Genomic DNA, 72089 nt, shown 5'->3' on the forward strand with positions numbered 1-72089 from the left:
TAGGATGGTACCCAGGGAAGTGGTGTTTACTTTGGTATGAGAGCCAGCCACAGACATGAGGAAAGGCCTTGGAAAGCTCTGTGAATCACGAAAGAAACAAAAGGGGCTACAGAAAAGATACTGGGACAAAATAAAGCCAGTAGCCTTCAAAGAAACAGAGAGGGTTTAGGAATCAGACTGGACTTCTGCTTTCTTTTCAGATTCCAAAGCTAGACAGACACACCCCTCCCCAGAGAGGTTCAATGAAAATTCCTACCCAGCTGTCACCATAGTAGCTGCCTTACAGAAGGGATTGGAAAAGGAGGCAGGCTAACAAGGACACTGTTCCAAGAATGGCCTGTGGTCTTGACAAGCACTGGAACGTGAGTGGTAGGAGACCAAAGGCACAGTAAGACAGGAGTTGAAGGAATGTAGTACAGACAGAAAGAATGATTGTGTGAAGACACACAAGACATTGCATAGCAATAAAAACTAAGTGCAAGATTATATAAATGTATTGCTTAAGTTGTCAGTTTAAACATAAAAATAGGAAACGTAATCATGAAGGTTCCCATGTCATCTTAACATGGGCTTAAACTGCAGCAAGGGAGATTTAGGTTGGACATTAGGAAAAAGTTCCTAACTGTCAGGGTGGTTAAACACTGGAATAGATTGCCTAGGGAAGTTGTGGAATCTCCATCTCTGGAGATATTTAAGAGTAGGTTAGATAAATGTCTATTAGGGATGGTCTAGACAGTATTTGGTCCTGCCATGAGGGCAGGGGACAGGACTCGATGACCTCTCAAGGTCCCTTCCAGTCCTAGAGTCTATGAGTCTATCTGCATGATTATATTTATACACCATCGACTAAGTTCACTATTGGGAGAAGCAAATGCTACCCTTGACTTCTGCCAACAAGTTCAATCTTCTGTGTTGTCATGTATTTTTACCAAATTTTGAAAGCTTTCCAAAACTGGAAGTTATACATTAAAATCTAGTGGACAGTACAATGAAAAATAAATTCAATGTAACTTTAATAGGGACAAAATATACCACTGGAGTTTCTGATGTATCTTTTATGACACAATACATATTCAAAATTTAAAATACCTAGCTTACCCCACACTTTTCCTCAGTAGATCTCAAAGCACTTTACAAAAGAGGCAAGTATTATTGCTGTTTGACTCTTTGGGAAACTGAGGCACGGAGTGGCGAAGTGACTTGCCCACATTCACATAGTAGGCCAGTGGCAGAACTGGAAATAGAACCCAGAAAAACAAGTGTTGCCCACATCACCACTTGCAATTACTTAATTCATCATCATCATATTAGTCAAAACAAAGGATTAATGCTTTGTACAGAAATTAACCCTTCAAGAGGTGCAAGTTTACCTACTTTTTCTAAAGTAGGTCAGCAATAAAGCTTGGCATCTTCTACAGAACTAGTGTCCTGATCCTCAACAAAATATAATTAATGGATAGTTTTAAAGCAAGGAATGTCAGAATGATCATACTGTAATCAGTATATGACAATATTTAACTCAAGCCTGAGTAATTTACAGATTTTCATGGAAATATTTGAGCATCAATTCAAGAAAATTCAGAAATCAGGGATTTTCAAAAAACATCTGACACTGTGTACACTGTCCATTTTTAGCAGTCAAGCAACACGACTCCAAAATTGCACACAACATTAAATCCAATGACTTGAAATGTATATCTAAATATACAATATGTAAAATGTGGGCAATTTAATATTGCCATGGGAAAATTAACTTCTGTATCTCATTCTTTAAATTTACAACCTTAATGCTATATTAACAGTTTTTGGAGGGCAGGAAGGTTCCCCTCAAAAACAAAGGGGAGAGAAAATTCTAGCTGCTCCACTTTTGAATGTGTACTAGGACATTTGTACAGCTCCAGATTTCAAACTACACTACTATCTACATACAGAAACTCAAGTGTAGCACAATAGTTCAGCAATTACGTTGTGTACATGATGAATTAAAAACAGCCAGCTACAAATGACACTTTAATATTTGGTCAATTGAATTGACTGTGTGCAAAAAATCTGATTTTTGTTCGGAGTGGGATAATGTACAAATACACTTATCAGTTAACTCAATCATCTGAATAGATTTTCCTTGAACATGAAAAAATGCAAAGACCAAACATTATACGCTTTAGTCCCAAGAGGATTTTTTTAAAGATAATATTGAAAACATTGGTTTATAATAAAAATGTTTCTAGCCTTACAGAATCAGCTACTGCAAGAGTCGCTCTAGAAAGTAACGCTGAAAAAAAAGTTAAATTCTTTGACCAGCCAGTACAAGGTTCCCTTCTTGTCTTATGTCTCCCTCTCACCTCTCCCCTTGGACAATACCACATGATGTAATAAAAGGATTCTTCTTGTAGTGGATTGAATAAGTCCATAATTAATAGACTGCAACACATGTATGAACTAGAGTTTTAATTGTTTCATTCAAAACTACAGTTTTCTAAACCTAAACCCATCATATAAAAGTTAGGATATAACAACACTATTTCCTTCATTTTCATCCTTTTTCTATTTAGAAAAAAAAAGTCTTTAAAAGTGCAAAAAATGTTTTTCGTTTTCCTTACAAAAAAATGTATTTCTTGAAGAAGTCCTGCAATTCCTGTTACAGGCCACTGCAATATTGAAACAATGCTTCAGAGTGTTCGGTTGATCTGCTCAGGGGAATGGATGCTCAAATCAGCTTTTCAAACCTGTCAAGAATGATGTTGTGGAGGCTTTAATTCTGTAAGTCTCCAAATGAGATGGACAGTGTATAACACATATGGGTATCCTATGACCAACCATTTAAAAAGCAGTTGAAGTGAGCTGCTCACAGCTGTTAAAACTGAACTTCAGTGTCATCTTTCTAACATTATTGAATGTGGAGAATTAAAGGCTGTTGGTAGTAACTGTAGTTCTGAGGGAGACACAGTTTGCCTGGGTGGCATTTGGTATCGTACATTTTTCCAGAATTTTGTACTTGCTGAATGAGATCTCTCTGTGAAGTCCCCTTTCCATCTGATGGCCCCATGCTTTTGCTTAATATATTTGATAGATTCTGGCATGTTTGTGTAATCCTTTATTTTATCCAGTTCAATTAGAATAACTTTAATTCCATCATGGATAAGAGCATTGTACACAGCCAGTTGCTGTTCACAGGTATCTTCTAACACATTATAACAGGATGATTCTGGTACTAACACAATTATCACTCTTCTGCTTTGGTTGATTTTTTCATCAGCGACATTGACAACAGCTGTAAACAAAGAAAAGCAGAGAAAGGTTTTTTTACTCCTGCAAAAGCTTATACAATGTTTGTCACTTTCATTTTTTGTCTTTTTAGTTTTCAGAAACAAAGATGTCTTATTTGTTTCCTTACTCCATATTATTCATTGATATTACACCTGTCGCTGTAAAAAGTTGGCACTGTTTAAAAAAAAGACACATTAAATGCATACGTATCTTTAGATAAAGCTACCAAATCTCTACAGTATATTAATACATGCAACAGGCTTGCTTGCCCCTATGCTTTAGAACCTGGGGCTAAGCCAGCCCTGATTACAGGACAAGCCACACCTGAGTTGAATCAAGTGATCTCAGAGTAAAAGGCATCAGGAAGCTGCAGGGAAGGGGCTCCTGCAGAAGGAAGCTGTGGGCAGGGCCGGCTCCAGGTGTTCTGCCGTCCCAAGCAGCCAAAAAAAAAAAAAAAAAAAGCCATGATCACAATCTGTGGCAATTCAGCGGGAGGTCCTTCGCTCTTAGCGGGAGTGAGGAACCATCCGCTGAATTGCCGCCGAATACCTGAAAGTGCCGCCCTGCTCCAGAGTGACCGCCCCAAGCACCTGCTTGATAAGCTGGTGCCTGGAGCCGGCCCTGGCCGGGAGGGGGGGGGGGTCTCCTGCAGTGGTCCCTGAGGAAGGCACAGTTCCTGAGGGAAGAGGGGCTGTTCCCAGCTTAAACCGGGAGAGATTGTATTGTGAATGTTCTAAGAACTTTGATAATGTAATAAAAAAGGCCCAGACCCAAGAGGGGCTGTGATTGAATGAGACCGCATGCAGTTCGCTGGAGGAGCCCTGAAGAAGAGAAAAACCAGGGCAGGACACTGCAGAGGTACCCGCTGGCCATGAGGGGATAGTTAAGTGGCAGCTGGCCCTGGTACAGTATGGTGCAAATATGTTGCAACCAGACCATCAGGAATAAGTAAGTATCAGTGTGGGACAAAAACTAATTCCTACGAAAACTAAAACAAAAATACTCTGAGCCTTAAATAGTGCCCTGCAGACTGCTCAAGGAAGTAAATTTCAAACAGGAGGACCCCCACCCATGAGAAGGCCTGCTAACGAATAGAAAGCTCTAGGAAATGACAGCAAAAGCCAATGGCCTACACTACTGAACTCTGTAGTGTAGGCCAGGCCTATGTTAACGTACAGCAGCTTACGTAGACCTGACTGTGTACGTGTCTACACTACAATGTTGCTCCCGCTGATGTAAGTCGCAGGCTTTACTGACCTAATAACTCCACCTCCATGAGAGGCATAGCACTCAGGTCGATGTAGTTAGAGTGACACAGTGTCAGCGTAAACACTGTTACTTACATCAGCTGTTGGCTGTCAACCTCACCTCAGGCGCTCAGCTGGGGCCAAACAATCCCCACACTGCCCTACTTAAGTCAGTGCAAGCACTTCCACGGAGGATGCATAACACTGGCAGAAAGAGGGTAGCGTGGACATGAAACACTGCTGTAATTACTGCAGTGGCTCTACGGTGACCTAATTTACATCAACTTAACTTTGTAGGGTAGACAAGGTATTAGCCGCACAGACCTAGTGTAGGACAAGCAATATAAATATTAATTCTAGTAAAAATAAGTTATCTGCATTACTAAGAATTTATTTAGAAATATGAATGCCTTCTGCTAAAATTCTATCTTAAGACAAAAGTATGTGTAACCCACACACCTCCTGGGTATGGTGCTCTGTCCCCTCTAGTGGCACCAAGACCACTGAGAGAGAAACAGATTAATGAGTCTGCTCTACACTCTTAGTTAAGAGACACTTGGCTTTTAGCTCCTACATTAGAGGCTCACGCATAAAGCACCAGAGGTCCCAGTTTCGATCCCGCCCACCAACAACCAGGGTCTGTCAGTGTTACACATGTTCACATGGAAAAGCTTGCTTTTACAATACTAAGCATATATAGATTAGTTTAACATAAACTTCCAATAGAGACTTATTTGGTTAAACAATTTGGAAAAAAAGACCAATTTTTAAGCTCGATTTTACTGATTATTTTATAGTGCATAAGTACAGCTGAAAGGGTATACAAGACCATACATAAATAACTCAGAAAGTTATCCCCACCTTCTCCTCAGGAAATCAATCAGTGAAAGATCCTTCCTCAATTTCAGAGCCAAATGTTAGAATCTTAGTTTCAGCAATATATGGCAAAAAGAAACATTCCTTCAGGATGTCCCTTTTTAAAGGCACTTGGAGAACATATTGTTCTGCTCATATTTGGATGGGAGTCATGCATTTTCTCATCTCCTACTGATCTTTTCTGATACTGGACACAGAAGAGTTGCTTTGTAATAAATTTTTATTTTAAGTTGCACCATTTTGCCACACTTAAGTACCCTCTCCCCCTTCATTGCCAGATGAGTCATTCAGATTTTATTTGCTTTTCATGGGCAGTTGTCAGAGTGGAAAAGTAAAGGGGGACATTTGCCAGAGGTGAAATGACACTCTACAGTGACTGCCATGACACTTCCCTCCCTTCACAAGTGCTGCTCTGCCATTGTTCCTGACCACATGGACAAGGAAGGCTGTTGCCAGTCCTCTCTCTCTGATCAGCACACCAGTCCCAGCTGCTTAAGCTACCTACATATCAAAAGGAAGAACTAGGAGCTGATCGGAGGAAAAGCTGTGAGGCAGACAAGGCTTTATGGGAGCCCCAGGAACAGTACTTCTGTGGGATTACACAGGAGGGAGGAATAGGGATAAGAGACGGCCTACACAAGGGGTTGTCAACCTTTGGCACGCAGATCACCAGGGTAAGAATCCTGGCGGGCCAGGCTGGTTTGTTTACCTGCCATGTCCGCAGGTTCGGCTGATCGCCACTCCCTCTGGCCGCAGTTTACAGTACCAGGCCAATCGGGGCTGCGGGAAGCAATGCTGGCCAAGAGATGTGCTGGCCGCCGCTTCCCACCGCCCCCATTGGCCTGGGACAGGGAACCGCAGCCAGTGGGAGCAGCGATCGGCCGAACCTTCAGACGCAGCAGGTAAACAAACCTGCCTGGCCCACCAGGGTGCTTACCCTGGAGAGCTGCATGCCAAAGGTTGACGCCCCCTGGCCTATGCTAACTAGGATGCCTGTGCCACACAAGTTTGTTTATCTCTATTTCGAGGATCATTGCAGCTTACCTTCGAGACTAGTGAGAGAAAATATAGAAATTCCAATTTAAAAAAAATATATATATATCTTACCTTGTCCTGGTAAATCATCCCTTCCAAATATAAAGAGATTGTATCCACACTGTCTCTCTAAGACCTCAGGTAATACCTTTAGCGCAAAGATATCTGGTGAATAGAGACAGCTTACTCTGTTCTTTGGATACAGCACATATGCATCATAGATCTTCCCATCTGAAACTAAACAAAGAGAGCAAAATGATTAAGACCAAAAAGCATATTTAATAAAAAAGTAAACTATAGTTTTCCCCACACAACACTGCCATGGGCAAGAATCCTGTAATTAAAGTTATTGTGGTGTAATTATACTTATGGAAGGAATAGTTTTACACGTAGACCTTTAGATTTTAATATGCAAAGGTGTAATATTGATTACCTTTGAACAGTCTTTGCTCTACACTAAATAAAAAAAAAACATCATCAGATTATCTGTTTCAAGTACACCATATTATTTAAATTTCAAGTTACTCATAACTGGCGTTTACTGCTTATGACCTTAAGATATAAAAAGGCAATATTCAGAACGATCAGGAGTGTTATGATTTATCTGGAACAAAATTTCCAGTAAGGGCTGATTTAATAAACTTTATACAACTCCAGTAATTACCTCAATGCAGTTATTAAATACATTTTACTTCTTTCGTGGTACATCTACTCATGATTGATCTAAATTTCAGTATTCTGCTCTCTTGCGTATGGGATTCCCATTGCTAATGCAAACTCCAGGAACATAAGAGAGAGCCAAATATCGGACCAAAATAGGATTTGAGAGAAACGGTCTTTAAAAAACAGGTAGATGCTTAGGATTTTTCTCTGCACTCTTTTCCAAAAATGCACTTTCATATGATTTATTAGTACTCTTCCAAACAGTAATTAAAGGGAAGGTAGTGCTATTGCTTGAGTACGTCTTACAAGTGGAGAATACTTCAGTCAGCCATTTTAAGGCAAACAGCAATACAGTACATCAACCTGTCAGTACATGACTATCAAATATACAAGCCAATCACTGCCATTTTAGAAATCTGAAGTACTTTACATAATCTAAATCAGAAAATATGCTAATAGTTTTCATCATACATCTCAAAAATGTAAGGGTACCCACTTTGGGGGGAACTCCAAATGGAATCACTCTCACTCCAGGATCATTTCCTGAAAGCATTCCAAATTAGACTTTAAATTCTGTAAACTTTTTTCTTAAGAAAACACATACCTTTTTTACTCAGAAAAGGATGGCAGGAGTTCCGATACCAAAGCACAATGTCAATCTTGAGTAGCTTGTAGACAAACACAGTAGCAACTATTATAAATACCAGTGAAACAAGTCCTCCAATCAAGTATCCCTGAATGTTTGGAGCTGTATTAGCAAAGAGGGGGGAAAAGATACATTGGAACTGTAGCATGTGTCAAACAAGAAACATTCAAAACATTTTCTACAATCCAACAATTTGGTCTCTTAAAGCCAGCTACTTGTTTAAGGATTCAAATCATGCAATCAGCAAACAAGAAAATAGACTAAAGATTCTTCCTGTATGGTTTCAACATAAAACTGTTATTGGCCAGCCTGCTAGTAAACCAGAATGCATGCCGTTCTGTCTCAACAGAGGCCATCTTAAAGTAAAAAATCTTACCGCACAAATGCAAAGAAACTGTATTCTCTAATCAGAAAAGAAATGCTGATGTTTATTCTGACAAGACAACTAACTCAGAATTCTCATACAAGTTTGATTTAGGACTTGTCAACACAAATATTCAATTCGCAGCAAGCTAGAGTGTGAATCTACCCCATAGTAGCCCATTGCAGATTAACTGTGTAATTCTCTTTGAAGTAGAACTAGCTCAAAGCCCCTATAATCAACTGTGAATGTGCATCAGGAGAATGCACCTGGTCAGTTAATCCATTGCACGCTAATATAAAATTTAATAATAATTGGAGATATACCTGTCTCCTAGAATGGGAAGGGACCTCGAAAGGTCATTGAATCCAGCCCCCTGCCTTCACTTGCAGGACCAAGTACTGATTTTTGCCCCAGATTCCTAAGTGGCCCCCTCAAGGATCGAACTCACAACCCTGGGTTTAGCAGGCCAATGCTCAAACCACTAGACTACTGAGAGGTAGACTCACAGCTTAACTTGCCATGAACTAAATCTTTGTGTAGAGAAGCCCTGTTAAAAAGTGGCACATGGTTGCAGAAAAAAGTGAGTAGTAAGACAATCCCACAAGAAGACAAAGAAAAGTGAACACATAAATGTGTTCTCTTGTTACACCATATGCTCTCTGGAACTGGAGCAGGAATGGTCATTTACTAAATGACTGTTCTGTGTCTAGCACAGTGGGTGACAAAGCTGATAGAGGTTTCTAAGTGCTAATGCTGTATAAGCAGCAACAAACAGAAAATTCCCAATTACTGGAGTGGGAGTTGTTAGCACTCAGCACTGCAGAAAATAGCCCATTTAAGTGACTACATATGGTTTTAAGAGCACAACTTTAGGCACCCAAACTTTAATAGTTTGGGATATTAACAGAATGAGACCAGCCACAACTAGTACACCTCTACCCCGATATAACGTGACCCGATATAACGAATTCAGATATAACGCGGTAAAGCAGCGCTCTGGGGGGGGCGGGGCTGAACAATCCGGCAGATCAAAACAAAGTTCGATATAATGCAGTCTCACCTATAACGCAGTAAGATTTTTTGGCTCCCGAGGACAGCGTTATATCGGAGTAGAGGTGTAATTTTGTAGTATGAACTATCTTGTAGGAGGATTGTATTGTCTCACTTCAGTGCAGTCTGTGTTCAGTGGTTACATTAATGGAGGATTATGATCCACAGTCAGAAAAAGTCCCAAAGAGATGCAATATCTCTGTAGGCTCCGTTCTCTTGAATGAAGTTACATCCACTGTGGAATGCAAGTTTGCCTTTTGTACTCAAAAACTGCTTTGGGGTTTGCTTTAAAGTAGTGTTTTTAAGTCTTATAGGCCTCTCCACTCTGCTATACATTTATAAACTCCAGCTCCCTCTTCCACTCTCATTTATGGCACACTTAGCCAGTGGTTCTCAACCAAGGGTAGGCAGAGATCTTCCAGGGAATACATCAGCTCATCTAGATATTGTCTACTATTACAACAGGCTACATGAAAAACACCAGTGAAGTCAATACAAATTAAAATTTTATACAATGACTTGTTGATATTGCTCTATATACTACATCAGTGTGCCTCAACCTGGCAATCATGATTTATTTTATAATTATATGGTAAAAATGAGAAAGTATAAGCAATTTTTCAGGTGCTATGACACCTGTGTATTTTTATGCCTGATTTTGTAAGCAAGTAGGTTTTAAGAGACTTGGGTACACAAGACAAATCAGACTTCTGAAAGGGGTACAGTAGTCTGGAAAGGTTGAGAACCACTAGACTAAGCTACTGGTTATCACTGCAGTCACCTCGACAAAAAGGGTTTATGAGAAATGTACCAGCAAGAAACAGAGCACTTTGGTTCTTTATGTCTCTCCTTTTGAGATTACATAGCACCTGTCTTCCAAACATTAACCAATTCATCCTCACAACTTCTGTGTGGTAAACAAGATCTTAAGATAAAAACAACCTCCAAAAACAGGTTTCTCTGGGTTAAACAGGCTTAAATGTAAGCCATTGTTTATTAAACCTGTAGTAGACGTTGGCTGAATTATCAAGATACATCTTGCAACAGGCAGTAGTTTTGATTTCAATATTTTATTACTTTTCAAGTGAGGTTTGAGAATTAATTCTATTTTAAAGCAGACTGGCCTCAAATTCTGCTTAAACAAAGTTGAGAGACTTAATTTGAACTTTGCTGTCGTATATTAAAGTTACCTGAACTCCCATATATGCACATTTGTACTCATTTCAGCTTTTCAGCTTTGAAAACCAGAACCAAATGTTAAATGTGTCAGCACAAACTGCTTATTATGTGTTGAGTCACAATGAATTTGGCAATAGGGACTTTTTAATGTTTCACACATTCCACATTAAACAAAGCAAAATCTACACTCTAGGGCAAAAAACAGAGCATACAATGTGGGAGTGGCGTGTGCATGAATTCCTGCCTATCTGTTATGGAGTGATGAGGATAGAGGGAATCAAAGGAGCAGCAGCAGCCACTGCTACATATATCCTCTCCTCCTCCACACCTCAACGAAAAAAAGCAGAGATGCTGGGGTCATGGAGTTGCTTCAAAAGTGAGGCAGTAGCCACAAAATTTGTGCCCAAATGCTCCTTTCTGGTTCTTCAGCTTTCAGTTAACAACAAGGTGAACAGAAGCATTATTGCAATAAGACAACATGGTGTATAAAAGAAAATAATTAACTGAGAAAATACTGTTTTAAAGGGGAAAAAGGTGAATTTGAAAGAAGCTATTCAGGAGGAAGAGGGGGAATATGTTTTAACAAACATAAGAATTCAGGGTTAAATTTAACAAGGGCAGCTACAACTTAAGAGGAAGAAAGACAGCAAGAGTGCTAACATGTAGTAGTTATCTACTATGTGTGGCATAAGCTAATGATAAGTTTTAATTTATTATTTTTTTTACTGAAAAGTATTTCATTGGTATTTTCTGAAAGGCTGTTGAATTGAAATATAGAGTCCAAAGTTCATTAAAACTGATAGTTTATTTAAAATTTGGTAATAGAACGAAAGTAGAATACTTAAGTTAAACATACATATACAATTGTAACATCCCAGTCATGTTCTGTTTAATACAGAGCTGTTTTACACAGTTATAGCCAGCCAATTATGGTTGATACTAGCCGAATCTTTATTAAACTGTTTCCTTTTCCTTAATTTCTCATTACATGATCAGGTTAGAATTGTAGTTATAAACTTATTTAATATCTTACCTGGGCGTTTTAGTACAACGTATGCTACAGCTTCGCCATAGGGATGCAAAACACGACAGAAAAACTTGTGAGAATAATCCTTACTTTTCACTTTTGAAATGTTGAATCTTGCTCCAATTATAAAACCACCTCCCTGGGAAGGTTTTCTATCACCACAAAACAAACAAACAAACAAACAAACACCACAACACAACACATCAGCAGATAGAGAAATTATTATATATTAGAATTTCAATATGGACTAGGTAGACTTAACTGCAAATACAAGAAAGTTAACCTTTACCCTCAAAAATGTATTAAGCAAGTAGAGTTCAGGTCACTTGTGAGCAAACACTGATACTGACAGTCAGGACTTTATAGTACAAAGCTTAGTATCAACAAAATGAAGTACCAGAGCCAAGGGTTTGAAACTACACAGATGGAACAATGACATTACACAGGTTGAATTACTGCCCACATTAGAACATTTAAACTTCAGTAGGAATTGTTGTCAGGTACTGTGCCTCCATATTTTCAGTTCTGATACTGTTGCTGACCACTTTAAAAAATAGCTACTTTCCATACCAACTGAGCTTTGGTTAAAACTGATTTAGCTGAAAACTATTATGGCTTTATAATTTAGAAGATAGATGAGGACAGGTTGCAAACTGAGTTAGTTGTATTGGCATCCCATAAGAACAGCTACATACCTTATAGTAGCCATGGGTCTTTGAGATGTTCTGTCCATATGGATTCCACACTTGGTGTTCATGCATCTGAGGAAGTGGGTATTCACCCACGAAAGCTCATGCTCTAAAACGTCTGTTAGTCTATAAGGTGCCACAGGATTCTTTGCTGCATGCACTCCATACGTGTAAGATCAGATTCTTTTGACCAGCAATGTCCACTGGGGCCAGGCCTGTCCCCTAAGCATTCTCTCAACTCCCTCATCCGAGACCATAAAGTGCGGAGCAGGTCCTCAGTGCCTTCACCAATACAGAATCCCAGAGGAGTAGGATTCCACATTAGGGAAGGAGGGCGGGTCATGGGATCCTTGTGGACAAAACATCTCGAATCACAGAACTGTAAGAAAATAACCAATTTGTGTCTACATGATAGGTGACAGGAGTCCTAGTTTAAAAGATTGTAGGACAGCCTTACCAAAATGAAGCTTCTTACAAGACACAGCTTTAGAAAAGTGTGTACCAAACTGTACATAGCTGTCCTATAAATTTCAGAAATAGACCACCTGAGCTCTAGTGGAATGAGCTCAGCTGTGCCTAGGTGGCTCTAGGCTGACTGGGCTAACTCATAAGTCCATTTTGATAATTTCTGTGAGGTTACTGCCTGATCCCTAAACATATCCATGAAGGCCATGAACAGTCTGGGTGTTCCTGAATGGTTTTGTCCTGTTCAGAGGATATAAAGCTCTTACTGCATAAAGTGTGTGAAGTTTACTAGTAATGCCAAACCACACTCCAAGACTTTCACTGCACTGCAGCAATGTCCATACAGGATGTTACTGTGCTGTAAGCTGGTGTGCTGATAGTTCACACCTTGGCTTGTGACACAGTAATTTGACATGTAGACAAGTTGGGCTACTGGCTGCCAAGCTTGTGACAAATCTAATGTTCACTCTTTTGTCTCAGTTCCAAGAGTCTTGAGAGGGAAACTTAATGTCTCATTTCTGGAGTGATGTTCCTTTCTTAAGGAAATCAACATGTGGATCTAAGTCAGGGGTCGGCAACGTTTCAGAAGTGGTGTGCCGAGTCTTCATTTATTCACTCTAATTTAAGGTTTTGTGTGCCAGTAATACATTTTAACATTTTTAGAAGGTCTCTTTCTAGAAGTATATAATACATAACTAAACTATTGTTGTATGTAAAGAAAAACATTTTAAAAACTTATTTAAGAAGCTTCATTTAAAATTAAATTCAAATGCAGAGCCCCTCGGACCGGTGGCCAGGACCCGGGCAGTGTGAGTGCCACTGAAAATCAGCTCGTGTGCCGCCTTCGGCACACGTGCCATAGGTTGCCTATCCCTGATCTAAGTAGACAACTGGGACGTCTCAGCATTGCAGCTTGGTGTACAAATCATGGCTCATGGGGTGAACTAGCTAAGGAGGACTAGAGGGAGGACTGAGACTTAGCTACTTCCTTCTTCTCTATATCTGAGATGGCTGTTGTGGAGTACTCTGGAAGAAAAAAGTTTAGGTGGCCAACCCTAGTGTGATACTCTACCTCAGGGGAGCACCCTTGAAGCCCCATATTTATTGTTTGTATATAATTGTGCTATTTCATATAAAGCATGCCATGTGAGGTATTGTGGCAAAGATTATGATCTGCTGAAACACCTGTTCCATCTAAATATGTACAAAAACTCCTCACTTAATGTAGTTATGTTCCTGAAAAAAGCTACTTTAAGCACGATGTTAAGTGAATCCAATTTCCCCATAAGAATTAATGTAAATGGGGGAGGCAGGGGGTTAGGTTCCAGGGAAATATATATACACATACACACAATAAGTTTTAAACAACTTAATCCTGTACACAGAAATGATGATTGTGAAGCTTGGTTGAGGTGGTAGAGTCAGAGGGTGGGAGATTTCCCAGGGAGTGCCTTACTGCTAAATGATGAACTAGCACTCGGCTGAGCCCTCAAGGGTTAACACGTTGTTGTTAATGTAGCCTCACACTCTAGAAGGAAGCACAAATGGAGGAAGGAGACACAGCATGGCAGTGGCTGCAAACACTGGAAACTGAAAGGGGTGATGAATCCATCCTATCCCAATGGAGTGCACCACTCACTCCACTTTCTGAAGTGCCAGGAGGTGCATGTGTGTGAGAGTCAACCACCATCAACAGCCACTGTCCTGCCAGGGAGTTACAATTCAATGACTAACTTGCACAAGGCCACACCAGGAGAATTGCTCAAATCTTGCCTGGGGACTCAGCATGCCCACCAAATATGCCTAGACTTGTGTTCTCCAAGCCCATGGGACTAAGGGTATAAAACAGAATACAGTGGCCCCATGCTTGGCCTTTTCTCCTCCCCCCACCTACGCTGCAAGCAACAAGAACACTCAGAAGACTGAAGACTCCAACAGAGGAAACTGGCCCAGGTTTCAAGGGTGAAACCTGTGTACTCTGAACTGTAATATCCAGTGGCATGAGAAAAAACTGCTTAATCTGGATGTTGCCCAGTCTAATAGGGTTGAGAGTGTAGGCTGCATACTTATATTTTATTTTAGTAACCATTCTGACTTTTTGCCTAATCACTTAAAATCTCTTTTGTAATCCATAAACTTGTTTTACTGTTTATCAGTGTTTGCCTGAAGTGCTTCATAAATCTAATCAGATTTACAAAAGCTGGTGTATGTATATCCACTTTCCATTGATGGAGTGGTGAACCAATTAATAAACTTGCATTTCTCAAGAAAGAATCTTGAGCAGTGAAAGACAGTATATTCCTGAGGTACAAGGCTGGGAGATAGGGGGCGATTTGGCTGGTGCCTTTCTCTGTGTGATTTATGAGTGGCTCTGGGAGCATTCATGCAATCTAGCTGGGTACATGGCTCCACATGCAGTTGTGCTGAGTAATAACAGCACCTGGAGAGGCTTGCTGCTTGTTACTAGCAAAGAACTGTGAGAGACAGCCCAGACTGGAGAGTTAAGTGGGCAAAGTTATCCCACAGTCCCAGACTGAAGCCCGGGGATCCTGTCACACCTTGCCTTTGGAGTCTGTTTGGAACTAGAGCAGAAGATGGAGTACCAATAAGGTACATGACCTTCACCTAAATCAATAATGGCACCTAAGGGGGCCCATCATTGAATGGCATAGAAGCATGCCAGGAGAAGTATGTCAAACTCTGAAGATTTAGCTTCTGTCATAGTGATTCAAGTCCTTGTATCAAAGGGAGAGAGGCGGTTCTGCACCTAACCACCTGTCTACTTAAAAGGAATTTATTAAGCCAACAAGGACATTAGAAGGACTAGCTTAACAACTATATTAACTAATCACTAACACTAACTACAGTAGAGTTGCAGAGAAGCAGCATGCATTCCATCTTGCTGCCATCGATGGCAAAAAGGAATTGAGGGATGGTTGTCCCCCTCCCACGGGTGGGGTAATGGAGCACGAGGATACCGAGGGAACAGGCATAGTCCCAACTGAATTTGATTTGGCCAAATGAATCCAATTTTGTGTGCCTGTGCACCAAGAGTAGGATCCATGTGAACACTCACTTGAAAAAGAATACCAGCTTCTACCCTTCCCCTCTACACTCCCCCAAAATCATTCTAGGTGGTTCATTCATCCAGCATTTTTGGCTTCTCAGCAGATAGGCATTCTGTCATGCTCCTGATCGGTAGCTGGGAGGCATGTCGGGAAGACTCCTGCGAGTTAACAGGATCAGCAACAGTAGGCAAATCATTCAAGCTTACACGAAGCTGACTACAGAGTCCGTTTATAGAAAGAAAAAATAAAAGTCAGCTAATATAGCCCATGCTAACAGTGTGGCTCTGTCCTCTAGTGGTTAGCCCATGTACAGAGGTTTCTGAATTTGCTGCTGCTGTTGAACTATGGAAACCAGTTCATCAGTTCAATGAGTAAGGGCTTGGCCACACTCGAAACTCCAAAGCAGCACTTTGAAGTGCGAGTATGGTCGCAGCGCCAGCGCTGGAAGAGAGCTCTCCCAGAGCTGCAGGTACTCCACCTCCCCATGGGGATTAACTTGCAGCGCTGTAACTTGCTGCGCTCAGGGGGGTTTTTCACACCCCTGAGCGAGAAAGTTGCAGTGCTGTAAAGCGCCAGTGTAGCCAAGGTTTCAAGCTAATACTTTTAGATCAGAGGTCTCTGATTCAATCCCAGCGATCACCTCCTCCAGAGATACAGTGTTATATGTGCAGCAGCAAAGTACATCTGTACTTGAGCTCAGTCCCAATTGCCTATCAGGAGCTCATCCTTCAAAAAGGTGCAAGATGGAAGCAATAAAGAGAAATGGTAAGACAGGATTAGGACAAGAAATAGCAGAGCAACAATCAGGCCAAAATTTTCTTACTTTAGTGCCTGAAATTAGACACCTAAAATGTGTTTTGGAGATTCCCAGGTATCCAACAGCTCCAGCTGACTTCAAGGGAAGCTGCAAGTATACAACACCTCTGAAAATTAGGTCACCTAGAATCTATACTTCTTAGGCACCCAAGTTGAAAGTTCTTCTTAGGGCAAAAGTAACAATAATTAATTTACTCCTGGTGCCTCAATCATCAGTTATGTAGGACACTAATGTTTAAAGGTAAGCAGGGACTGTTCGTTACTTTTTTAGCCCATAAGACTATAATACAACAAAAATCTCTCACCCTATAAATTTACAGGAGTTTGGGGATAAAGTAAAACTAAAATTCAAGACAATTTTCCCGAGGAGCAGGTTGACATTTAACATTATCAAAAATATAGTTAAATTAAATAAATAAATAAATAAATAAATAAATAAGTGAATGTGCCACTCTTCTCTAAACAAGAAAATGTTTTATGACGTTTCAATTTGATTCAGTGGCAGATGTTATGTAATTTGTGAACCTGGCCACCGCACACATGCAAGCAGAGCAGCTGATCTTAAAAGAACTCAAGGAAACACCTATTGTATATATAATAAATTGCTCCCATCCTGGCAAACTCTTTTTCCACGGGGCTGGTTAAGAGCAGCCCTTAATCTATGGATGAAGAGTACTAAGCATTATCATGCTATTATGAATTACCAAAATCTAGATAAGATGGCCTCAATAAATTACTTACAGAAAAAATAGATAATTATTAAATGCACGGTAAATTTGTTGAACATAAAGTACTTTCAGTAGTCTATTGGCATCCATTAGGGAAGATTGAAAAAAGTGGGTTTGTTTAGTCTGGAGAAGAGAAGACTGAAAGGGGACATGATAACAGTTTTCAAATACATAAAAGGTAGTTACAAGGAGGAAGGAGAAAGATTGTTCTCATTAACCTCTGAGGACAGAACAAGAAGCAATGGGCTTAAATTGCAGCAAGGGAGGTTTAGGTTGGACATAAGGAAAAACTTCCGAACTGTCAGGGTGGTTAAGCACTGGAAAAAGTTGCCGACGGAGGTTGTGGAATCTACATCATTGGAGATTTTTAAGAGCAGGTTAGACAAACACCTGTCAGGGATGGTCTAGATAATACTTAGTGTTGTAATGAGGGAAGGGGACTGGACTAGATGACCACTTGAGGTCCCTTTCAGTTCTACAATTCTATGATTAGACACTATTTTGTCCAACAGTTACTTTTTATGGATGATTCACATCAAATAATTTTAAAATATTTTAGCATTCAATCCACATGCAATTTGATCTGTAAGAATACTTACTCATAAAATTGTTCTTCGTAGGTATTATCAAAGATATTAACATCCTCACCATTGACTTGCCAGTACGGATTCAAAGTACTTATGCTACTGGATATATTACAGTCCATGATGACATGAGATCCTACAAAACATTTAAATGTGACAATTAAAAATTGTGTACCATAAGCAGGCAGGCTTATATGATTATGTAAATAGTTTGGGAAAGGATCGTTACTTAGATTACAGCAACTGTGGCTCTCAGAGATGTGTTGTCCATATGTGTTGCACTTTTGGTGTGCACATTCCCACATGCTTGAGACCAGAGTCTTTTGGCCAGCAATGTCCATTGGGGCTGTGCATGCATTCTGAGTGGCCTAGTGCTGCTCTACTGAGGGCATAAAGGATGTGGGACCAACTGCCACTCAATTCCTTTGCCACTGCAGAATCTAGATGTTACAGAACTCCACACGAGCAGGAAAGAGGGCAGGTCACAGAATACATGTGGACACTGCATCTCAAAGAACTCCAGTTATTTAAGGTAAGTAATTCTTTTTTGAGCACTTGTCCGTATGTATTCCACTCTTGGTCACTCACAAGCAGTAATCTGACAGAACCAGGTAGAGTCTGCTTAAACAAAGATTGCAGTACAGCTCTGACAAAAGCAGCATCAGACCTCAATGCTTCTACCAAGAAATATGGTTTGGTAAAAGTATGGCTTGAACTCCAAGTAGCTGAAATCAATATGCTTAGCACAGAAGCCGCAGAAGCTGTCCACGTGCAGTGGAGCAAGCTCTAATCTGAGTTGAGGATCTAAACTAGCTAATTCATAACAGCTCTTACCACATCACGAAACCCACTTGGAAAGCCTCTGGGCTGATAGAAATGTAAAAAATAAATAGTCATGGGGAAATCCCAAAGGATTTGTTTTTTTGTAAGTAAAAGGGCCCTGCAAACCTCTAAGGTGTACAGCCTAGCCTTCCCCAGATTAGTATGTCATTTCTAAATGAGCATTGTCATATTAATCAGTTGGTTTAAAGGAAAGCCCATAAATCCTTTCAGTAAGAACTTGGGATGAGGCTTAAGTGAAAATTTATTCCTATGGTATATGCCATATATGTTTACCAGATTCCAGGAGAGGGTCATTAATGGGAAGTGCCAACGGACCAGCCATAGAGAATCTCCAAACATTTGGGAGGATTTTGTACCCCTTCCACAAGTTTCTTGAGAAATTCAGTTATATGTGTGGACAGATCTTGAAAGCTCTTGTTGTCATACAGGTGAGACGGTCTAGAGGGTACTACCACCTCATTTAAGGTCAGGAGAGTATAGCATCAGAAATTGCCTGTTCCTCAGCTTGAGGGTGGCTCCTCCTCAGAAAATTCCTCCCGGGGCTCTAATTCATAGATTGCAAGCCTAGGTTCCTGAGAACATATAGGGGAGGAGGTTCTCATTCTAGAAGGTGGTGCAGAGATGTGATGTCTTGGGAGGTGAATACCCTAGAGGTTCCAATAGAACCATGTTGGAACACTATATGGAAATGAGGTGGGGGGCACAAGGAAGGGTACCAGATATATGCCTACTCCTACATCCCATCTGAGACCTTCACATAACTAAACCCCCCTTGATTCCTTCTCAGAATCACAATACCATAAGAAGGGATCCTTGGAGAACAAGTATGGGACCCCCACCCCCACCCCAACGTGCAGTGAGTCAGAAGATGAAAACAAGCACTCCAGATTATTTTTTTGGTTGCGGGGGGTGGGCGGGCATATAGCAGGGGGAGATCGAGGGGAACATTCCTGGAGTCAGAATGCTAAATTTGCACAGTAATTCTAGAGGCTATCAGCACTGGGGAGATAATATGGGCCAATGAGGCCTTGAGCATCAGCAGAGACCAGTGGAGAGGAGAGGAGATTCTGATTCCTCCAAGAGCTGGAGATCCCTCAGTACTACATACTTTCTTAGTATCGACAGGGACGGTGCTACAAACCTGAGTGCGGGAGAAGAGAGTATCAAAGTTGATGGTATGGACATGCCCAGCACTGACACACTTGGTGCTGAAGAGAGTAGCATCAAGAAGAGCAGTACCAATGAGGCTGATCACAGCTGGCATCGAAGCACTCAGTGTTGAGGTAACTCCCAATGCTGTGGCCTCTGTACTGGAGGCAGTTAACTTTGGATTCCCAAGATCATGCCAGAGCCCTAGTGCCACGCTGCCTTAGAGCTGCTGTGGTTCACAGATTGGGCAATGGAGTTTCTCTAGAATGGGAGCAGTGAGGTGATTTAAGACTTCTTACTGAGAACACCCATTGGGGGATCGGCCCTACTTTTCCCACAAAAGTGATGCTCCTTTTTGTCTGATGACTTTAAACAAAGTCCTAACTGAATCCAAAGCTAGAATGGTCTTAGAAGATGGAGCCTGAGAGCTAGTGGATCCAAACTCACAGGAGCACTTCTGGAATGTCAGGGGATGGAGGGAAAGGAGGTCTGCCCTGCCCAGACTGAGACTGTTCCATGCAGCCAGCCTCAACAAATATTTCAAGACACGCCTCCCCAAACCTTTAAGGTCCTTTTAGAAAAGAGCTTGCACGCCAACCATGTGTCAGGGATATGGGCTTTCCCATATAGAAGAGATGAGGTATCTGGTATGCCTGTCATCAATCACAATTGCTGCCTTACAGGATGGGCAACAGATTCACATAGATTCCGAGGCTGCGTGATTTAGGAAGGGGACATGACTAAATCCTGGAGCCAGGAATAAAATCCCAATCTGAGAAAAAAAAACAGAATATGGAAGGAAAAACTTCCAAACACCAATAAAAAATATTTAAAGCAGTGGTTCTCAACCAGAGATACATGTACCCCGGGGGTACGCAGAGGTCTTCCGGAGGTACATCAAGTCAACTAGATATTTGCCTAGTTTTACAATAGGATACAGAAAAAGCACTAGTGAGGTCAGTACAAACTAAAACATACGGACAGTGACTTGTTTGTACTGCTCTATATACTATACACTGAAATGTAAGCGCAATATCTATATTCCAACTGATTTTTCATTATATGGTAAAAATGAGAAAGTACACAATTTTTCAGTAACAGTGTGCTGTGACACTTCGTATTTTTATGTCAAGTAGTCTGAAAAGGTTGACAGTCACTAATCTGAAGTTTGCCAGTAGGCAACTACCCAAACCATCTATAAGAAACACTAATCTACAAACAATTAACTATAGCAATTACGAAAAAAAAAGACGCTTCAAGATGTAGACACTGAAGAGCTCCATCTCACTGCCACTGGTGATGAGAAGGAACTGAGTGGCAGCTGGGCCCAGTCCACCCTCTATGCCCTCAGTACAGTAGCACAAGGACACTAAGGTTATGTCTACACAGCAAAGAAAAACCCGCAGCTGGCCTGTGCCAGCTGACTCAGGCATGCAGGGTTCAGGCTGCAGGGCTGATTCACTGCTGTGCAGACTTCCTGGCTTGGGATGAAGCCTGAGCTCTGGGACTCTCCCACCTCACAGGGTCCTAGAGCCTGGGCTTCAGCCCAAGCCCAAATGTCTACACAGCAGTGAAAAAGCCCCACAGTCCAAGCTCACAGGCCAGCTGCAGGTGTCTAGTTGCTGTAGAGACGTACACTTCCCCCCAGTGGGCATCGCTGGCCAAAAGACACTGATCCTGAGCATGAGGAGCACATGTGCTCCAAGAGCAAAACACGTATGGGCAAGCAGTCATAGTAGAATTGTCATCTGGCTTTTAGAAATCCTCAACTCCACAGGTAAGATCCTGGTCCTATTAAAATCTATGAGAGTTTTGCCATTGACTTCAACAGAGCCAGGATTCCAGATTGGTATCATAATAGCAACCTGGCAAAAACAATCTGGGAGGGGTTACATGCACTTTGGAGTACAGGATTAGAATTCAAAATTATTTTGACAAACTGGAGAAATGGTCTGAAATAAATAGGCTGAAATTCAGTGAGGACAAATGCAAAGTACTACTCTTACGAAGGAAGAAACCAATTACACAAATACAAAATGGGAAATGATTGCATAGAAAGGAGTCCTGCAGAAAAGGATTTGGGGATTATAGAGGCTCAGAAACTAAATGCGAGTCAACAATGTACTACTGTTGCAAAAAACAAAAAGTAAACATCATTCTGGGATGTATTAGCAGGAGTTTTGTAAGCAAAACACAAGAAGTAATTCTTCCACTCTAGTCAGCACTGATAAGGCCTTAACTAGAGTAGTGTGTCCAGTTCTGGGCACCACACTTCAGGAAAGATGTGGACAAATTGGAGAAAGTCCAGAGAGAAAAAAGGATTAAGGGTCTAGAAAACAGGACCTATGAGTAAAGATTGAAAAAATTACGTTTGTTTAGTTTGGAGAAGAGAAGATTGAGGTGGGGACATGATAATAGTCTTCAAGTACATAAAAAGTTGTTATAAACAGGAGGATGATAAATTGTTCTACTGATCCACTATGGACAAGACAAGTAGTAACGACCTTACATTGCAAGGGAGATTTAGGATAGGTATTAGGACAAACTTCCTAACTGTAAAGCTAGTTATGCATTGGAACAAGTTACCTAGAGAGGCTGTGGAATCTCCATTACTGGAGATTTTTAAGAACAGGTTAGACAAATGCCTCTCAGGAGATGATCTAGATAATACTTACTCCTGCCTCAGCACTGAATCTAGTTGACCTATCAAGGTCCCTTCCAGTCCAACAATTCTATGATTCGTGATTTGTTATTTGTTAGAAGGCAATTACTTACCAAGTTCTACTTCAATCGAATGGTTTTTTGGATAAACAAACACTGGTGGTGTCTTCTTTGGGCCCTCTAATAAAAAAATTAAAAAAAAAAAAAAAAAAGATTAACAACCAATGGTCATTACCCCTGCTACACTACTGGTTTTACAATGGTTCCGTTTTATGGGTAGTTGACAACGATGTTACCAAGTACTGAATATTCATGCACATTAAGGTCATTTCAAACTTTCCAATATCTGTAATAATAGATTTTCTTTATTTGATTAAAGGATTTCACTCTGGGATCAAACTGGGCATAAGTTTTACCTTATCTGTAAATATGCAAACATTTTCAGATTTATAGGAATAAATCTATAGGAAGCCTAATACCAAAAAAATTCTCATGATACTCACAAGGGCAGTGGGAAAAAGTGGGAGAGAGAGGACATTTCACTGACATCTTGGATGTTCACCACAAATCTATGTTTCATGTATGTTTTATCTAGTAAAATAACGTCTGGACTGGAGCTTCAAGTGTATAGTAATCAGGAATTGTATTGTTTTGTGTGCTTTAACAATCACGGTCAGTCTTCAGCAAGTAATAGCTGTCCTCTCACTACAGGTAAAATCCTATTCTATTTAGGCTCTTGTAGAATACCAACTAATGTCATGCAAATATCTAAACCAAAGAGATCACCAAATCAAAAATCTTGAAGATCGAAGTTTCATCTGAAGCAGCCTTTTTTTTTTTTTTTGGAAGAATGGTTATTTTCATGGTGGTTCTTGTAGTGTCAGTCAACAATCACAACATTGCATATACATACCCCTCAGCCATGACACTAGCAGTGAATTTGGATCTCAGGACTCCCCTTAGATGCACACAAGCACGTCTGACAATACCAAAGCTAGTGCTGATACTAAGGCAGTTTACCCATTTTAATATTTTAGGTTTGCTGGAGGCTCAAGGTTTAGAACTAACTTTTTATTGCAGAAGGACTAATGTAAGTGCTAATGATTTTGTTGTAGTCAGCTATTTTATGTCCCAGCCATCTCTCCCTCTCCACCAGTAGTGGTTCTAGCCGATTCCTGAGGACAAGGTGATCACCCAAGCCATAAGGAGTAGTTTCCCAGCAGGTTTGCTTGCATGGGTTTTGTGTGTGTGTGTGTGTGTGTGTGTGTGTGTGTGTGTGTGTGTGTGTGTGTGTGTGTGTGTGTGTGTGAGAGAGAGAGAGAGAGATACACACACACACACAGAGCAAGAGCGACAGCGACAGCGACCACATGTGTGTGTTTGGTTTTATGCATAAAACTCCTTTGTGGGCATTCCACTACACAAGTCCCTCCACAGTAACCATCAGTTCCCTCAAACCCATGAACTTTTTCTCCCTGACACCCAGACACTTAATTTCCTTTTCCCTTATCAATTCTTCTTTAGACGTCATGCCCTCCTTCTCAGCAACAGCTGGTGCTGCTGCTCACAGTGGACAAGATTCCCTCCTTTCCTCTGAGAGCCTCACAGAGGGAGAAGGGAGGAACTAAATTAGAGTGAGCAAGAGACTAGCAGGGAAAGATGATGTTCTCAAGTCAAATCTGCTCCTGCTACCTATTGGGAACCTGTCAAATGCCAAATGTGTAAGCAGGAAGACTGGGAAGCTGCAAGATGGGGCCTGAATGCCAGAACACCTCTAGCCAAATGTTCGATGGTGGGCAGATCTGCTTCCCAAGCAACTATGTTTCTGAATGGCACCCTGAGCCCTGAATCTGCAGGAAGGCACTAGAGCTGGTCAGAAGTTTTTTGACAAAATATTTATCAGTCAAAAAATGCTGATTTATCAAAACTGAAACTGTTTGTGCAACAGAGTCAGTTTAGAATTTCCTGACTTGAAAAACAAATTCAAAATTGCCAAAATGTTTTGTTTATACATTTTTAAATGAAAACTTTCAGTTTTTTTAGTTCAAAAACTACTTTGTTTCAAATTTTAAGCTAAGTAAACTAAAAAGGTTAAAGTGAAAAGGTTGAAATTGGAAAAAAAATGTTTTAATTAATCCAAACAAAAGAAAAATCAGGGTTTTTTGGTTCACAAATATTGGAGATTTTCACTGTATCAAAAAAAATCAGGTAAAAAACTTATGAACCCCAAGAATATTTGCCAGCTTGGAGAACTGTTCCCTGCCTAGCTCTATTTACCACATCCTTCTCTCTGCAAATTAAAAAAAAGTCCTAAACCCATTTTGCCTGTCCCTTCCCCATCTCTGCTGCTGTATTTCCCATCCATGTCCTTCTGAGTCAATGTTCTGCCCCTTTTCCTATATATCTGCCCATATAAAGCAGAAAGTTTGGAAGCCATCACAAGAAAGTACTTGTGCTCCTAGTGCAAGACAGAAATTAGGTCTCAAATGTTTTAGGAGTTACACTGAGATTTCTACGTTATATTTTAAATGTATAATACTTCCTTCCACATCTCTGGAGGCCTGTAAATACACATATATACAAATGTGTGTCTCTTCGCAGAGATATACAAAGCCCAATATTCTGCCCTAAAGGTCAACAAAACCCAGGCTCTGTTGGATCAGTGGAAGGAGCTAATCCTAGAGTCAATAGTACTCCAATGGAAGTATCCCAGATTAAGCTAGGTGTTTGGTTGAATGCCAAACTGACTTCAAATGCTGTGGCAAACAGGGACAGGCAGTAACCCAGATATCAAGTACCCAAAAGCCAATACCTTGAATTGCACCCAAAACCAAATAGGAACAAGTGAAATGTTGAACTGGTAGAGTGCGTTCCTATTGCCTACAACTACCAAAGCAGGCAGGAAAACATGTTTTGTGTCTGCTGTAATCTTCAAGTCTTGTGTGGTCCCAAACAAGCCACACTGTGGTAGTCTAGTCCATAAATCGAAGAGGCATAGATTAGTGAAATAAGGACTGGCTTTGAAAGAGGAGAACAAAAACGATTAGCCAGATGCAGAGGAAAAAGGTGATCTTGGCCACCAACTCCATTCAAGTTTCCAGAAGTAGTTGCTGACCCAGCAACGTTCTAGCTCAGCAAATACAGGTTTTGTGCAACTTGAAACTGGAATTCCCCCTTCTGATTATGGATTTTCAGTTTTTTTGTCTTTTCGGGTGAGCACTTTACAATAATTTAGGCTGTCACAGCTACAAAGACAAAATGCCCTACATTATTTCCAAGTCTGCACATATACACACTCTTGATTTTTCATTGTAAGCAGAATTGATTGATGGATAATCTTGCCAAAGGCAATTTCCTCTTATTGTTTGCAGTCAGCACTGTCATGTGCTCTCACTGGGGCAGTGAATCTGTTTTATACTCCCCTCTAAAGAGTCTGATGGACTCTAGTGAATTCTTCAAGTGTAAAAATACTATGCAGATAATGGCCTATTCTTGACTAATATTCATCATCTTCTGTCCTCAACTACCTACACAGTGCAAAGAACAAGTGACACCTCCCTATACTACCATCATCACAGGTCACCTCTTCCACAACTGTGGATTGAGACACTGAAACACATGCACAATTATGGACATTGGCCTTCAGTAAAATAAAATACTGCAGGACCGACAAAATTATTTTGGAAGCGTACTGGCAAGAGTAACAATTCATACATTTTAAGCCCTGGCTATCGTTTGCTCTGTTATGCCAAGTACATTAAGAGTTTGGTTTCTGGTAGTTTAAATTTTATCAGTAGCTTAGCAGAAATTAGCGTCACGTGGTCTTTCACCCTCTCCTTACAAAGAAACAGATCTCAAGTCTAGGTTTTTTTCAACTGCGTGTGGTAAACCTTTTCCCACAAGGTGACTGCAAGCCTTAATTTGATCCAAAATACAAGCAGGGGAAGGAGTAATTGTTCCAACACAAAATTCTATTGTACTTTATTTCTAACATTCTGGGGAAGAATAATTTGGAAACATTTCAATGCCTTTAAATTCTACAAACCAGCTGCACTTTTTGAAGGTGAAAGATTAGTAGTACTATGGTGTGCCAATAACTAGCTCTGTTAACCCTAAACTTTAAACACAGGAGAGCCAAAAAGATTTAAAAAAAAAAAAAAAAAAAAAACTTTTGTTTACTTAACATAATACCTTCAATGTCTACATAAATGGTTCGTGAAACATTATGTTGTATTCCCATGTAAGTATATGTTGTCTGGCACATGTAGTTTCCTTTATCATGCATAGTTACATTATTAATCATAAGATAGATGTCACCCTTTGAAGAGAGAAATCTGTTGTCTTGCAGTAATCCAGGCTTACATTCCTAAATAAAGCAAAAATAGCTGTGATTTGGGAGTATTAATAAAATATTGATTATTAAAGCATTTCCAAAAAAAAAAAAAAAAAAAAAAAAAAAGTGTTATTTCAACCATGTAAGATACAGCTCCCTGCCCAAGGTGTATATACTACCAAATATTCTCTGAATATAGCAACGTAGTTGTCAAGTTTAATATGAATTTTTAATAACTGCCAATTTAATGTACAGAGCTTTGGTACTGAAACACTGACAATATGTCGTTCTATTTTAAGAGACACTACCAAGACCTAAAGTGAAAATTTTTTTTAGGGTTGTTTTTTTTTAAATAAATAAAATGGGAGTCATATTCAAAAACAGAAATCATCTTGAATTGAAAAGATTCATTCTGAAAAAGTCAAAAGGCAGCTTTTTTTTCCAGCTGACACAATTCAGTGAATTCAACACAAATTTGTAAAATGTTTCAGTTGACCCATGAGTTTTTCATGAAAAAGTTAGTCCAAAAATTTTTAGTCAGCCCTAGCTAGGACATCTATCCAGATATTTAACCTTTACAGCATATATTCATGCTGTTTCTTACCTGGCTGGCATAGGCATTTAACTATCTTGCAGGAGTTAAGTGCTTTCTTCCTATACTAAGAGATCACAAGAAGAACTCATTTCTTCTTCCTGGCAGTGAATAACGAGGCCCTTGAATTAATGGATTTTATTGTTTGTTTTTATTTTGGAAGAGATTATGTTTTCAAGCACCTAAACAGATTTTTCATTATGTTCTCTTCCAATTAAAACACTGTTTTGGAAGTTTCATTGGAAAACTTCTAAGAACAGTTTCCCATGATACTCTAGGGAAATAGGTAAGGGGGAGAATTAGTCAGGGAGCACATTGCATGGCTGAACCATCATTTTGGTCTTGATATTAAACATACTGTGTATTCTTTAAAAGATGGATTACTTTAATTTCCCACAGAGTGCAAGGAGGTGTTTCTACGAGTATTAATATAAACTCCAATTTTTAAAGCAGTGTAGGTATCCCCTCCACCTAATCACGGTGCATGTAGAAAGATGCAATTTCTCCATTAACCATACCCCCAAAAACCACTTAAGACTTTGAAGATGAACAATTTGAATTGTAGCTAGAAGCGAATAGAAAGTCAGTGCAGTGTACAAAGCCCCCATATAGCATGCTCCTTAAAGCCAACCCCACTAAATAAGTAGGCTACCTCATTGTGACAGCTGTAGCTTTTAGTTAATTTTCAAGAGTAAATCTCTTGTACAGTGCATTATTGGTGACAAATGCATAGATCACTGGTGATTTATATTGGAGTTGTATGTCACTGCAATCATTGTGCTAATATGCATATGAAAAAAAGTTTGGCCACTAATGTCTAAAACAACAAAAGCACTTCTAAGACTGTATGCCCACCTATCATCAATGAGGCTGAATCACTGCTCCCCCTCCCTCCATCATTTATACAGGAATATGCTACTTCTCTAGATGCTTCCTCAGGAAAATCATCATCACCTCCATCTTGCCTAGACTGAGTTTCAGCCAGTTTGCTCTGATCCTGGGCTTCAGACACACAAGCACTCGTGCCCCCAGCCAGACAGAGGACTACCTATAAAAGGGTTTCTGGGTTTTGACCTTTACACAGAAGGCCAGCTGTTCCCCTAGACAATTTAGCTTGCTTTGGGACCAGAATCTACACCCTTTCAGATCTGTGTGGCCTAAAATGTCAGATACTTTCCTGTTTACTGAAGCAGAAGATTTAACAGCTTTGATGAGTTCTATTTTCTTTGAAACTGAAGCTGAACTAGCAATGCAAAGTGCCAGATTATTTATTTAATCTTTAGTAGACAAAGAACGTCCAACAGGTTTTTACGAATTGTAAGCTACAAAAGGAAAAAAAGTGTCCAATTGCATGATTAAAAGTGTAATGTGTTCATCTACTTCATATTTTTAACCAATTACACATCAAAGTAACATATAGCAAGATCATACTCACATTTCTGATGCCGAGATATTATGGACTATTTTACAATTAAAATATAGATCAGAATCCTTTAGAATATGCTTTGGAAAAATTGAGGGATTGAGTTTTTTTAAACGTAAGCACATTCTTATTATGTTTCCTATAATATTCCAATAGATTTGGAAAGTTAGGTAGCCATTCATATTACACAGAAAAAACATCTGGTCTTTTTCTCATTACCATGCACAATTAGCTTACTAGAAGTGTTAAATTATCTGATAGGGAATATTACAGTAACAATGCATATATACCGTACCTTATACCACTGTATTTCAGGTGCAGTATTATTTTCATCATTAAAATATTCCAGATCAGGACATGTAATCTTTCCACCAATTGACATAAATACTTTTTGTTTATACATAGTTTCTCCATTAAAACATAAGCCATCATTGTTCTTGAAAACATGTAGATGTATATATTCTTTGTCAGAGCTGTCAGAATTCCTGTAATGAGAACAGCAACAAATTGGACCATTACTAGTACTTCCCAAGTCCACAATAATGCAAGTCAGGCTCTGGATCCCAGACTGGAAAGGCAGAAATGAGACTTCAGCCAGAAGTCAAGATTTTAAAAAATGAGTAAAGTTGGGCTCCTAAATCCAGATTTTAAAAAGCTATCCATTTCTGATAATCTTGGCCAGAGTCTACACCATTGCTGATCAGTGTTAAAACTTTTGTGAAGTGACTGAATTCTCTACCCAGCTCATCTAGAGCAGTGCTTCTCAAAGTCGGGCCGCCGCTTGTTCAGGGAAAGCCCCTGGCGGTCCAAGACAGTTTGTTTACCTGCCGTGTCTGCAGGTTCAGCCGATCGCAGTTCCCACTGTCTGCAGTTCACTGCTCCAGGCCCGAGCTGCTTCCTGCAGCTCCCATTGGCCTGGAGCAGCGAACCTGCGGATGCAGCAAGTAAACAAACTGGCCTGGCCCACCAGGGACTTGCCCTGAACAAGCAGTAGACTGGCTCTGAGAAGCACTGATCTACAGTCACTAAATAGTCTAAAAATAATTCAAAGCAGAGAAACATGATCAAAGACAATTTTTATATTATCAGGCTAAAATTTCTTTTTTATAGTTTACTTTTAGTATTTCCATGAATCTGAAAACAAAGTGAAATTGGAAGGAAAGAGGTTAAGAGCAGTAAGAGTGGCAATACCATACCATGTCATCCTTGCTTCTGTGCTGCTGCTGGTGGCGGCTGTGCCTTCAGAGGTTGGCTCTTGGTCACCAGCCGCCGCTCTCCAGTTGCTTAGCTCTGAAGGCAGCACCACCACCATCAGCAGCAGTGCAGATGTAAGGGTAGCAGTACCTACAATAACCTTGCAACCCTCACTCCCACACACAACGTCTTTTTGGGGTCAGGACCCTACAATTACAACACTGTGAAATTTCAGATTTAAATAGCTGAAATCATGAAATTTATTTCTTTTAAAATCCAAAGACCGTGAAATTGACCAAAACGGACCATGAATTTAGTAAGGCCCTACCAACAGGGATATGCACTTGAACCATTTAAAAAATATATATATTTTATATATATATATATATATATATATATATATATATATATAAGATTTGGGTTATATCACTGCTCTGCAATCAGGCCCCATCTATATATTTTCATTCCCACACAATGGGGGAAAATAAGAGGTGCCTAACAGACTATTGTCAACTCAAAATTGAGTATTTAAAAACTGGGTAAGCCCGACTCCTAATTGAGTTAAAATAATGCTGGATTGTTTGATGGGATGTGCAAGAGTTGCATTCCCTCTCACCCTAATGCTTGCCAATTTTTGACAAGTTGCCACTTCAAAGGTTAATGGGATATACAGCTTAGGTCAGGGCATAAATCAGAAGTTCAAGCTCCGACCATGGTCAGTGCTATTTACCACTGTCAGAAATGCCTCCAGACTACGTCATTCCATTCGCAATCCAAACCTGGTGACCCTAATTCACGTTCTTGTGACACAGATGTTATATTACTGCAGTGCACTCCGGATTGGGCTACTTGTAAAGCTTATGTTGACGATAACCAATGCGCAATGAAAACATCAGGATAAAAAGGAGAATTCCTGCCCACCCACTGCTGCGCTTTTTGGAAAAAAATCCTGTTGGTACAGAATGAATATTAGTCTTTATTTCTAATGTATAAAATCCTAATATAGGCACAGCCCTATGAACAACACTGAGCTTCTGTCACCCTATGAAGTAAGGAGCAGTGGGATTTTTAAATCTCAAAGGAAGATGAGAAGAATTGCTTTACTTTCTTCTTTGCTTCTACAGTACTGGCTCTCTTGTTTTGGACGAAAGACATTCTAATCATCATCTTCATCTATCTGTCCTCTTAAAAAAACTGAAAAGCCTAAAGAGTATTTGACAAAGCAGTCTGTATAACATGGTGCCTTGATTTTCAATAAGCTGTATTTCTTTTACTCTTAGTATTTTAATTCATACTTTAAAATAGTGTTTAGTGAGACATGTAAAACTACCGTAGATTAGTATTATTTTTAAAACGTGACTGTGACTAGGCTAAATTCACCTCACCCCGATATTTCTCAGTTTCCTGATTAACTTAATCAAACCAAAAAAGTAAAACTGTTTTACTGTCTGTCAGAAACAGACTATAAAATTAAAGATGAAGTGATTCATTAATAGAGTTAAAAAGCATACTTACAAATTTACACTTCCAAAAAAATTCAATTAGTTAATAGTTCTAAAGCACATTGATGAAAAACCATTATACAATCATAAAGTATTATTTTAAGCCAAGTTCACTAGCAGTATAGTATCAAAAACAAAGCTGAAAAGCTGTCTAACTGTTTCCAAAAGTCTTTACACACTAGATTAACACCAAAAATACATTTCTGTCCTTCATGTGTGATCATTTTTCCCTTTTTGTAGAACAATTTTGCATGTAAAAATATTTATAAAAATACAGGCCCTTACCTTACATTACATTCATAAAGTCCTGAATCTTCTAAAGTTGCAGGAATAAACCAAAGCACGTTATCTCGCTGATGGATTCTGGAACGTGTCTCTGTAGTTATTGGTGTATCACTACCATTTCTATACCAAGTCAGATTGTAGTCAGAGTGAAGTGTTGGAATTTTAGCTATTTGACAACTGATAGCAATAGGCTCTCCTACAAGTACGAAATCACTAGACAGCTTCCTTTGTTCTAAAAAAAATAAATGAAGAAGAAATTACCAAAATTGTTTCTTTTTTTTATTAATTTTTCCTCACTTTTACTGGCAGAGGTAACAAATTATTCAGTTACAAAGATACAAGACTGACGAGTTATTTTTCAATAACAATTTATATTATTGTTTGCATTTGTTTAGCACCTTCCATTTGAGGACTTCAAAACGTTCACAAGCTTTAAGTCACACAACATCCTTTAAAATAGGGGGTCGTACAAGAGCTATATTTAACTCCAGTAGCCTCAATATAAAGAGCAGTATATAAAGATGCCAAATTCATTGAACTTCATGATCTTCAGGATGTAATTTTCTTGTTCTTTCTATTTAAAGACAAGCAGTGAATGTTAATACTTTACAAGATACTAGATTGGCAATGTAAACATTGTCACAATAAGTGCTGTACAGGCTAGGGGCAGTGCAAGTTTCCCCCACAGTGCTCTAGACAATGTGGCTCAGTTCTGGACCTGGTGGGACCAAATCCAGGCTGGAGAGGGCATTTCAGTGGTGTTTCTGGCACTGGAGAACATGATAGGCAAGAAAGTTGACAAAGATCTGAATCTGCAGCATGTAACATGACCAGACGAGGTCAGTAGCAAGTCAACCATTCAGACCAGGTAGTCTTCAGTTTTAGCATATATCCTGTGACCAATCCTGCAACTTGCCACGTCTCCCCCACACTTCAAGATTTTCATTTAATATGGCAAACGTTGCTTGAGCATTACACTATACAACATGCTAAGTGTAAGCAGGACTTCACTAATTATGACTGTGTAACAAGTTAAGGCAAGGCATGTACACTTGCAAGAAGTCCTTAAACAAAAAGATAGGGACTGCAAGCATTCAGACCTCAACGGAAGACAGAACAACACAGATCTGCATACCTAAAAGGTCAGTTTAACCACAACCATATAAACAGAGCAGGTCAGTTGGCCACAGAACCGATTTCACATTTTTTCTTACTTTTATAACACTGAGTGTCCAAAATACTTGATAAAAATTGAACCTTACTGAAAAGCTTCTAAATCCACAATATATTGAATTGCTATACAAATCCAGAGCTGCATTTTTAAAGAGGAAACCCATATTCACATTTTACTGCATAGAACCTTAAAATTAAAATTTTTCACTTACCAGTTTAGTCCTCCTTTTTCTTCCCCTCCTCCTCCCCAATCCAGTCTATGCCATTTGCCAAATAATTTAAAATATACTCGCTAGTTTTCAATGGAGCACAAATCAGTTTGAATCTGTTTAAGACTGCTCTTGTTAAGAGAGGAGAGGAATGTCATTGCTCTGTGCAATCCTAATTTCTATTAAGTCAGTATACAAGTAAACTGGGAGGTACATACACAATTTCAGGACCAGACTAACATTATGCCCTCTAAGGCTGCCAACAATTTAAATATGTTACAGTTTACATAGAATTGAAAAGATTTTTTTTTAAGTTATTTATCTATAACTTTCCTGAAATACCTAGAGAAGGGGTGGTCAAACTGTGGCTCACGAGCCATATGCGGCTCTTTTACCGTTTCAGTAATAAAAGTATACATTTTTTCCACTTATTTTACTGAGATACTGTGCGTACTTGACTTCACATGTTATCCCCTTCTGGAATTTCTGAGTGTTTTGGATAAATACATTTGAATTCATAAGCACTAGAATGTTATTGACAGAGACTATTAAAGTCATATAATCTCTCAGAAAGAAAGATTAGCCTTGCTATTCACTAAACATAACAGTTCTACTCACTAGGATATTACAGATGCCGTAACAGACAAACAAAACTCTCTTCAGTAATACAGTTCATGCTCCACTCTGTTACAAAGAGATGCTAAACAGACTTTCTATCCTACAGAGTCCTTATAGCTCCATGGCAAATGAAAGACTTTCTTCACTGTGACAGACGTTAAGGAGAGTTGTGACTTCCAAGCGAATATGGGGATAAGATTACAAATTCAGTCTTCAACCCTGCAATTGTACACCCAAAAAGCAAGATTCTACCTATAACTGGAGCCAGAAATTGCCCAATAATAGGTGCGCAGCTATCATTGTCCAGGACATTCTGAGTAAGCTCAAAAGCACTAACTTAGGGGTTCAAAAACTGGGGGTCGGGTGGTGAGGTTATTACATGGGGAGGGTCGTGAGCTGTCAGCCCCCACCCTAGACCCTGCTTTGCATCCAGCATTTACAATGGTGTTAAATATATTTTTTAAAGTCTTTTTAATTTATGGGGGGGGGTCGCACTCAGAGGCTTGCTGTGTGAAAGGGGTCACCAGTACAAAAGTTTGAGAATCACTGCACTATCATCTATATGGATGATATCTACCACTGATGTGCTGAGATACTGCACACTTCGGGTATGCAGACGCTACATCGTAAACAATGCTGTTATAAAAAGACCATTTTAATTCTAGAAATAAGTACTTTTAAGAAAGATTAAGACCCCAATTTTTAAAGTTTCCTTCTGTATTTGTACAGTTTACACTTTGATACATTTACAAGTCTGTCAGGCCACATATCATGCAGTCATCATCATCTTTGGTAAAATGACACCCTAGAAAGGGCATCCATACAATACACCCACCCCTCTGGTATGGCAGAGTGCAAGACAGCCTTCTCTGTTGTACTATTACTGAACTCATGTATATACTGAAAATAACTCATTTTAGAAATAATTCAATTAATAAACGTATTTGACTTACCAGCACTGAATGAAGAAACATAAGGAATTATACAGCAAATGAACCACAATGAAGAGGTCATGTTTTGCTGCAGAGAAAACAAGATATTTCATTAACATGCTAAAAGCGGTCAATTTTTTTTAAAATTATGTAATTTTGTTATATAATGTATGAAGGTATTTTACAGGGTAGATAAAATAAACAAACAAGTAGCAAAGGATGCTTATATGAAAAAGCAGAGCTCCAGACATACTTGCAATATATTAAAACATGTTGTCTATTCAAACTTCAAGCAGCTTTATATATATAAAGTTCTACAGTGCATTGGGAAGAATTAGCTGTTCTTAACATGCATGCTCCAGTTAAATGGTGGAGAAGATGAATACCTCAGTTTGTGCATGCATCAGTGTGTAAAACAATGTTGACCAGCAGATCCCACAGCTCCAAAGGATGGAATCTTCTTCTCTAGATCTTCCTCTTCCCCCCCCCCCCAATTTATAGACCTGCTTTCTCCAGAGATAGTCTCTTCACCTTAAAGCACGTCAAACCCTCTCCCAACTCATCTGCTGTTAACCAGCTTCCAAGTCCCTTGCTCCTTCCCATTATGACAACCTCCTCCCTTACAAGTAATAAGGAAGTATTGCATCATTTTAGCTAAATTAATCACACATTTATTTTAATGTAATTGCCTCCCTAACCATTCTGTTTCTGTCAGAGGGAAACAATCAACAGCACCATGTGATCTGCCAGTTTTCCATTGACCACATTTTGGGAGTCTCTGATCTAGACTTCTGCAGATGGTTTGCCTAGGTCAGGGGTTGGCAACCTTTCAGAAGTGGTGTGCCGAGTCTTCATTTATTCACTCTGATTTAAGGTTTTGCGTGCCAGTAATACATTTTAATGCTTTTAGAAGGTCTCTTTCTATAAGTCTATAATATAAACTAAACTATTGTTGTATGTAAAGTAAATAAGGTTTTTTAAATGTTTAAGAAGCTTCATTTAAAATTAAATTCAAATGCAGAGCCCCCCGGACCAGTGGCCAGGACTCGGGCAGTGTGAGTGCCACTGAAAAATCAGCTCACAAGCTGCCTTCGGCACCCGAGCCATAGGTTGCCTACCCCTGGCCTAGGTCACTGTAGAAGAAGCAGCAGAATTCACCCACCACGACTCTCTGTTCAGCTAGGGAGGTTTCATGTTTATTTTTGGACATCGTATTTTTTTTTAAAGAAATGCTTGCGAAATCTTAATATGTAATCAAAACCAAATAGCTAGTGGCTGGATCTGAGCTGAGCTTTTCTAGTGACAGTCACACAAATAAGTTTTGGTGAAAAAATAAAAATTTCTGAGCAATGGGAAATAATGCATAGATTCTGAAGGTAGAAGAAGAAGAAATTGATTTAATCTGCAGCAAGGGAGACTGAGGTTAGATATGAGGAAAAGCTTTCTAACTAGAAGGACAATTAACCACTGGAAAAGGCTTCCTAGAGAGGTTGTAGAATCCTCCCATCATTGGAGGTTTTTAAGAACAAGTTAAACACCTGTCAGGGATAGTCTACCTGACCCTGCCTCAGTGCAGAGTGCTGGACTTGATGACCTCTCGAGATCTCTTCCAGCCCTGCATTTCTATGATTCTATGATCATTCAAGAGAACTTGGCTCTATTACAGAATTTAACAACATCCAAATGTGTCCTCCTTTCGGATTTGTTGCTTGAGAAAGCATTCATACCTTAGTTTTTATTTAGCTCTCTTCTATGTATTTTTCCTGACATATGCCAAGGGGTTGGTCACCATCCTTGAAATTTAGGTTTACCTGAAAAGAAAAACATAAATCTTACAAAAGTGTCAAAGCATCATGTAAACAAGAGCATAACAAATTTCCAAAGGCAAATTTCCAGGGTCATTCTAAGTAAGTCAGCAAGGAAATATCTTCAGTACTACAGAGCAAGATACTTTTTCGTTTAAAGATCTCTGGGTAAAACTGGACCAGGTGTTCATGTATAGACCTCAAAGAACGCCATCTCTACCACCACATTCTTCATTTTTAAATATGATTTCTGAGATACAATTTAGCAAAAAGGCAGCATTATACAGGTGTCAGAGTTAATGCCAATCAAAAGCGAGAAGAGGAGGGGAAAAACCAGATAAAGAATCTGACTGTCAAAGCATACAATCTAAGAAAGCCACCCCTCCCTGACCCAGATGAAGAACTAGACAATCCAGTGTGATCTATATACAAAAATTACTCCAGGTTAACTTGACATATTTAAATCAAGACGGGATATCTTCCTGAAAGATATATTACAGCTCAAGCAGAAATTAGGGGCTTGATGTAGACGTTATAGGGCAAGATTATTTGTCTTATGTTTTGCAGGAGTTCAAATGAGATCATAGTTGTTCCTTATGGTCTTAAACTATGAGAATAATCTAGCTCCAGAAACTAAGTAAGGTGAGGGGGAGAGGGAGAGTATAGACATTCACAACCATGCCACCAGACTCCATCATGTCGTATAATGTCCTCCTTACATACAGAGAGAGCAGGGAGACTGACTGTATCAGCTCTCATAAGGGGTCACAAGGTAATGTTCATTGTTGATATAGACGCAAGTATATCTGTATTATATGACCCTCACCAAGCCATGTTATTGTTGGCAGGAAGAGGAGTCATGTTTCTTGAAACCTTTATGAAACAACCTATCACACCAACTGATAGCCCACATAGAAGTTTTATGCAGGACTTGTGTGTTTGCTCTGGCAAAATTACCAAAACCACAAAGTCTGTTGGAAGCAGATTCTGATGAAGCACAGGTTAATTTTAGATTTGACTAACAAGCTGATTTGTCAAACAGTGGTAAATGATTTGGGGAAAGAACCCTTTGTGATTCCAGTATTACATGAGCCATATCCCAAAGAGACCGGCATAGCTGGAAGATTATACAGTTATATTATATTTAGACACTGTCTGGGTGTACAGCTCCTTAACAGGCTTTTTACTCTTTCAGCTTAGAAGTGATTTAACCTCTACTGATGGCTCCAAGATAAAATATCCTATTTTAGTATCTAATATGGTTGAGTTAGCCTTTTGTTCACAAAAGCCCCCTGTCATACACAGATAGTTAAGGGTTAATGTCTCTTTTACCTGTAAAGGCTTAAGAAGCTCAGTAAACCTGGCTGACACCTGACCAGAGGACCAATAGGGGGACAAGGTACTTTCAAATCTTGGTGGAGTGAAGTCTTTGTTTGTGCTCTTTGTTTTGTTCGTTGTTCGCTCTTGGGACTAAGAGGGACCAGAGGTACATCCAGGCTCTCCACATCTTTCTAAATCAGTCTCTCATGTTTCAAACTTGTAAGTAATCAGCCAGGCAAGGCATGTTAGTCTTATGTCTGTTTTCTCAACTTGTAAATGTTTCTTTTTGCTGGAAGGATTTTTACCTCTGTTTGCTGTAACTTTGAATCTAAGGCTAGAGGGGGTTCCTCTGGGCTATATGAATCTGAGTACTCTGTAAAGTATTTTCCATCCTGATTTTACAGAGATGATTTTTACTTTCCTTTCTTTAATTAAAAGCTTTCCTTTTTAAGAACCTGATTGATTTTTCCTTGTTTTAAGATCCAAGGGGATTGGATCTGTGTTCAGCAGGGAATTGGTGAAGTGCCTCACGGCAACCCGGGAAGGGGAAAGTTTTGGGGGAACAGAAAGTGCCCCAGACACTGAAATTCTGGCTGGTGGCAGCGTTACCAGATCTAAGCTAGTAATTAAGCTTAGAAGGGTCCGTGCAGGTCCCCACATTTGTACCCTAAAGTTCAAAGTGGGGGAAAAACCTTGACAAACCCTTTGATTAAAACGGCTAAGGCTCACAGTAAAACTGATCCATGTGCCATCCAAAAACAGAAACCAGACTGGCTGGCTAAGCAAGGAGCAGCAGGAAAAAAACATCTGTCAGTGTATAATCAATTACAGTAAAACATCTGTCGCCTCCTAAAAGAAAAGGGTTCAGGATGTGTCATAGTATCTTTCCCCAATCTGAACCTTAGAGTCCAAAAGTTGGGGTACCAGCATGAATTCCTCTAAGCTTAATTACCTGCTTAGATCTGATAAGCTGCCACCAATCAGGAATTCCAGTGCCTGATACACGCTGGCCCCCTCAAAACTTTCCCTGGGGACCCCCAAGACCCAGACCCCCTGAATCTTAACACAAGAAAAGTAAACTCTTTCCCTCACCCGTGCCTCTCCTAGGATTTCCCTCACTGGGTTACCCTGGATGATTCAAACTCCTTGAATCTTAAAACAGGGAGGAATGTCCCTTCCCCCCCTCCCCTCTCTCTCTCACCCAGGGCAAAACAGATTCAAGGTCCGTGAATCTAAAACAAAGGGATTCTCCCTTCCCCTTCCCTGTTAAGTACAGACTCAATTCCCTTGAGCCTCAACAAGGGGAAAAATCAGACAGGTCTTAAAAGCAAAACTTTTAATAAAAAGAAAGAAAAAGAGTAAAAGTTATCTCTGCAATTTAGATGGTAAAAGTTACAGGGTCTGCCAGCTTACAGAAACTGGAGAAAAAGCCTCCTCCAGCAGAAATACAATTTAAAATACTTCCAGCCAAATACACATTTGCAAATACAGAAAACAATCAAAAGACTGTAACCGCCTTTCTTACTAAAATACTCGCTATTCTGAATATATAAGAAACTGTAGCAGGGAGACTGGCAAGAAACCTGTTGCACATCTAGTCCGTTCCAGGACCCAGAGAGAACAAAGCAAAATCCTAAACACACAAACAAAGGCTTCCCTCCACTGAGATTTGAAAGTATCTTGTTTCCTGATTGGTCCTCTGGTCAGCTGTTTGGTTCCCTGTTTGTTAACCCTTTACAGGTAAGAGAGACATTAACCCTTAACATCCTGTCATAAACAGATAGTTATTCCAAATCTAAGAGAATTCAAGAAATTCTCTTAGATTTGGAATAACATCCTGAACCTTGACATGGCTGGATCAGGTTTGCAGTCAGACTATTCAATAAATGCCTGGGTTAATGACCCGAGGAGTTGTAGGTGCAGGTTGGATTGGGAATAATGCTCTGCCTGAGAAGTCACCTTACAAATTCTTTGAAGGAAATTCTGAAATAATTGATGGGATTGGAATGTACACCAAAGATGTCAGTGGCACCTACAGCTCATCCGTTTGGTTCATGATTCACCCACGGGAGGACAGCAGGGAACTGAAAAGACCCTCTAACAGATGTCCACTCTAGGACGGTGGCTCACTATGAGGGAAGATATTCAGGAACATTGACAGTCTTGTCTTGTTTGCGCTCAAGATAATCCCACACAAGGAAAAAGCAATACTCTTTCAAGGTCACAAAGGCATGAGGTCCCTGATATACCTTACCAAACAATTTTATAGGATCCCAGACCATTACTCAGAAAGGAAAAAAAAAATGTGATTGATTCCTTTTCAAAATGATGGGAAGCTTTCCCCATGTAAACCAATACAGCACTAGTCTCAGCTAAAGTTCTGGTACTACAGGTGAATCTTCCATGGTAATCAATCAGGCCCTGCAGCACCATGGAGAGATACTCTTTCCTGCTGATAAACAGTCTTTCTATACTGCAACTGGGAGGTGTGATTGTAGCATGTGTAGACATACCTGAACTAGTATGAACTAGCTTTGATCTAGCTAGGTCTAAAGTGGCTCAAACTTTATGATGTTCCCAGGTTATGCTGCCACAGCTTCACTACTATTGTTATTTGAGCCATTTTTGATCTAGCTAGATCAGAGGTTCTCAAACTGCAGATTGGGAACCCTCAGGGGGTCATGAGGTTATTATATGGGGGGGATGCAAGCTGTCAGCCTCCACCTCAAACCCTGCTTTTCCCTTCAGCATCTATAATGATGTTAAATATATAAACAAGTATTTTTAATTTGGGGAGGGGGTTATACAAAGAAGCTTGCTATGTGAAAGAGGTCACCAGTACAAAAGTTTGAGAACCACTGAGCTAGAGCAAAGCTAGCTTAGGTATGTCTACACATCCTGCAACCACACCTCTCAATTGCAATGCAGACATAGCCAAAGATTTTGGTGTGAAGTGGGTGGCCTAGAATAGAAATGTGTGTCCCATCAATACCCACAGCTGGGAACCCCATCGATGCAAAGCCATCAATAACCTCTTGTGCACTACCAAACTTTAAGCCACGCAGTACCTCATTTTGGCATCAAGTGGGCAGAGCTTCGGAGAGTATACCTAACCTATTAAACTACTTTTATTCTTCTCAAGGAACAGCCATTACAAATAATTTATCCAAAAAATTACACAGCATAGCAGTATTTCCCACTTACCAGTATCTCTTAAGACAGGATTTCTCAAACATGGGTCGCCACTTCTGTAGGGAAAGCCCCTGGCGGGCCAGGCCGGTTTGTTTACCTGCCCCATCCGCAGGTCTGGCCGATCGCGGCTCCCTCTGGCTGTGGTTCGCTGCTCCAGACCAATGGGAGTTGCTGGAAGCGTCGCAGCCGAGGGACTTACTGGCTGCCGCTTCCAGCGACCCGCAGCCAGTGGGAGCGGCAATCAGCCGGACCTGCAGATGGGGCAGGTAAACACACCGGCCTGGCCCGCCAGGGGCTTTCCTTACAGAAGCAGCGGCCCCTGTTTGAGAAACCCTGTCTTAAGAGAAAAACATTTAGATAAAGATACTTTTTAAAAATATCCATGCGTCTGAATTAAGGATTAAATTAACTCTACTTTCTGTGGTAAATGGTGGTTTTATTATGCTGGCCATCTAAGATTTGGAGAGTCCTGTTAACTTCCCTGCTTTTAAATGTTTTGATTTTGTAATTGATATGAGAGGTAAGCACATCATCACTCACCAGTCTTAACTTGGTTTAGAAACACTCTCTTCTGAGACTAATATAAAAATGGGGCCAAATGTGTAAAAGCCAAGTAATGAAGGAGGATGGGGGAAAGAGACTCAGATCTTTTCTAAAGTTCCTGATGAAATCTTACGCATTTGGGATAGATTCCCATAGATGGTCATGACTGCAAATGACACTAATTTTATGGGCTCAGTCTGGCTTCTAGCTAATATCTCATCACCACAAGCCATTTTTAAAACCAATGATAATGCTGCCCAAGAGAGACCCAAGACTGGAATAACAGAGCTGCACATCAAATTTGATGCAGATCTGCATAGGGAAACCTGACAATCTCTTACACCACCAATACCTCACTCTAATCAATACTTGATACTGGAGATTGACAAAATCCACTTGCTAGTGGCTAGTGTGATGCTGTCTCTAGTGAGTGTAAAGTCCTATGCTATATTTTTCTGAAATATTTCAGTATTCGTTTAAAATATTGAATTTCTAGCTCTTATGGTTAAAAATAACCTTACATATGTAAACCAATACATTGTTGTCGCCTGAGTTTGCATACTATGTTCAGTGCTTTGCCAAGCAGAAGTGGAAAATTAACACAACGATAGATTTAATTGCTAGTATTCAGTATGATTGTTAAAAGTCATTTCAGTTTCACACTGTTGGCTTTTCTGGGACAGCTATGAATAGAGGCAGAGTCAAAGTCAAACTGCAGTTACTCACTTTTTTGGGGGTGGTTGTCTCCTGCAGCAGGGACTCCCTTGCTTCCACCACTCCTTGCATCAGTCATTATATAGTCAACTTCAAAGTGACAGCATAGATTATGTATATGTTAGTTAGAATGACTTTTTTTTTCCAAATAAGTATCATTCCAATATATCTTGTCACAGATTCAGCATTCTGGACTTATTTGCACACACTGGACAACATAGCAAAGAAAGTAATAAAGTATTAAGGACAATTTCAGATCCTGGGTCACTGTCAGTTAACCAAAATTAAGTCTCCTTATTAGTAATTTCAAATATATGGTTTCTGGTGATTTTTAGGGGATTTCAAAGGTTAATTCCAAAATTTGTCCCATTTCCTGTTACAAATACTTCTAAACATTACATGGAAAGAGTGCAGTACTGCTACAATTTTACTTTCTAAACATGATTTCCTAGTGTATTTGAGCACAGTCATATATTATTTGTAAGAAGACAATGCAAACCTAAAATCAAAATCACTGACTAGCAAGGAATCTAATGCTTTATAAGCAGTAAAACCAAAAAATAAATGAAGACATCCTAGCCATGCTTACATACAAATCAAATCCAAAACAAAATAATAAATTCAACTAAAATACAACCAAATTTAACCCAGACACTTGAAATGGATCAAAATTTTTGGCTGAATAGTTTATTCACTGAAAAGTATAGTTTCAGGTCACCAAAGCTAGTTGCAAATATGAAAGAACTGAGTGGGTTGGATTCACTGAAAGAGTGAGGATGTCTCTGTTGCCCAAGGTTAGAGCACTCACTTAAGAGGGGGAAGACCCCAGCTCCAGTCTCTGCTCCTTAGCAGGAATTCAAGTCTGGGTTTCTCAAATCCCAGGGGAGTGTCTTAACCACTAGGCTATTAGTACAAAGGCAGACTTGACATCACCAGTTTTATTAATCTAGCCCTTCACTTCCTTTGCTTTTATTTTAAAAAGCCAAAGGTTAAAAATGCCCCCAAAACAAAATATTCCATTCAACATTCCATTCCTTTTTCAATTCACAAAAAAATTCCAATTGGTTTTAGTCAAGCCAAATTTCTGGGTTTTTTTGGAACTGTCTGCGAACCAAAAATCAGTTTTTCCCACAGCTGTACTACACACTGAGTTTCCAGACTCAAAACCTAGTATTCTACTGTTTACAACAGCAAGCAGTGTATCCAAATATGTGGCTCCAGACAAGAAAGGTGGTACTTCCTATTAACAACGGAGACATACTACACTGAAAGGGCAGAAACAGAGCTGCTCTCTGTAAATCAAAGTAGCAATTCACAAGGTGACAAAATACACAACTTTGAAAACTTGACAGTGTTAGTATCTGTTTGCACATATCCACTGTTTCCCTAAACATCTTTTTATATGATATTCTTTACCATTAGATAAATCCAGTTTGATTTGTAAGTAGCATTTGGGGACAACAGTAAGAAACTGGTCTAGAAACTAACATCAAATACTGAAATATGAACAAGAAAAGGCCTGATTTCAGAACGAAGCTACATTTCAACCGATTTAATGGCATCTATTCCAAAATAAAACAGTCACAGAGACACTAACTCCTGCCACCCCACCTCTATAATGCCTTCTACTGATGCGAAGTTCAAAAAAGCTCAAGAAATGGCATCCATTTTTGTGAAATTATTTATAAGTGCCAGTCCCTAATCAAATCAGTTAATGAATTCATCTGTTGGTGATGCACCCTACCCTCCCTAATTTCACTTGCCACCAATTTGACAGGCAACGCGATTTAAGCATGCAGTAAATTAATTAACCCCTGCACACAAGAATATGCAAATAGATACCCTGAAGCTTCACACCCAGGAACCCACAGGGCTGTAGCTTATGGCAGTGGTTTTCAACCTGTGGTCCAAGGACCCCTGAGAGTCTGCAGACCATGTCTGTGATTTCCAAATGGGTACGTACCGCTATCTGAAATTTTTTAGGGCTCTGCAAATGAAAACAAGAGGTAGAAAGCCACTGGCTTCCAGAGATGCTGGAACAATTTGTAGGGGGGGTGTGCTGAGAGCCGCTGCGCCAAACCTGTAAATCCACGCTATCTGTATACGATGGAAACCGCTTCAAACCAGAGGGTGCAGATCACCCCTAGTTCCAGCACCCATGCTAGCCAGAGGAGCTTCTCAGCCAGCCTGCTTTCAGCTGGATCACAACAGTTCCTGCAGAGGCTGCTGCTGCAGATTTTGCAAGATCTCAGGGCAGCCCCCTGCCCGCGTTCCACAACAGCCGCTCTAAGGGCTCCTGCTGCTTCCCGGGAGCCCAAGCACTGGGGGCTTCTCCGGGGGGGGGGGGGGAACCGGCGGGGCAGAGTTAGGGAGCGAGGCTGGGGCCAGCCCAGCTCTGGCTCACCCGGGGCTCCACAGAGACGCCCCCTCCCCAGTGCCCGGGAGGCTCCCCAGGCGCTCCAGGGGCTGCAGAGAAGCAGCGGCCCCCTCCGCCGCCGCCTTGCCCCGGAGCAGAGACCGCCGCAGGCTGGCAGCTCCCCGCCAGTCCCTCACCTCCGCCAGCTCCGTCCGGGCGCCGCCGGCCATACCAGCCCTGCTAGCTGCGAGCGTGGCGCTGCGCAGCCAGGCGCGCTCCGCCCCCATTGAGCAAGGAGCCCGGCCCCGCCCCAGCCCGGAGCGAGCGCCCCTCCCGCACCAGGAGGCCCTAGCGGGCGGGCTGCGCTGCAGGTCCTCAGCCTGCCCGCGACCGCCGTGCACGGGGCACCCCAGAGCGGGGGCAGCGCTGCGTGGCGGGCCTCGCCAGTCCCTGCGCCCCGCGCTCAGGGACCTCGCTGCAGTCCAGGCTGAGGGCGCTGAATTGTTCCCAGCCCTTCGCTAGGCGGAGCTGAGTTTAAGTGCGGCTCAGGCTCGGGCGGGCAGGGAAAAGCAGAAGCCCAAAGGCTAGAACCGGGGAGAGCTGCTTCCTGCCCATGACTGCTGCGTCTGCTTCCCCTCCTACCTTTCCTCCCCAAACTGCTTCTCCCTCGCCCCACAGGCTGCGTCCTCACATCCAGTGCAGCCCAGTCCCATCCACCCCTGCCCCTGTAATGCTACACTGCCTTATGGGGCTTTATAAGTGGAAGGGGGAGCACGGGAACTCCTAAGCATCTGCTCCCCTTATGATGTTATATTAATAAAACATGACTGGGCTTGGCCCGATTTGATTTTTATTGATTAATGTCAGTTTCACTGAATGCTGTGGAGTTGTAGCCCTGTTGGGCCCAGGACATTAGAGAAACAAGGTGAGTGAGGGTAAGATCTGTTGGACCAACTTTTCACTGTACACACACAAACTGACAAAAAAATTATTTCTGTCTCTAATAATCCAACCTGACAGATGGCAAAGTAAGAAAAATGCTTCTTGAGTAATTATTAATTTGTTTTAAGGATATTTAGCCTTGGTCTACTTTTAAAATTTAGGTCAACTTGGGTACATCACTTTGGGGGATGGATGTGAAAAATTCACAGAAAAAAAAAAAAAGAGGTCTTGTGTCCTCGGAGCTACTGCTGCTCAGGGAAGTGGATTATCCATGTTGACATAGGCAACATCTACACTACAGTGGTACAAGAATAGCTCCCATAGTGTAGACATGCCCTTACTTTGTATGGTTTGACATGTGATGTTGACAGTTTGTGTTTTAACAGGTTTCAGAGCAGCAGCAGTGTTAGTCTGTCTCCGCAAAAAGAACTGGAGTACATGTGGCACCTCAGAGACTAACAAATTTGTTTGAGCATAAGCTGTAGCCCACGAAAGCTTATGCTCAAATAAATTTGTTAGTCTCTAAGGTCCCACAAGTACTCCTGTTCTTTTTTGTGTTTTAATAGTTATAAAGCTGTATCTTTTTGAATCTCAACACCTATTTTCATTAAATAATTGTCTGACATCCCCCCCAATAATTTCCCACAACTGTGAAAAAGTAAATAAAATCTTTTAAAATGCTTAAAAGTAAACATTGATATTATTCATTGAAATTATAAAAAATAAAATTGAATTCTGTCAAGCCTAAATATGACACATAGTGGGGAATGCTTATTAAACAGTCTTTACTAAAAGTGCTCAGCTTACTTCAAAGACCCAGAAACCCCCTGTGTAGAACTAGATACTTACAATTAACTAATGGCAAGTTAGGTTGTAAGAACACAGAACTTTCTGCATCAATTGGATACATGCATGCAGAGGATTGACTGCCAAAAAATATCTCCAACAATTCTAAGAAATTTCCTCAGACGTGTAAGACAGTGATTGGAAAGTGATTTCCACCCTCGCTGCATCATTCGTCCGTGGCAGAGTGGACTTGTATTACAGTACCCCTCCACTGTTATTTGCATATTTCTCCTGGTGAAGGATTTTTCTTGGTAAGAGTGTTCTAAATAAACTCATCATAAAACTCAACAATTTTTGTAGAGTCTGCTCTCATTCAACTTGTCTGTTCACTTTATGCCTGTCTTTTCATGGTGTTACAACCTGGCCCAGTACCCTACTATGTGTCATCAATCTGTTGCAAGTGGACCCAGTTTCTGTGTCCCACATGCTTCCAAACCAATGGAGTAGAGTCTAGTCACTGTTTCTAGCTTTGGGGCTCCAGGGCACACTTTCTCTCTGACCTCTTGTCTGACGCCCTTCCTTGGGATGTCACCATCCACCCACCATAGATCCCTAAATCAGTGTTTGAAACCTCCCTGCCCCGCCTCCCCCTCGCCCCAGTCACTTACAACTGCTCCCTCGAACTCTACCTAAATTGTGGACACTGGACTTCTAGTTTAACCCCTTCAGGGACAACACAGTAGGAAAGCAAGGAGCACAGGCTTAGCAAAAGAATCTTAACAACAGAAACTTTACTCTTCTAGTAGTCAAGAGTTACAGACTTTTGAAAATAACAAAAGACTTGACATTCATGCAACAACACGTGTTGACCCCTTTTTGTGAATCTCAGGTTTGTCAGCATTTCAGGGTGGGCAGAGTCCCTCCTATCCTCTCTCTCCTGAAAGTCCTTTTTATGTGGAGTGATAGTAGGCCCCCTATTCAGAGCAGAACCCCAGTCTTAAGCTACAGACCCACCACTCATGCTTTTCCCTTCCCCACTGCAGGTCCTGGTATAGAAAACCCATTGTACAAGATGAGTGGGCCAGCTGTTGAGAAACAAACAGAGTCATTTCCTCAGATCGAAGTCTTGTTAGTCCTTCAACAAGGTATCAAGCATCTTTCTCAGATAGTGTGGCTGTCTGGAATGCAGTATAATACTTATTGACCAGGCCCGTACTTCGGCGGTAGCAGTGTCCACTATTTTCACCCAAAGACTTAGACATATCCCACTGTCACAGTAAGTCCACAGGTCTGGCCGATCGCGGCTCCCACTGACCACGGTTCACCACTGCAGGCCAATTGTGGCTGCTGGAAGTGGCGGCCAGTAAGTCCCTCAGTCTACACCTCTTCCAGCAGCTCCCATTGGCCTGGAGCTGCAAACCGCTGCCAGTGGGAGCCACGATCAGCTGGACCTGTGGACGGGGCAGGTAAACAAACAGGCCCGGCCTGCCAGGGGCTTTCCCTACACAAGTGGCGATCCCAGTTTGAGAAACACTGCCTTAGGTGAACAATAGGCAATCATGGAAACTTTGAAGAAGACCTATTTCCTAAGCATCACTGGTAATTAGCTACACAGAAGCCTGGTCTACACTACGCGTTTAAACCGAATTTAGCAGCGTTAAACCGATTTAACCCTGCACCTGTCCACACAACGAGGCCCTTTATATTGATATAAAGGGCTCTTTAAACCGGTTTCTGTACTCCTCCCTGACGAGAGGAGTAGCGCTGAAATCGGTATTGCCATGTCGGATTAGGGTTAGTGTGCCTGTAAATCGACGGTATTGGCCTCCGGGCGGTATCCCACAGTGCACTATTGTGACCACTCTGGAAAGCCATCTGAACTTGGATGCACTGGCCAGGTAGACAGGAAAAGCCCCATGAATTTTTGAATTTCATTTCCTGTTTGGCCAGCGTGGAGAGCTCACCAGCACAGGTAACAATGCAGTCTCCTGAGAATCAAAAAAGAGCTCCAGCATGGACCGCACGGGGGAGGTACTGGATCTGATCGCTATGTGGGGAGAGGATATGATGCTAACAGAACTCCGTTCCAAAAGACGAAATGAAAAAACATTTGAAAAAATTTCCAAGGCCATGATACCGAGGGGCCACACCAGGGACTCAGTACGGCGCTGTGTGAAAGTTAAGGAACTCAGACAAGCCTACCAGAAAACCAAAGAAGCAAACGGAAGGTCCAGGGCAGGGCCCAAAACATGCTGCTTCTACTCTGAGCTGCATGCAATTCTTAGGGGGTCTGCCACCAGTACCCCACCCCTGTCCGTGGATTCCGAGGTGGGGGTGGTAATCTCAGCCATGCCTGAGAATTCTGTGGATGGGGAAGATGAGGAGGAAGAGGAGGATGAGCTTGCAGAGAGCATGCAGCACTCCGTTCTCCCCAACAGCCAGGAGCTTTTTCTCACCCTGACGGAATTACCTCCCAGCCCTCCCAAGCCACTATCCCAGACAATGAAGCCATGGAAGGGACCTCTTGAGTGTGCCTTTGTAAATATAAAACATGGTTTAAAAGTAAGCGTTTTTTAATGATTAATTTGCCCTGAGGACTTGGGATGCATTCGCAGACAGTACAGTTATTGGAAAAGTCTATTAACTTGTCTGGGGATGGAGCGGAAATCCTCCAGGGACATCTCCATGAAGCTCTCCTGGAGGTACTCCAAAAGCCTTTGCAGAAGGTTTCTGGGCAGGGCAGCCTTATTCCATCCTCCATGGTAGGACACTTGACCACGCCATGCATGCAGCAAGTAATCTGGTATCATTGCATGACAAAGCCTAGCTGTGTATGGTCCCGGTGTTTGCTGGCATTCAGGCAACATCCTTTCTTTATCTCGCTGTTTTATACTCAGGAGAGTGATATTGTTCATGGTAACCTAGTTAAGTATCAGAGGGGTAGCCGTGTTAGTCTCTATCTGTAAAAGCAGCAAATAATCCTGTGGCACCTTATAGACTAACAGACGTTTTGGAGCATGAGCTTTCGTGGGTGAATACCCACTTCGTCAGATGCATGTAGTGGAAATTTCCAGGGACAGGTATATATATATATATATGCAAGCAAGCTAGAGATAATGAGGTTAGTTCAATCAGGGAGGATAAGACCCTGTTCTAGCAGTTGAGGTGTGAAAACCAAGGGAGGAGAAACTGGTTCTGTAGTTGGCAAGCCATTCACAGTCTTTGTTTAATCCTGAGCTGATGGTGTCAAATTTGCAGATGAACTGAAGCTCAGCAGTTTCTCTTTGAAGTCTGGTTCTGAAGTTTTTTTGCTGCAGGATGGCCACCTTAAGGTCTGCTATAGTGTGGCCAGGGAGGTTGAAGTGTTCTTCTACAGGTTTTTGTATATTGCCATTCCTAATATCTGATTTGTGTCCATTTATCCTTTTTCCGTAGAGACTGTCCAATTTGGCCGATGTACATAGCAGAGGGGCATTGCTGGCATATGATGGCGTATATTACATTGGTGGACATGCAGGTGAATGAACCGGTGATGGCGTGGCTGATCTGGTTAGGTCCTGTGATGGTGTCGCTAGTGTAGATATGTGGGCAGAGTTGGCATCAAGGTTTGTTGCATGGATTGGTTCCTGAGCTAGAGTTACTATGGTGTGGTGTGCAATTACTGGTGAGGATATGTTTCAGGTTGGCAGGTTGTCTGTGGACGAGGACTGGCCTGCCACCCAAGGCCTGTGAAAGTGTGTGGTCATTGTCCAGGATGGGTTGTAGATCCCTGATGATGCGTTGGAGGGGTTTTATCTGGGGACTGTATGTGATGGCCAGTGGAGTCCTGTTGGTTTCTTTCTTGGTTTGTCTTGCAGTAGGAGGCTTCTGGGTAGATCTGTTTCATTATTTCCTCCTGCGGGTATTGTAGTTTTGAGAATGCTTGGTGGAGATTTTGTAGGTGTTGGTCTCTGTCTGAGGGGTTAGAGCAGATGCGGTTGTACCTCAGTGCTTGGCTGTAGACAATGGATCGTGTGATGTGCCCGGGATGGAAGCTGGAGGCATGAAGGTAGGCATAGAGGTCGGTAGATTTTTGGTATAGGGTGGTGTTAATGTGACCATCACTTATTTGCACCGTGGTGTCTAGGAAGTGGACCTCCCATGTAGATTGGTCCAGGCTGAGGTTGATGGTGGGGTGAAAGCTGTTGAAATCGTGGTGGAATTTTTCCAGAGTCTCCTTCTCATGGGTCCAGATGATGAAGATGTCATCAATGTAGCGTAGGTAGAGAAGGGGTGTGAGTGGACGAGAGCTGAGGAAGCGTTGTTCCAGGTCGACCATAAAAATATTGGCATATTGTGGGGCCATGCGGGTGCCCATAGCGGTGCCACTGATCTGGAGATATATATTGTCATCAAATTTGAAATAGTTGTGTGTGAGGATAAAGGCACAGAGCTCAGCAGCCAGTTGTGCTGTGGCGTCATCAGGAATAGTGTTCCTGACCGCTTGTATTCCATCTGTGTGTGGGATATTTGTGTAAAGAGCCTCTACATCCATGGTGGCTAGGATGGTGTTTTCTGGAAGATCACCAATGCATTGTAGTTTTCTCAGGAAATGATCCATGATTTCCGGGTTTGTGGATCTTGGGTAGTAGATAGAATAACCCTGGTCGGGGCTCTAAGGGTATGTTGATTTGTTCCAGTGTTAGTGTAGGGAATGTCCTGAGTAGATGGTGCAGTTTCTTAGTGTATTCCTCAGTGGGATCTGAGGGAAGTGGCCTGTAGAATTTGGTATTGGAGAGTTGTCTGGCAGCCTCCTTTTGGTAGTCAAACCTGTTCATGATGACAACAGCACCTCCTTTATCAGCCTCTTTGATGATAATGTCAGGGTGGTTTCTGAGGCTGTGGATGGCATTGCGTTCTGCACAACTTAGGTTATGAGGCAAGCAATGTTGTTTTTCCACAATTTCTGCCTGTGCACGTCGGCGGAAGCATTCAATGTATAGGTCCAGACTGTCATTTCGACCCTCAGGAGGAGTCCATGTGGAGTTCTTCTTCTTGTGCTGTTGGTGGGTAACCTAGCTGAAATTCAGGAATTTAATTAAGGGGACAGACATGGCCATTCCTACTGGGCTGTTTGCCTGTTGCTTAAAATAAATCCTTCCTTGCAGGTAGCCAAGCGGGGGCGGGGCGGGTGATTGGCGCTGAGCTTTTTCGTGTTTGGCTAGCAGGGATATTCCCTGCTACCAGCCATGTGGTGTGGGTGGGGAGGGGGGTGCTTAGCAGTGATCTTCCATGATACCAGCCACGCGGTACGGGGAGGGGTAAAGCGATCATCCCAGAGAATTGGATGGGGGGGTGGTTTCTGCTGCTGCATCTTAACAGGAAAGAAGCAGCACTGAACGGGCTTTGCTTGGTATTTGGGAAAGGAGGGCACTGTGTATATGAAGGCTGCAGAAGCTGAAAGACAATGGCTTACCATGGCCGCATGCAAGCTGAATTTTGCTGCCCGGACCTGTGTCCGTGAGATCTCTAACACCAGAGCCGCAGGAACTCAATATTAAGATGCAAAATGCGACCTTGTAGTGAAATCACATGTGCTATGTAAAGTGAATAGTGTTGTTCACTGTGAAAGAGTATAAGCATTGATCTGTAAAATGTATCTTTTTAAATACTTCTCTCCCTTTTTTCCCTCCGTCATGCAGCTGCAAATTTTTCAAGCCTCCCTACTCCATCCTGAAGGCTATCTCAGATAAGGCAGCGGGAAAAAAAAAGATGCTAGACGAAATGTTCTCGGAAATCATGGAAGTGACCCACAATGAAAGAGCTCGTCTGAATGAGTGGAAGAACATGGTATCAAATTACAGGAAAGATGCCAGTGAACGTGAGGACAGGAGGGACCAACGTGAGGAGAGGAGGGACTCTCGAGATGAGAGGTGGCGGCAGGAAGATCAGCAGTGGCGGGATGCAACGCTGGGGCTGCTGCGTGATCAAACTGACATGCTCTGGCGTCTGGTGGAGCTTCAGGAACAGCAGCAGGATCACAGAGTGCTGCTGCAGCCCCTGTTTAACCACCCTCACCCCTCACCATGTTCCATATCCTCATCACCCAGACGTGTAAGAACGTGTGGGGGAAGGCTCCGTGCACCTGCCCACTCCAACCCCGTGGACAGCCCAACCAAAAGGCTGTCATTAGTTTGACATTTTTAATGGCCTTTTCCTTCCCTCTTATCCTCCTCCCAAACCACACCTGGGCTACCTTGTCAGTTCTCTCCCTCTTTTTATAATGAATTAATAAAGAATACATGGTTTTTAAACAATAGTGACTTTATTTCCTTAAGCAAGCTGTAATCGAATGTGGAAGGTGGGTTGCTTACAGGGAATGAGTCAATCAAGGGTGGGGGGGTCATCAAGGGAAAACAAACACAGCAGTCAGAGCGTACCCTGGCCCATGATGAAACTCATTTTCAAAGCTTCTCTGATGCACACCGCTTCCTTGTGTGCTCTTCTAATCGCCCTGGTGTTTGGCTGCGTGTAATCAGCGGCCAGGTGATTTGCCTCAGCCTCCCATCCCGCCCTAAAGGTCTCCCCCTTACTCTCACAGAGATTGTGGAGCACACAGCAAGCAGCAATAACAAAGGGGACATTGGTTTGGCTGAGGTCTGAGCGAGTCAGTAATGTGCGCCAGTGCACCTTTAAATGGCCAAATGCACATTCTACCACCATTCTGCACTTGCTCAGCCTGTAGTTGAACAATTCCTGATTACTGTCCAGGCTGCCTGTGTATGGCTTCATGAGCCATGGCATCAAGGGGTAGGCTGGGTCCCCCAGAATAACTATAGGCATTTCAACATCCCCAACTGTTATTTTCTGGTCTAGGAAGTCATTCCCTTCCTGGAGCCGTTTAAACAGAGTAGTGTTCGTGAAGATGTGAGCGTCATGAACCCTTCCCGGCCATCCCACGTAGATGTTAGTGAAATGTCCCTCGTGATCAGGGCCGGTGCAACCATTTAGATGGACTAGGTGATTGCCTAAGGTGCCGAGATTTGAGGGTGCCAAAAAATGCCCCCCAATTTTTTTTTTCAATGGTTGAGCAGCCGCTGCTGCTGGGACAGAGAGGGAGTCTGAGCTGCCGGCGGTAGCCGGCAGCCCAGTGTATCCCCCGGGTCAGGGCGCCTCCGCAGCAGCCCACAATCCAGGGTGTCCCCCGGGTCAGGGCGCCGCCACGGCAGCCGGCAGCCCAGGGTGTCCCCCGGTCAGGGCGCCTCCACGGCAGCCGGCAGCCCAGGGTGTCCCCTAGGTCAGTGCGCCGCCCCGGCAGCCGGAAGCCCAGGGGCGGGGGTCCCCTGGCCCAGGGAAACCCCGGGCTGCCACGGAGGCGCACTGACACAGACACGACTGCGGCAGCTCCACCGGAGCCGAGGGACCAGTGCGCGGGGCGGCGAAATTGCCGTCCACCTAGGGTGCTCAAAACTCTAGCGCCGGTCCTGCTCGTGATCCACCAGTGGAAAAGTACCCCTTGCGGTTTATGTACGGGGTCCCCTGGTGCCAAGATAGGGATATAGGTTCCATCTATCGCCCCACCACAGTTAGGGAATCCCATTGCAGCAAAGCCATCCACTATGACCTGCTCATTTCCCAGAGTCACAACCTTTCGTAGCAGCAGCTTAATGGTTCAGCATAGACTGCACGATAATGCGCAAGGTGTTTACAACATCCATGATTGCTGTCTTGAGCTGAGCAGGGTCCATGCTTGCTGTGCTATGACATTTGCACAGTTCACCCAGGAAAAAAAGGCGTGAAACGGTTGTCTGCTGCTTTCACGGAGGGAGGGGTGAGGCTGTACCCAGAACCACCCGCAACAATGTTTTTTGCCCCATCAGGCACTAGGATCTCAACCCAGAATTTCAAAGGGTGGGGGAGACTGCGGAAACTATGGGATAGCTATGGGACAGCACCCACAGTGCAACGCTCAGGAAATCGACACTAGCCTCAGTACATGGACGCACACCGCTGAATTAAAGTGCTTAGTGTGGCCGCGTGCACTCGACTTTATACAATCTGTTTTACAAAACTGGTTTATGTAAAATCGGAATAATCCTGTAGTGTAGACGTACCTAGATTAACATAAGACATTTTATCCACTAGGCAGTTTATCACAAACTTTAAAGAGACATATAGACAATGACATTATTTCACCCAAGATTCATCTAAATTAAGGGTTCTCAGACTTTTGTACTGGTGACCCCTTTCACATAGCAAGTCTGAGTGCGACCCCCCCTTTATACATTAAAAACACTTTTATATATTTAACATCATTATAAATGCTGGATGCAAAGCAGGGTTTGGGGTGGAGGCTGACAGCTTGCAACCCATCGTGTAATAACCTCGTGACCCCCTGAGGTGTCCCGACCCCCAGTTTGAGAACCTCTGATATCAAGGTTAATATTCCCTTTTGATCTCTGAATCAATACCTATTGTGACAGACAGGAACTGTCAGTTTTCATGGCTAACATCTAACAAGATATAAGTATACACATACAATTAGTATCACCTCTAATTCTCTTCAAAGTTCTAGGGCCATTCCTTGTTAGATGGGCATATTATCATTTATATACTTTTCTAACATGTCTCTAAAGGTTGACTCTGGATTATTTAGCCTGCGAGCTGCTTAACCCTTTCTGGCCATGCGTCACGCACTATAAGATTTGTTGCAATTATATAACAGTGGTAGCAATGATGATTTGCATGGTTATACTCTAATCAGATAACATCACATCCACTTCTATTTTCAGCTCTCCAGTTCAGACTTTTGAAAGACTATTCTGCTTATCTTCTGACCCTAGAATTTTCAGCTGTCAGGGTTTTGTCTGAACTAAATGGATAGATCTGGAAAATGAGGTCCAGTACCTAGGAACTCTATAGCCTTGCTTACTACAACATGATTGAACGGATCCAAAATATTTGCTTTCTTGGCTCTATCACTGTGCTTTATAGGTAAGCTGTCAGTGCTTGAATCACTGGTAATAACCAAATATTGTTGGTTTAGAGACAAAGAGAATCTCCTGAGTCAGATCCATGAATGGTTCTGGGGCTTCAATTTGTCTCTGTAAGATTTCACTGAACTGGAGTCAATGGTTTGATGCTAAGATCATTTGGTGGGGGGGGGGGAAAGAGTACTGAGACCTTTATTATCCACCAGGCAACTCATTATCTTGAAATTGGAATTCGACCATTTCTCTGGCTGTTAACAGACATTCAAGATCTAATTCTACTTTGTATGCTGTGAAGCTTGGAAACAACAGAACCATAGGTGCTGGAATTAGGGGTGTTACAGCACCCTCTGGCTTGAAGGGGTTCCCATTATATACAGGGTTTACAGTTTGATTCAATGGTTCTCAGCACCCCACTATACAAATTGTTTCAGCACCCCTGAACAGAGCTCTGGCCTGGTACTTGGGGAGGTGTGGCATCCGTTTGGGTGTGGGCCCACTGCTCTATCTGGGCATGTACCTTTCTGACACCCATCTTTCCCTGCTAGAGAATTGGATCAAATCAAGGCCAGTGTGGCTGATTGATGGCAGAGGTGAATGGGGCTGCTGCAGTGCCTTTCCATTTGGGGTAGTGCACTGTTGCTCAACCAGCTTGTCCTGTCCATGAGCTGGCATTGGTTCAACACCCTAACTCCACACCAGGGAACTCTGGCCAGCCTCCAGAAGATGATGCTGGAGTCTTTTTGGCCAGGCCTGCACTGAGTCTCTGCAGGGGTCCTGAGCTTCCCCAAGAGGGAGGGTGGACAGGGCTTGGTCTATATCTGCAGGTAGATCCATGCCTTCTGCCTTCAGACCCTGCAGAGACTCACAGTGCAGGTGGTCCAGCATGGAGCATGCTGGTGCACACCTTTCTCTACCACCTCCCAGGGCTCTGATACAACTGGCAATTCTTTTTTCTTCACCCAAGAGGTCTCCTCCATTTCTCCTCTCTGAGCTGCTGGTCTTTTACCAGGACCTCCTCAGGACCTGGAAGCTAGTTTCAGTGACCAAGTCCATAGTAGCCACTAAAGGGGAGTACCTCCTAGTGGAACCCCTGCTACACAACCCCCTTCTCTGTGTGCAGGTGGTGGAGTCCCCCTTGGTGCGACAGAGGATGGTTGGTCCTAGTTGGTACCACCAGAATTGGAGATCATCTGGACTAGGAACTGGGTGGACCCTGCTGTGTTTGGCCAGCACATGGAGCTGCCCACCCTGCGCATCCCTTGTCATGTGCTCCAGGAGGTGAGGGCAGCCTTGACTTTTGCTTCTCTTGCTTTCCTCGAGTGGGTCTTGCGGGGGGTGCACCCCACCCACCACTCATCCCTGGCCCTCCAGACCTCATCATCAGGCCCCTGCCTGGGAGTCTCCCTAGCCACCCCCGACACATCACTTGAGCCAATTGCATGGGATCTAGCTGGTCCACCTCCAAACTGTGCCCAGAGAGCATAGGTACACACTTGTGCTTCACACCATCCACTCATGTCCTACCCCAACACCCCGTAGTGGGACGTGCTGCCACCTGAGAGGGGCGAGGAAGCCCATTGGGCCACCCTGTACTCCAGTCTGGTTTCATGGCCTGCTGGGGATATTAGCTGGCGGCTCCTTCACACAGCAATGAGCATGTACCTGGCATAGTTCACAAACTCTCCTAGCACCTGTGCCTTTTTCAGTGGGAGGGAGACCCTAGTGCACTTCTTTGTAGAGCGTGTCAGATTGCAGCCCCTTTTCTGACTTTTCCAGAACCTCTTCCTGAGGTTCTGGCTGCACTTCTCCCTGCATCTCCTGATCCAGGCACACACCATTCATGGCCCCACAAAGTCACGGGACTTCCTTGTCAGCCTCCTCCTGGTGCTGGTCAATACAGCCATCCATCACACCAGGAGGAGGAAGCTGAACAGGGAGGTACTCTGCAACTGTGGGGCCCATTTCTGGTCCCTTATCTGATTACACCTCCGGGCAGAGTTCCTCTGAGTTGTGTTCACTGACTCCCTGGACACTTTTGAGGAGCAGTGGGCACTGCCAGGGATTCTCTGTTCAGTGTCCCCCTCCGGATCCCTAATTCTTTACCTCTGAATTCCTGTTTTTTTCATTTGTTGTCCCCCATAATCAATTGATGCCTTGGTCTAGTATTCCTTCCCCTTAAAATTTTGGTGGTTCTACACTTGCTCATCCACCCACTCCTTTAAATAGTACTAACTCCCAGTGGGGACACCTAAGGTATGTCTCCACTGCAATTAAAAACCCACAGCTGACCCATGCCAACTGAGTCAGTCTCCAGGGCTCTGACGAAGGACTGTTTAATTGCTGTGTAGACATTTGGGCTTCGGCTGAACCTCGAGTTCTAGAACCCTGTGGGGTGGGAGGGTCCCAGAGACTGGGCTGCAGCCCAAGCCTAAATTTTTATGCTGCAATTAAATAGCTCCTTAGCCCAAGCCCTGGAAGCCTGAGTCAGCTGGCATGGGCCAGATATGGATGTCTAATTTCAGCATAGACATACCCTTACTGTGCACTAACAGAGCACCCGGGCAGTTTAGCTTAGATTGCAGTTTACCTCTGCCCCTTGTACATGTGCATTACAATGCAGTTTTAGTCATGCTGATGTTTCTCAATACAACTAGTTCACCTTAACTGAACGAGGGTAAATGAGGAACTGATTTTAGGGCCCTTATTCAGCATTCTAAGAAGAATTAATTTTTGCCAGAAAAAGAGGAAGAGAGATACAGCGGACAAAAAGAACTGTTCAGGAGAGGGATAATGGATATAGAAATGGATTTACGTAATGAAATAGAGACATACGCATATAAATGTCATTGAGGAGAAGGCAGTGCGTTGCTGCAATATAATCAAGACTTGTGCTAGCCTATAGCTTTTGACACAAATTGTCTAAAGCCATAATATGATGTTTAAATAAAACTTAATTTTCCTCCTCTGAGAAAAGGACTGGTTTTGAATATGAGATAAAATTGTATTGTGGTTTCTAGATACATTCAAAAATCACCTATAATGCAACCTACATGGAGCTACTAGAAGGTGGGTGCAAAACTGGTTGGAAAACCGTTCCCAGAGAGTAATCATCAGTTGTTCACAGTCATGCTAGAAGGACATAACAAGTGGGGTCCCACAAGGATCAGTTCTGGGTCCACTTCTCTTCAATATCTTCATCAATGATTTAGATAATGGCATAGAGAGTACAATTATAAAGCTTGTGGACAATACCAAGCTAGGAGGGGTTGCACGTGCTTTGGAGGATGGGATTAAAATTCACAGTGATCTGGACAAACTGGAGAAATGGTCTGAAGCAAATAGGATGAAATTCAATAAAGACAAATGAACAGTAAGAGTCATCCATATTTTACAATCATTGCTTATGTAAATGTGGAAAATTGTCAATGTACAAACTTGCATACTTAATTACTTAAGTTTTCCTGATTGTGACTTTATAGCATCTCTCCCTCTAAAATAGCAAACTGAGAAAAAACACCCAACAAATTGAAATTCCATCATGTGGCATCATATTGACACCTACCTGGGTCGTAAGCAAAATTGTACCCTTTAGATCCACTACACAGGCTTCTGCCACTAGAGCTACAGAGAGCAGTAGTACATTGTCATTGTCTATGTGGACCAGCACTATAGAGGGATGACACGCACTTTGCCAGTACACCTCATAGCTATTTCTGAGAGCAGAGGAATGATGAGACTCAGGGATCCTGGGTTCCATTTCAGGCTCTGGAAAAGAGTGTTCTCTAGTGGTCAGAGACTCTTCTGCCCATTCCCTCCAAATCTGACCCCTTCTTCTACATCCACTCCTACCAACTTGTTCCACGTTTGTTTCTTACCCACCTTGGTTCTTTGTTCCAGTCACATTCTCCTTGCCTATCCAGTCTCAGGCTTCTTATTGCAGTCCCAGTCTCCCTGTCCAGTCAGTCCCAATTCCTCCATTTTCATCCCCACTCCTTGTGCCCAGTTTCCTTGCCCAGCCAATTCCAGTTCCCTCCTCCCAGCTCCTCTTCCAATCTGTGGGTACATCTACACTACGGGATTATTCTGATTTTACATAAACCGGTTTTGTAAAACAGATTGTATAAAGTCGAGTGCACGTGGCCACACCAAGCACATTAATTCGGCGGTGTGCGTCCATGGTCCGAGGCTAGCGTCAATTTCCAGAGCGTTGCACTGTGGGTAGCTATTCTGTAGCTATCCCATAGTTCCCTCAGTCTCCCCCGCCCCTTGGAATTCTGGGTTGAGATCCCAGTGCCTGAGGGGCAAAAATCATTGTCTCGGGTGGTTCTGGGTAAATGTCATCACTCATTCCTTCCTCCGGGAAAGCAACGGCAGACAATCATTTCGCGCCCTTTTTCCCTGGATTGCCCTGGCAGATGCCATAGCACGGCAACCATGGAGCCTGTTCAGCATTTTTTTACTGTCACTGTATGTGTACTGGATGCTGCTGACAGAGGCGATACTGCAGTGCTACGCAGCAGCATTCATTTGCCTTTGTATAATAGCAGAGACGGTTATCAGTTGTTCTGTACCGTCTGCTGCCATTGTAAATTGGCAATGAGATGACAGCTATCTGTCATTCTGTACCATCTGCTGCTATCATGAGTGCCCCTGGCTGAGGTCAGCTGGGGGCTCAAAGGCAAAAATGGGAATGACTCCCCGAGTCAATCCCTCCTTTATTATATCTAAAAATAGAGTCAGTCCTGCCTAGAATATGGGGCAAGTGTACTAGAGAACCAGTGTATCAGAGAGCCAGAGATCACAGCTGCTCCGTGTCAGATCCCGCAGAAATGATGAGCTGCATGCCATTCACGGGGGTTGCCCCTGCAACAATCCCACCCATTGCTTCCCTCCTCCCCAACCTCCCTGGGCTACCGTGGCAGTGTCCCCCCCATTTGTGTCATGACATTATAAAGAATGTAGGAATAAGAAACAGTGACTTGTTAGTGAGATAAAATGAGGGGGAGGCAGCCTCCAGCTGCTATGATAGTCCAGGCAGGACATTAAGTGGTGTGGGGGAGGAGCCCAGCATCCCACTGCTATGATAGTCCAGGCAGTACAGAATCTTTTCTTTACACATGAAAGGGAGGGGGCTGATTGAAGCTCAACCCCCAGTTGCTATGATGAAGACGGTTACCAGCCATTCTGTACCATCTACTGGGAATGACCAGGAATCATTCCTATTTTTACCCAGGCGTCCACCCCACCTGCCCAGCCTCACCTGAGGCCAGCCAGGGGGATTCAGCAGCTATCAAGCATATTGTACCATCTGCCATCGGGGAGGGAAGAGGAACGGATACTGCTCTTTACTGCCGCAGCATCACGTCTACCAGCAGCATGCAGTAGACATTGAGTGACATTAAAAAAAGTCAAGAAACGATTTTTTCCCTTTTCTTTCATGTGAGGGGGGAGGGGGTACATTGACGAGCTACACCCTGAACCACGCCGGACAATGTGTTTGAACCTACAGGCATTAGGAGCTCAGCCAAGAATGCAAATACTTTTCGAAGACTGCAGGGACTGTGGGATAGCTGGAGACCTCAGTTCCCCCTCCTTCCCCCCATGAGCGTCCATTTGATTCTTTGGCTTTTCGTTACACTTGCCACTCAGCACTGTGTAGCCTGGAGATTTTTTTCAAATGCTTTGGCATTTCGTCTTCTTTAACAGAGCTCTGATAGAGCAGATTTGTCTCCCCATACAGCGATCAGATCCAGTATCTCCAGTACTGTCCATGCTGGAGCTCTTTTTGGATTTGGGACTGCATCTCCACCCGTGCTGATCAGAGCTCCACGCTCGGCAAACAGGAAATGAAATTCAAAAGTTTGCGGGGCTTTTCCTGTCTACCTGGCCAGTGCATCCGAGTTCAGACTGCTGTCCAGAGCGGTCACAGTGGAGCTCTGTGGGATACCGCCCGGAGACCTATACCGTCTATTTGCGGCCACACTAACCCTAATCTGATATGGTAATACCGATTTTAACGCTACTCCTCTCATTGGGGACGAGTACAGAAACCGATTTAAAGAGCCCTTTATATCGATATAAAGGGCCTCGTAGTGTGGACGGGTACAGCATTAAATCGGTTTATTGCTGCTAAAATCGGTTTAAATGCATAGTGTAGACCAGGCCTGTCTCTGTGCTCCACCTTCCCACTGGCTCTTATTCTCCCTCCCCAGCTCCTCATTCAATCTCAGTCTTTTCCCCATCCCCTGCATGGCTCTTTGTCGCAATGTCACCCTTCCTTGGCTCCTTGTTCCAGTCTATTTGCCCATATAATCCCAGTTCTCAGCCCTGCACTGGAGCTCCTTGGCCGCTCAGTCGACCCCCTACCAATTTTGGTTCCTAATCCCCATCCACTAGTCCAACTAACCTAGTTTCTCCCAATCCCCCAAATCCAGTGTTCCACCAACTGGATCCAAGTTCACCTCCATTTCCCTCACTGGCTCCTAGTCTCACTTTCCCTGTCCAAACAGTCCCAGCCTCCTCTCCTCTCTCACTCCTCTCCCAACCAGTCCCAGCCTCTCCTCCCCTCAGCTCCCAGTTTCCTTGCCCACTTATCACTCTCCCCCTCCAAACTCCCAGTTGCAGTTTCTCTCCTTCATACAGTTCCAGTCTCAGCAGACTCCTTGTCTCAGTCTAATCCTTTATCTCTCCCTTGTCTGCTTTTCTCCCCTATTCATTTTAATCAGATGGCTTCCTCTGCCACATTGCCTGGGTGCTGGAGGGGAGGGGGGTGGTATCATTAAGCACACAGGAGAGATAGGCTTTCTGCTCTCAGGTTCCAGTATCCAACCCCACCCTTGCCTGGAGCAGCCATTATAGTGAAAGTCCAGCTTCACCCTAGCCCTGGGCTGGAGTATGCTCAGTACCTCTGTGGGCATGCAAGATGTATAGTCTGGTCAGCACTAAGAGCTGAGAGAGACTCAGGCATGCTCAGTGAGGATGGAATCATCACATGTTTTAGCTGCTAAAATTGAAGTCTCTACTGAGCATGTGTGACTTGTAATTTTTTTAAGGCTTGTAACTTGGCTGAAAGTTTCCAAAAAATTCAGCCTGGGACAAACAACAAGCATGGAGAATTGCAGCCTGAACAATTAAAATTTAGCAACATAAGAACGAACAGAAAACAGGGGTTTTCTCCTACCTTCTTAATAAGGCAATTTTAATAAAAGGTGATGATACCAGTCCCACCTATAATATGTATCTGTGTGTTCCTTTGTCTGGCAACATCATGCGTCATAGGAATCAAAACAACTCCACACATCATCATCTGCTTCCATGAGTCTGAAGTCCAAGTTGTACAAATAGTTGAGGGGCTGCTCTCATTTTTGTATATAAAAGCAAAGGTGGGACATATTCCATTGTCCTATATTATTTCCCCACATAAATTTAGGAAATGAGCTGTCAACAACGAACATTTTCATAATATCCTGAATTAAACAATAGCAAGTTTCCATTGTAACCAAAAAACAAGTGCGGCTGGATTGGACAGTAAAAGAAGGGAGATGGAGGAATGGGAGACAGAAACTGATGAGAAAGAGGAGGAAAAATATGTTTGATAAAGGAAAGGGTTAAGCCAATGAAATATGCATATAATTTTACCAGACAGGCAAAAGAAAACTGAAGAGAAAAAGTGAGAGAAATAGAAAGCTAAGAAGACAGAATCCAAAAAGTGTCCTAAGAGGTTAATCTTAGAGAGAGAGAAAAAACACAGACACACACAGAACATTTAAAAATTATGGTAAAATAGATGAAGGTCAGATAGACCAAAAAACAAAAACCAAAACCAAGGAAAGGTTACACTAAAGCAAACAGAGAGAGAGAAAGAGAGAGAGAAATGTAAGGTAGACCAAGTAAATTCAGTTTTTGAAATGATGTTATGGAAGGTTTGATGGCAAAGCATTACAATGAAATACACAAACACTATTTTTCTTGGAAGATATGTGAACAGAAACAAGTGATTGTGGTTAGGTGACCTAATTGTTGATGGAAGGTGGCAGGAAATAACCTGATTTAATTGAATTGGGAGCTGTTTTGGAGGGGGAGGGATTTTTTTTTTTAAGAAACCAATACTTTGTACACTTCATAAAATGGCTTTTGTATCTGTTCTAGTTACTGATGGAAAATATGAGAGTGCCTTTGTGCTTTGTTTTGATACTTTTTTTTAAATTGAAGATAACTTTTTAAGTATATTTTTCTGGTATAGAATTCCAGATAAATACTTGGAAAGCTAGCTTTCATGCAGCGGTGGGGGGACAGTATTCTTTTACAAAGCCTTTAATAGAAGTAATGAACTGCTTTTTAAAATATAAGTCTCCTTAAGAGGTGTTTAATACTTCTGGGCATAGGTGCAGATTCCATGGGTGCTCCAGGGCTGGATCATCCATGGAAAAAAATAGTGGGTGCTCAGCACCCACTGGCAGACAGCTCCCCACTTCCCTCCAGTACCTGTCACCTGCCTGCTGCCCTGCTGATCAGCACCTCCCTCTCCCTCCCAGAACCTGCCACCCACTGCGATCAGCTGTTTCACAGTGTGCAGAAGGCTCTGGGAGGGAGGGTGAGGACTTGGGGGAAGGGATAGAGTGGGAAGAGGTAGGGCAGGGGGTTGGGAGAAAGGGTCAGGTGGATGTGGGGCCTGGGGCGGAGTTGGGGGTTGAGCACCCCTGGGACCTGGAGGAATCTGGCACCTATGTTTCTGGGCAAGGTGCTGCCACCCTTATTGCACCCTTAGTAGGGCAATATTTACTGGAGCTGGCTGTGGAGTAAGGCACTACATAAAGTGAAGAAGGGCGGCAGATTCTGGCCCTTTGTTGTAGGGCGGAAGAGTCACAAAATGCTTCTAAAGTTCTTCCTTTATAACCCATCTGAGATCACGTAAGTGTCACATAATGAAAATACAAACTATGGTGGCCATTTTAGTCTATAATTTTCTTGAACATCAGAGTAGAATTGCAACAAACCTTACTAGAATATATTATTAGCTAGTCTAATCAGAACATTTCTTCACAGTACAAAATCCAGCAGTTCAATTTATAGGGATGCTGCCCTAATTACAGTAACACTAACAACATTATGCAATGTTGACAGTACTCAACTTCAAAAAGATTAATAGCTGTGCATAAAGAAAAATGTATTATAGATGACAAAAAATACAAGGAAAAATACTGAAATAAAAATAATCCTCAAAATTTAGATAGTGATTAAACTTAGTTCATTCCCATAACTGTGTTATGTTAGGAAAAAATTATCACTGTCACAGTGTCAAATACAGCACTCTAAAAAGTCCTTGGGCAGATCCTCAGCTGAGGATCTTCAGTTGAGGCCATGCCTGTTTATATGAGCTGAGAATTTGTTGCCTACACTTTCAGGACCTGATTACTCTCACTGCAGACATAAAACAAATGGACACAAATGTGGGCGTGAGTCACATGCATAAATACCAGGACTGTGTGTGCAAGTCTGCACACTGCACACATAAATAGTGAGGTATATGGGTAACAGGCCATTTGTATGTCCAATTAAGTAACCGGATCATAGCATCAGCACACACAAATTAGATACAGTAGTTCTGTGCGTTCAGTGTTGAAAAGCAGGTCCTTACCTTTCAAATTCTTATTTTCAAAATGCATTGTTATTTTTAAAAAAAAGTGCTTCAAAATTGAAGCAAGCAAGAAGGAAAGGAAAGGAAAGGAAAAAGGAAAAAAATATTCATGCATACTAGTCATTTACTTTGCAGTTTAAGTAAACATGCAATTACTGATGTAGGCAATATTGTGTTCTTTTCACATAGCAAACAAAACAGTCTCCTCCTGCTGAAGGACTCGACACTGCAATGGTTATTATCTAGGGAGGAAATGATTGGTGCCAAGTATTATGCCTTTTTCTTCTGTAGAAATTTGTACCCTATAAGTGCCAGTACATATCTAACAGGTAATGGGATGATTTCTGTCAAACTGCAAAGTTGTTCATGAGGACACATTTCCACTCCCAGTTGCACTTCTGCATTCCAATATTTGTCAGGTTTTAGAATGTTGTTTCACCAATACTGACAATTAAAATGTATTATAAGATATTTATATTATGACAGTAAACACAGAGGATTTTCTTTCCATTGTGCTGGGTGCATTACAAACGAAAGACAAATCACTGCCCAGTTGTAAGAGCTTCGTTACCAACTACACAATGATTGATTAAAAACCTTTAAACAGTTTAGGGATGAGGAAAATGTATGTCCTGTAGAATCCATAGTGAGCACAAATACCATAAATACTACTACAGCATTGTATAGCACGGTTAGTATTTTGGATATAATTTCTAATACAGAAAATACATGACTTTATCCTGTAAAGGTGTTCTTCCTCCCTTCTCTACCAGATGTCCCTGTGGACACAGATACCAAAAAAACCAGAGTGCACTGGGAAACAATGGGGAGGGAGGATAGATGACCACATTCTTTTTAATTCACTTTTTCCTTTCTGAACATATATTAACCCTTATATGTCCAAAAATCTTATCACCCTATAAGAATGTTGCCAACCCTTGTGATTTTATCATTAGTCTCAGAATATTTGCTGTTTTCTTACAGCTCCAGCTCCTGGAATCCTGTGATTATGTTTAAATCTCATCTTTTTCTCTTACATAAGTTTCTAACTCTCATGGGTGAGGAGGAAAGCTTGAAAGTGTGACAGAAGTACACCCTAAAGACTCAAAACCCAAAATAAAAAACGTTTTAAAAAAATCTCATGATTTCTGGAGTCTAACTCATGGCTTTTGAACACTTGTGGCAATACCACAAACCAAATTTGAGGACTGAGTGGTACAGTTGTCTGGAGAGTCCTTTCTGTCCTAGCTTCTGGAGACCTTATTGCCTGATCTCAAGAACATCCAAAAGAAAATTATCCACAATTTTGTGTATTAGTCTTTAGCAGCCTGACCAATTAAATAGGAAGGATGAAAGATAGGGTGCTGAGAACAATAAAATCAGAGGTCAAAAAATGGTTTAACACGTGATAGTCTAAAGCCCCACATGCAATTATTTAATAGTCTGTCAGCAATGGTTCAGGTGCCTGGGCTGGCCACAAAACACTTTGGCTAAAATGTTCAAAGCCACCTACAGGTTTTGGACACCAATTCCCTGTTGGGAATTGAGCAGTGGGCATCCAAGACCAACAGAGCTTTGAAAATCTCAGCCTAGGGATCCATCCATGAAAGTTCTAACCTAGCAGGCATTACCAGTACCCCTGTGAGTGCACCACCTTGGAGAAAGGTGAGGGAAAGCCTCCACCAGCACGGAGTTACTGCACACTGATGCAATGAAATCATGGATGGAAACACAGGTCTTGCAGCTGCACTAATCTAACACCTCTCAGCCCAAAAAGTCCCATAGCAATCTTATCCATCCTTCAATGATAGCTTTATGCTTTTCCAATTGACCTTCCAGGCCCATTTGTTTCCTGTTAGTTGCTGTCTAATAAATTTTATTTGTTTGAACTATATGTAATGATCAGTGGGTAAGGGAAACTTCCAGTGCAGACAGAGTGCTCCAGAGTAGCCCCTGTCCTAAGTGACCATGACAAGGTTGGGAGTCAAGCCCCCCAGCAATCTTGGGCCCAGTCTTGTTGGGGTTACAAGGACACTGGAGAATGGAAGGGGAGTACTTGAAATCAGGTAGCCTTTGGGTTAAGGAGTGAGAATGAGGACTGAGATCCTTTTGCTAGCCAATTCCACCAACACAGTGTATAAGCCAGGAATGTTCCCCACAATACTGGGACCATTCCCCTGCTTACACATCAAACTGGTGGTGAGTGTCAGGTTACTGAAAAGTAGTCAATGTGACCTTAAAATTTTGTGAATGATCTCTCCGGCCCCCAGACCAGGATTTGGAGAATGCAGAGGTAGCTTAAAGCCTCAATAGCTTCCCCTTTCCCAGGGCCTCTACACAGAATTCTCACCGACTGTCTTATAGCACAATTCCAGTAAAAGTTTTCATGTCTGTGTCCTGATATCTTCCATGGCAATTGTGTTACGCCAGTTTTATGCTGATGTAACCAGTAGAAATGTGGAGTTACACCACATAAATCTTGACTAATTTATTGTTGAATGCAGCTTCTTTTGTTTTGCTATTCTTTTTCCTCCCCCTTATGTTTGTCTCCTTTTGTCTTAGAAAGAACTACACTTTAACCCCAAAACCTATGAGCTACCACCTTAAATTTACTCTTTCTGAATAAGAGCGTTTGCAAACCATGAGAAAGTCTTTCAAGCAAGGGCTTTTCCCTTTAAAAAAATCCATATTAAAAAAGGTATAAGGGAGATTAATTTTAAGTTCAGTAAACCTTATTTTAGCAAAGTGGTTTTTCCTCCTTTTTGATGTTTAATAAATGTTGAAGATTTTTGGAGGTGGGTGGCTTGGTAATGCAGAAAAAATGAGATCAAATCGTTGGTGTCATAACCAAACTCTAATTACGGTGAATGCTGGGCCAGTAAAGAAAGTAACAGCTAGGGAAGATTTAAAACCAACTCCTAAATACTTATCTGATCCTTACAATATAGCAAAGAAGCCAGGGTAGGGGCAGGTCATTGTGGTCAAGTTAAGAACTGGGAAAGAGGAGATGAGTCATCTGGCTATTCCTTGAAAATGTCAAGGAGAGAGAAAGAGGCCCTGGCTTTCCATTCCAGAGCTATTTTTATACATCATATACAAGCAAAAAGGGGCACTAGGCTAATTTATTTTCCATTTGCAGATCACCTTTAAAGTGACTAACTTAGAAAAAATAGTGCATTACTGCTTCAATTCCAAACAAAACCCCAGATATATTTAGCAAATATGGTTACAGTGATGGTGTCAGTCCATTTTCTAGTGGTCTGACCTCCTTGTTATGATGAAACTATGACAGACATCTCTCTCGCTCTCTGGAAAGGAGAGGGCAACCTTGCTGTTCTGGTCCCTGTCCCTGAAAGACATCATAACCATCTCACTCTCCACAAAACCGTGTCATTCCAATAGACTTGAACTCCATGCAGGCAGATCTTTTTGTAGGATCAGGACCAAAGCTGGTGCACATACAAAATGAAAAGAATTTCTAACATGTATATGTCTTATTAAAAGAAAAATAAGTGGAGTGGTACAAGGCATTGTACTTTAATTGACCTTAATTTCCCCAGCCCTAGCAACAAGGAAGAAAGCAGATCCTGCTCTAGCTGTCTGAATAAGTAATTATGCTGACTTGTTTTAACCATCTGACCTAAGTAAGATAAATGAAAGTGGTTGAACTCTGAGTCATCTTAACTGAAAGGCTGTTTGGAAGGAATGACACACACAATAAATTGAGAGGTTTTGCCATGTTTTCCTTAACTCATTAAAAGACTTAATGCACAGGATTTCCTAGCCAGGAACAACAACATTATTTATCTAATGACCATGCTAATGTGACTGGATTAGGATAATGTCTGCTCCATCTGGCCTATTGTAACAAATTCTGCTTTAAACTGCAGCCCTGAAATATTTAGATATCAGATTCTATTTGTATTTATTTATTCTTAGACTTAGAAAGATTTAATTTTTATTGTTTATAAAACTTGACAGACAAAATTTGTTTTGTTTTTAATCAAAGTTATTGCAGTAGCGGGAAATTTAATAAAGCTAAAACACTCATTATTTGCTTTGATTTTATAAGCATACAAGTCAGTTTATAACAGGTACAGAAATAAAATGTCATAATATTGTGTATAGATTGCCAGTTCAAATTGAGTCCACCAATTACAAGTGCAATATATAATAACTTTCTCTTTCTGTATCTGTAGATTAGTTTTGGAGAAATAAGTGAGGCAAAAAATAGATGAATGCCATTATATAAGCCCAAATTCTACAGACTTACAATATATGAAGTTAAGCGCATTCATGAGTAGTCACAATGACTTCAGTGGGGCAAGAATTTCACCTAATGGGAGTTTTGCCATTGGCTTCAATGGGGCTAGGATTATACTGATTTCAATGGGACTGTGCATGGTGTGTAAAGTTAATCATATGTTTAAATCTTTCCAGGATTGGGGCCTTCCTCATTAAAACCTAATCTTGAGACTACTTATGTTGTATTTTACATTTTATTACTGCATTTTTTAATTCTACTGGGCTTCAGTAGGATTTCCCCGAAGAGTGTAAGCAATTTAGAGCACGGACAGTTTTTTGTCACCTAGCACAATGGGGTCCTGGTCCATCACTAGGGTTCCTAGATGGGAATACAAATAAATATACTCTGCACAGGGGTGAATTTCACTCTAGAAGAGCAATGATGCTGGTACATTGACTATTACTTTCCAAAAGCTGTATCCTGTGTCCCTAAGTGCATGGAAGTACTATTGAAGTTATTAGGAGTTTCATGAATGCATCAAGAGCTCGTAGAATTGAACTCCTAAATCAAAAGTTGTACTTTAAAAGTGAAAAGTACCCACAGTCTATAACAACCAGTATTTTGCACTTCCTTGGTATCTTCCATTGGAGGATCTCAAAATGATTTAAAACTATGAATCAGTTAATCCTTACCACACCTCAGAGAGGTAAGTATTCTTATTCTCATTCTACAGACATACAGGAAACTTCAGTGACTTACTCAAGAAAGTCTGTGGTGGAGCCAGAAATGAAAACCAGATCTCTTTGCTTCCAATCTTGTCTCTAACCAAGAATTTTGGCCTCTCACATTTTCAAAGAACCTACAGAAGTTATGCACCCAGTTCCCAGAAGTCCCAGTCTTAATCTCAAGCCCTAACTAATGCGAGTGGTCTCATTGACTTCAATAACTTGAATAAGAGAGTTTTAAAGACTGGGCCAAAAATATATAGTTTTCCTGATGATAGAACTATGCAGGGATGAAATCTTCAAAGTGCATAGACTGACATTTTCCAAATACTTTTAATAATAGTGCACTGGATAATTTCAAAATTGGAGCAAAATACTGTATCTATATGACATTTCTAAGCTGGATCAATAGCTAATGCTTTACAGACAGTGGTCCAAACAATTTAATAGGAGAAAAAAAACACATTACTGAAATAGGTTTGTAGCAACTACTTTTCTACAACTTCATATATTCAGTTTGGAGCATTACCATGTTTTATTCAGGAAAGCAATTCCTTGATAAAGGCTAAAAACCACTGAAGCCAATGGACAGACTCCATTTTACTACAGTGGGCTTTGGATCAGGCCTTAAATGCCAGTAACTCTGGACTTAATATTGAACAGGTACAGAACAAAGATAACAGGCTCTGGAAAAGTACTGCTTTCTTCTGACTGGCTTGCTAAGTTGCAAGAATTCATAAAACAGGATGTGAAAAGGACACTTCAAAACATACACAGCCTGATTCTCCTCTCACTAACAGTAAATCAGGAGCAAGCAACTCCACAGAAATCAATGGGGTTGCAGTGGTGTAAATGAGGCCTTATTGTTTTATAGATATCCATTAGAATTCCACAGGGACCCATCACCTTTCATCTTTCAACACTATATGTAGCTGCTTTTTAATCACAAGTTTAAATGTATTAAAGTAACTAAGTAACAGTACAAGAAACCTTTATAGAAAGATACAATATCATAATAAAAATGACATTATACAGTTGCCAAACTTTCTAAATGAATCATGTAAACTGTTATATAACTACAGTACATTGTAACAAAACTGAAATTTTTTTAGTTACTTAATAAAATGTAAAGGAAATGATCTAACAATAGAACAAATTGAGAGATTATTACAATCCAAGCTAATTAAAGACTCAGTTTAAGTCTCACCTCCAATATCTGGGTTTCTTCCTAGTTAAGATACTTGTTTAATTAGACATATTGCACCTTGCTAATAGAGGTCCATTTTAACTGTACATTTATTTGCTTATTTATTAGTATTCTTCACCACCTTACCATTCTTTGGACCAAATCCTCTCAATCCACGTAAAGTTCAACTAATGGGGAGTTCCAGCAGGATTGATTGACTCTTGCCTTAGCTGCCTTGGAGTGCTTATACTGACGCCTCACAGCAGGCATTACACCCATGGGCAGGGGCTGAGGCCACTGAACATCCCAGCACGGATAGTTTTGGCCAATGAATCTGCCTAGCCACTGACCATGCGTCTGTACCCAAAAACAGAACAAACAAAGATTTTTCTGGAATCTAAGCCAGATAGTGCCCCATTACCTTCTCCTCACACAGAAAAACTAAGAGAATGGCCAAAGCTATTTGGGCGGGGGAGGAGGAAATCACATGAGTTTCCACGTGCAGAGTTTTGGAGGTTTCATGCAGGCAGCGGAGCTGGATTTACCTCCCCATTTTGTGGACAGGAGGCCAGATATCTCAAAGCACCATGGAAGCATAGAAGGTCCATGCAGGTGGCCAGACTTCACCTTCTCCCTCTCCTCTAGCAGCATAGCTCCACCTCATCTGGCCCCTTCCACTTCTGTCCTTACTTCCCCAAAGGTATAGCATTAAGTCCTGTAGATATTTGCTGAGGCATAATTCAACATAGCATGGATCTCCCCCAGCCATGGCCCTTCATTGCTCAGTGATGCCCACTAAACAAGAGCCCAAATTTGTACCATTTGTCCAGAGAAGTTGCAGCAGAACCAGAGGGAAAGGAGGGATGATACTGTTTAAATTCAGCTCCTCTCCCTCATTTTGCTAACATTTGAGCAAGTTTTCTGAATTTTTCATCCCTTCTTAACTGAGGGGCTGATACAGATGAAAAATAATAAAAGCTCGTAAATTTAGTCTTCAGATTGGGAATTTCCTGTTATATAGCATGTGCTTGAAGTTCACTGCTTATT

General features: G+C 41.9%; 1 protein-coding gene across 6 annotated transcripts; it reads right to left on the reverse strand.

The window, feature by feature from the left end:
• Window positions 1-822: 822 nt before the first annotated feature.
• LOC115655014 (interleukin-1 receptor type 1-like) lies at window positions 823-44819 on the reverse strand. Of its 6 annotated transcripts, none has more exons than XM_030570019.1 (13): window positions 44746-44819; window positions 42205-42282; window positions 36346-36429; window positions 34640-34706; window positions 31687-31918; window positions 29001-29190; window positions 26549-26723; window positions 22472-22537; window positions 17720-17840; window positions 11361-11506; window positions 7693-7836; window positions 6498-6662; window positions 823-3271 (listed from the first exon to the last, which is right to left on the reverse strand). In XM_030570019.1, the coding sequence occupies exons 4-13, from the start codon at window positions 34698-34700 to the stop codon at window positions 2874-2876; spliced, it is 1698 nt and encodes a 565-aa protein (XP_030425879.1). In that variant the 5' UTR covers window positions 34701-34706; window positions 36346-36429; window positions 42205-42282; window positions 44746-44819; the 3' UTR covers window positions 823-2873. The 6 variants fall into 6 exon arrangements, with proteins under 6 accessions (XP_030425879.1, XP_030425857.1, XP_030425899.1 ...); XM_030569997.1 differs by having other exon boundaries at window positions 42205-42400; window positions 44746-44799; XM_030570039.1 differs by having other exon boundaries at window positions 42201-42400; window positions 44746-44799.
• Between the last annotated feature and the right edge of the window lie 27270 nt (window positions 44820-72089).

This window comes from Gopherus evgoodei, chromosome 1, assembly GCF_007399415.2.
Source record: "Gopherus evgoodei ecotype Sinaloan lineage chromosome 1, rGopEvg1_v1.p, whole genome shotgun sequence".
Lineage (NCBI taxonomy): Eukaryota > Metazoa > Chordata > Testudines > Testudinidae > Gopherus > Gopherus evgoodei.

Bases quoted from the DNA above. Each gene is read 5' to 3' on its own strand.
- LOC115655014 (XM_030570049.1), bottom strand. From the start codon at position 34,700: ATGACCTCTTCATTGTGGTTCATTTGCTGTATAATTCCTTATGTTTCT. The intron at 29,191-31,686 runs GTAAGGGCCTGT...TTCTCATTACAG, and splicing joins CTTTATGAATGTAATGTAAG to GAATTCTGACAGCTCTGACA. The intron at 6,663-7,692 runs GTATGTGTTTTC...CTCTTTGTTTAG, and splicing joins TCCTTTTCTGAGTAAAAAAG to TTTCAGATGGGAAGATCTAT.